This window comes from Salvia splendens, chromosome 9 (genome assembly GCF_004379255.2).
Source record: "Salvia splendens isolate huo1 chromosome 9, SspV2, whole genome shotgun sequence".
Classification (NCBI taxonomy): Eukaryota; Viridiplantae; Streptophyta; class Magnoliopsida; order Lamiales; family Lamiaceae; genus Salvia; species Salvia splendens.
Genome location: NC_056040.1, coordinates 2,889,968 through 2,944,107, shown reverse-complemented (window position 1 = coordinate 2,944,107; position 54,140 = coordinate 2,889,968). Strand labels below are relative to the sequence as shown.

Here is a 54,140-nt window from a genome sequence, read left to right as displayed (position 1 = left end):
ATACCATCAACCCGGCAAAGTTGGTGACATTATACGCCAAATTTATAGTTCGTGGAAAAAAACCGGAATTTGGTTAAAGTTAATAACTTTTAAGACAGTTATCTCAATATTAAAAGTACCTTAGGATTTAAAACTAGAACTACACTACATATATAATTTATAAGTTTTTATTGAATGCCTATATAATCAAATCATTAGTTGTTTTAGGCGTTGTTCAGACCCAATTTTCTCTGAAAGTGTATCATGTCAAATTGTCACGAAGACATACTTCTTCATAAGGTAAACCAAAATTAGAAAGAAATAAAAAGAGAGTACTGCGTTAAAGTGCTAAAACTAATTAGTTGCGTTACTGAAATATAAATTTGTATACAAATCTTGATTCATCTTACTATAACTCTATAAGATAGTAGCAGTTATTTTAGTAAGTTTGTAATTTGTTGGTACAAAGAATTGTGCACATATCAAAATGATAACCCAACTTCGATGTAAGTCAATGGTCATGATACACCTAAAATTGAGTTCTTAGATTGAATTAAAAATTGTAGAATCATAAATTCATTTCAGGCTTACCAACATATACATTTTTAGCCTAGCTAAATATTGAACATACTATTTCCTAATTAATCTACACATTTTGCCCAAATTAGGAAAAAAATGTTTTTTAAGGGTTTAGCGTGCACCATCTAAATCTAAAATACAATCCAATCAACTTGCAATTCTAGGTTTGGTTGTTTATATTTTTACATAATTTAGGATTATTTCACCTTCAATTTTGGCACAATTTGCTTAAAACCTTTGAAATTTGTAATGAAACACATTTATTTCCAATTTATTAAAAAATTTCCCCTAAATTGAAGCTGGTGCGGCCATCGGATTTGCCGACTACATGGGCAAAATCGTCCGATTTACTCAAACGACATTATGTTAATAGATACAATAACGGAATTTTTTTTAAGAAAACAACCTCATTTTAAACTTAACAAAATAGAACTCATTGTGAAAAGTGTAAGTCGATATAGTTAAACCTCAAAACAACGTTGTTTCGTACTAAAAACATCTTTGTCATGTAAATTGATAGGATGATTCAACCAGGACTTCAATTTCCATATTTTTTTCTGGGTTGTAAAACCAAAGTTTATTCTCCAAGAATCAAATGTGGAGTACTAAATTCTAGAAGAAAGCTAGAAGAAAATTAGCTTAAAACGGTTTTATTCTGTGCAAAACGCATAATATTACAAGCTTGTTTCAGAGAATCAGCCTCCTCGCCGCAAAAAGGTAAATATGTGACATGTAATATTCTGTGTCTTAGATGAATACATACCCAGCAAATTACGATGGTTTATGTCTTTTTTTGGAGGCAATTTTATCAAGAATAGTAATTTTTGTAATCTTCTATTTAATGTACTTGCATGCTTCCGTCTGAAAACTACCTATTTAAATGCTTTCTCACCTCACACTTGTTTCGCTTACACAGTTAAATAAAACCTTAAAAGGACATTTGTGCGTGTTTGTGTGTGTTTCGCTCATTTATAATCTTCATTCACACATTGTATGAAACTTGTCTCGACTCTTTCCTTGCTACCCTTGAATCCCACTGCTAATTGAGCACTTGTCTTCCCGAATCTCACTCTCTCTCTCCTTGAGAAAGCATGGGCTCTCGCTAATTTCATCAGATCACCTCTCTTCCCTCAATCTTGTTCATGCAAATTGTGCTTTAACTTCTCTCAAGGGGGAAAAATTCTCACTTTCCCACAAAAAAATTGATTCTTGCTCTTTTCCACCAATGGGGTCTCGCTAAATTGCTTGATTCTTGCTCCTTTCCCCTTTCTGGTTGCAAAGTTTGAATCTTTTCGAATATTGGGATTCTGGGATTTCATACCATGTAAATTGATCTCAGCTTCTTGTTTTTGGGTCTGTGCATCTTGGTTTGAAGTAGTTGATGGTTAAAAAAGTATCTAGTTTGATGTAAGTTGAGTGTTGATATGATGGATCTGAGCATTATTTCAGTCAACCGTTAGTCCAGTTTCTCTGTTCTTGATCAGCAATGCATCCATTTCGTTAGAATTGTTTCTCTTTCTGCTACAAACATGGAATACAAGTAAGCCTAGGATTATTCTTGACCAGTTTCTGTGATTCTTTTGTTCATTTTTTGTTGAACACTTACAAACTATTCTTTCCAAATTTTTAGCAGGATGTAACCTTTTTTTTTCTAATTCTTGAAAGTATGGGCCTCTTGAAAGGTCTCAAATTATACATGGATTCAATATATGCCAACTTTTTACAATAATCAAGTAGTTTATGCTCTTCTGCCCATAGCCTTTCTTATGCAAATATAGTTTTAGTGATATTGGCCTCTCGAGTACCTTTTTTTGGTGTTGAATTATACTTTGTGTGGGAAATTTGGGTGTTTTTTCATGGAGGAAACCTTTGTTCCGTTTCGTGGGATTAAAAATGACCTCAAAGGGAGGCTTCTGTGCTACAAACAAGATTGGAGTGGCGGGATAGGTGCCGGTATCAGGTGCGTGTCTTTGATCATGCTTCGAATGTAATGCACTGTGAAAAGAGAAGAAATGTTGATTTGTGTTTGTGAGTGTTGTTTCAAAGAGTTTTTTATGTTAAGTCAACACTCTTTTTTGTAGGATCTTGGCTCCAACAACATATATCTTTTTTGCATCGGCAATTCCTGTTATATCTTTCGGTGTCCAGTTGGAGAGAAACACCAGTAAGGGCAATTTTTTCATCTGAATTTTTGTTATGTTGCAAAAATGTAATAAAAGAACTCGGTGTTGCTGCAGATGGAACTTTGACAGCAGTGCAAACACTTGCATCGACTGCACTTTGTGGTGTGATCCACTCTGTCATAGGTGGACAGCCACTGCTTATACTTGGGGTAGCTGAGCCCACGGTGTTAATGTACACTTTCATGTTCGATTTTGCCAAAGATCGAAAAGATTTGGGGGAGAAGCTGTTCCTAGCCTGGACGGCATGGTATGAGTTTCGATTTGTTTACACATCAAGACCACAAAGACTAAGAATTTTGTATTGAATGATGAACTGTCTTGTGTAGGATATGTGTGTGGACATCCATTTTGCTTTTCTTGCTGGCTATCTTAGGTGCTTGCTCTATTATCAATCGGTTTACGCGTGTTGCTGGTGAATTGTTTGGTCTTTTAATCGCAATGCTCTTTATGCAGCAAGCAATTCGTGTGAGCATCGCTGTACCCTTCCTCGATTTTTTTTCTAGATGAGCTAGCATATATGCTTAGCAACACTCATTGCCTTCTAATACGAAGCATTCCCCGAAATTTTGTGCTCATGAATCGTAGCACCAATTTAGTCAATCATCTAGTCTGATAATGTTGGTTTATGTTCAAGTATCTTTTGCTTATCATTGCGATTTTCACTTACTACTCTGAGGATTTTTATTTATCTGTTGTTCTCATCAAGATTGTTAAATCTGACTTATATTAGGGAGTCGTGGAGGAGTTTGGCATTCCTAAGCGGGGAAATGGAAGTGCAACTGCACTTATACCTTCCTGGCGCTTTGGAAACGGAATGTTTGCTTTGGTGCTTTCATTTGGCCTTCTTCTCACTGCATTGAGTAGTCGTAAGGCTAGATCCTGGCGCTATGGTACAGGTGCGCTAACTATCACGAATGCAATTAATAAAGAGAATACATTAAACTTCACGCTGTTCTTGTATAGCCCGAGTGTGCTAACTTGTAGCTCAATTTATAGGATGGCTTAGAGGATTTATCGCGGACTATGGTGTCCCACTGATGGTGCTCGTGTGGACTGGCTTGTCTTACATACCAGCTAACGATGTTCCAAAAGGGATACCGAGAAGACTTATTAGCCCAAATCCATGGTCAGATGGTACATACGCGAACTGGACAGTTATCAAGGTGCTTCTCCCTTTATCCTTTCGAAGTAGCTACAAAAGTGAACGAAGCCCCGTATCCAAGCCACTGATCTCTCTCTGTTTCCTTTCCGTTTCTTTTTTATGTCTCAGGACATGGGGGATGTGCCACTACTTTATATTATTGGAGCATTTATTCCTGCCACAATGATAGCTGTGCTTTATTACTTTGATCATAGCGTTGCATCTCAACTCGCGCAGCAGAAAGAGTTCAATCTGAAGAAGCCATCTTCGTATCACTATGATCTCCTTCTCTTGGGACTTTTGGTAAGTTGCAGATCAAGATTTTCAAGTGTTCTTATCCCTTCATGAAAGTAACATACTATTTTGCGGGACTAGGTGATAATATGCGGTCTAATCGGGATTCCTCCCGCCAATGGAGTTATTCCGCAGTCCCCAATGCACACGAAAAGTTTGGCCACTCTGAAACATCAGGTAAATTTCACAGAATTCGAAGAATAGTATGACCAGATATGTTTCATCTCACGCTATGGCTTTTCCCCGTTTCTCGTAAAACAGCTTTTGAGGAACAAGCTCGTGTCAACTGCTCGAGATAGCATCAGTAAAAATGCCAATCTATCTCAGCTGTATAGAAGCATGCAAGAAGCATACACAGAGATGCAGACTCCCCTCGTGTACCAAACTCCCACTATTCTGGTATGACGCCTTCGATTCCTTTGAAACGACATGCATCATTTTGAGATGTTTAAACGCCAAATGCATATTCTTATCCACTGTTCCGAATAGGGATTGAAGGAGCTGAAAGATTCTACCATTCAGCGCGCATCCACTAATGGCTACATGGATGCACCAGTCGATAATGCCATATTTGACGTGGACAAGGATGTCGATGATCTTCTCCCCGTGGAAGTTAAGGAGCAACGCCTCAGCAATCTGCTTCAGGCTTTAATGGTCGGAGCTTGTCTCGCTGCCATGCCTCTCTTGAAAAAGATCCCCACTTCAGTCCTCTGGGGCTATTTCGCGTTCATGGCAATCGAGAGCTTGCCAGGAAACCAGTTCTGGGAAAGAATCTTGCTGCTTTTCACAGCTCCAAGTCGGAGATACATGTGAGGATCTTCACACTCAAGAATGCCCGTATTTTGTTTTCGTTTCTCCTTCTCTGACTCTTTGCAACTGATGTAGGGTGCTAGAGGAGTATCACGCGACCTTTGTGGAGACGGTGCCTTTCAGAACAATCGCGTTCTTCACTTTGTTTCAGACGGTTTACTTGCTTCTATGCTTTGGAATAACGTGGATCCCCATAGCCGGCGTCCTCTTCCCCTTGCTGATCATGCTTCTCGTTCCCGTTCGCCAGTATCTGCTTCCTAAGTTCTTCAAAGGTGCTCATCTGCAAGACTTGGATGCTGCAGAGTATGAAGAAGCCCCCGCAATTAGCTACAACTTATCCTACGACGTAAGTCTTTGCTTCATAATCCTATCTCAGCTTTAAAGGGATGTTTTTGAGTTAAGTGAAGAGAGAAAAAAAGTAGATAAGTGAGAGGAAATAAAGTACGAGAGGGAATAAAAGGGTTGATTTTCTGTCAATAAAGAAAATGACTCATTTAACTTAGGATGTAACTAAAAAGAAATACGAATCGATTAACTTGGGATGTATATGAGAAGGTAACACAAATCAATAACATGGCTACCTTTTTTTACTGGCTTTATGCATTCAGGAGCAGGGCAATGCCATCACTCTTGACAGTGGCGAGTTGTTGGACGAGATGATTACTAGAAGTCGCGGTGAGATACGCTCTGGTCGCAGCCCAAAGGTCACAAGTTCGACACAATCACCTCTGGAGGAAATGAAGGCTGCATACAGTCCGCGGCTGCCTGAGAGGGCGCAGAGTCCACGTCTTAGTGAAATAAGATCGGAGCTGAGCCCGGGGTCGAATGGTAGACAAGAAGTAAATCGAACCCCGAGCCCTCTTGGACAAACCAGTCGTGGATCAACGTCTTTGTAATCGAGCTATCTCCGTTAGTTATCGTTTTGGTGCTTGAGAGGTCCTTATATGCTAAAGAGACTTAAGTAATTATTTGGTTATTGTGTTTAATATGTCTTCTACATTGTACACAACTTTCACTCTCTCATGGGCAGAAGAGAGTTGATGATAAAAGTGGGAGATATTTATTTGATACTTTGTTCAAATATATTGGTAGTATAAACTAAATAAATTTGTCAAGATTATGTTTGTTAAAAGTAGTTGATATGTACATGCACATGTTGATTGTCTTTTATCTTGTAATCACCAAAGATTGGGTAATCCCTTTCTTTCACATATTGCACAACATGTAATCCTCAACTTTTTGCTTGTCTCTCTACTTTGATTGTTAAATCAAAGTTGGTTTCCACACAAATGTATAAGATCGATATATAGCAACAATAATAGGCATGGCATAAATAATTGCAACAAGAATATTTATCAATTCCAATCATTTCATATAACTACAATACAATGATACATTTCATATACCAAACTTTCGAGCCATGGTTATGACTAGTAACAGAAATCGTTCGGAATAGAAAAAATGACAAAAAAATAATAAAATCAACATATAGAATAAAACAACACTATACCACTCCATAAAAAAAAGCAATAGGCAAACACAAGAAAATACTACAAGTAAAGGGGCAACACACATCCTGACGTTATCTGTCAATCTCTTCCTTCAAAAAGTAGTGGTCTTGCCATATCTCCAAGCCGAAGGAGAAGATTAAAAAAAAACTATAAAGCATACAAGGTAAACAACAACTAAACCATAGTCACAATGAATGTGAAATTGACATTTTTGAGAATTTAAAAAGTGTCATATTTTGCTATAGTCGACAATTGCTAGAGAATTTAAAAGTGAACATAATATAGTCCATTTACTAGCTAGAGCGATGACTCGGTGCATCATCATACGATTCATACCTTAACAATATTTATGATATTATGAAATAAAATATTAATCCAAGGTATACACGAGGGAAAAAAAGGGAGAGAATTATAGTGGGTGAATGATAGAGTAGGGAACACAATTTGGTGGAATATGAATGCAAGAGCAATAGTTGTCCAAAAACAAGGAGTGATGTCCTAACACCTAACATTATTGTCTCTTTTAGAACTCACTAAACACCTTCTCACCATGTTTTCATCAATAAAAAAACTCACACATTCGTAATAATATTCCCATGGTTTAATAAAAAAATATACACTTTATTCATTTATTAAAAATTATTCTATTAATCCCATATATCTAATTTTTTTTTATCTATGATGTTTGATACAATCAGATGACAACAAGATGAAATAAAAAAATATAATAATATTATTTACTTAGTTGAAAAAAAATGTTTCTTTGGGTAAGTGACATCATAGAGTTAGGTAACTAATCGATTAAGAAAATAATTCATAGTTGATTTATAAAGTGATAAGGTAAACATGATTCCATATTTTATAGTTATGTCACGCTCAAAGGATATCTTAGATTTTTGTCGTTTTATGTATATCTCGTAGTATTATATTGAAATATTGAATCATGCAAGTAACAACATTTTTTATCCTCCAATTATAAAATATTTGAAATATGAGAAATTTGGTAAGGCGGAGTTGCTACATTATTTTTTAAGAAAAATATAATTACTAATATTATTTTTGGATAAACATGAAATACCTACATTTTTATATTTTTTAAGTTTAAGAAATACTGAGATTATTAGAATATGTTATGATATTTCGACAAAATTATACTATTTTCTAATATATGAAGAGGAGAAAAGGGTCAAAATGCAAAACTCATAATTCGATTAAAAAAAAGTATACTTAAATTTCTCCAAATGAATAACTGAGATAATACACCAAATCGCATACTAACAAATTAAAATGAATCAGTCATTAGACATCAAAATTTCCATCTTCAAACTTTTGACTAATTTCTGTGCCACTAGATTTGATAGTTATATAATTGCAAAAAAATCCATCTGCAAACAAAAATAAAAATTAGGGGTAATAAGTACTATAATCATGAGTTAGGCGAACTACTCTAAATAATTTAATCAGGTCCCACACTTAGAAACAAGAATCGACAAATGGGGATAATGTAAGATATCATTTAATATTTGGTATATAATTTAATCTCTCTTGTATAGTACTCGTACAATAGTTGGGTTTACAATATTAAACTTGGAAAGAAAAATGGCATTTGAATTCCAAGTCAGATCTTCTATTTCATCAATATGCAAGTATTTCTTATCCTGTTGTTAATTGCTAGAAAGATTGAAATATACATTACTTTATGGAGATCAAATATCAAGAAATATAGATCCTGCAACATAGACTACCAAGGTTGTTTTTTTCAAAAAGTATAGTATCTACTTGAATCATCAAACGAGTAAAATACTATTTCGTGAAGAATATGAATTATTTTTATTTTTATTTATTCCTTAAAATTATAAACATTTTATGTAAGATATTTTTTTCTTTTAAATGAGGTGAGACTATTCTCTACTACCAATACTTTAATCACATTTTCTTTCTATCTCACTCTTACTTTACCAATTTATATTATTACTTGTGCCATTTCAAAAGTTTATATATTTAGGGGATAAAGGTAGTAGTATTTCCACTATTGTACTAATATTTCCTATGTCCGCAATTAAGAGTCCTCGTTGAGTTCGGTATGGGCAGGTGGAATAAATACTAGTAGTAGAATGTGAATCTCATATTTATATAATCTTTAGCTTCCATCCACCAATATAGTCTTATAGTAGACGGCGCAGATTTTAATGTGAAATTGGTAAAGAAATAAAGAGATAACTTGAGTAAAGTAGGAGAGCAAACGAGAAAATGTGGATATAGTAATAAGAAGAAAAAAGATAAAAATAAATTGGGACTAACTTTTCAATTTTAGTTTGAGATTAATTTTGGTGGAAGGATGAAAATGTAAAGATATCACTATTTTGTGAACATGATGAATTATTAGTTTATACTCCCTCCGTCCCAGAAGAATATGCACTCTTTACTTTTTAGTCCGTCCCACAAGAATATGCAATTTCCAATTTTAGAAACATTTTTCTCTCTAATGAGGTGAGACTAATTCTTTACTAACAATACTTTATTTACTTTTTTCTCTACCTCTCTCTTATTTTACCAATTTTGCATTAAAACCCGTGCTAAATCTAAAGTGCATATTCTTTGTGGACAAATGGAGTAATAAATTGTGAGTGGAATGAGTTAGAAAATTTGAATCTATCTACAATCTGTAGTAAAAGTGAATCCAAAATTCAAAATATAGATCAATTGAAGTGACAGAACGAGACTCCTAATTAGGAACGAGCTGGATATTACTTTTATTAATTGGGCTGATAGTTAAAATATAGTGTGAGTAGATGATTTCGGCCCAGCTACAGAATTTGGTAAATCTAAATGGGCCTAGTACCTACCTCAATACTAGTAGCTATTTCGCATTTTATGTCCCTTTTTGAAAAAATTTAATCAGTTAGAATATGATGTTACAAAATTTCTATTTTCTTCAAATTTAATTAAATTTATTTTGCACATAAATTTATATTTTAAATCCGTAACTGTATTTTAGTAACGTGGGGTGGAAAAATGAATCCTATTCACTTCATGCAATTTAAAATACTAACATAAAAATTCCCAATATATATACTAAGTCGACTCCAATATTTATAATACCATCACCACCATTTCTTCAAACCCATAGCTATATTTTAGTAACGTGGGGTAGAAAAGTATGCTGTGTATAAGGCTATAAGCTTTAGATAGATAAACTCTAGGGCCATTAATAAAGTGGTAAATTGTGAAAAGAATGTGCTCTATTGCATAATTAGAGATTCATGTCACATGTTAGGGAAAGTAAATTACACAAATTTTCAAATTTACACAAATTAGTTAAATTCACACACTAAGATTACTCAAATCCACGATCACGAAGCGCAACATCTTCAATAGGTTGGGAGTTCAAGACATATGGAGTGAAGTTTGTGTGAGTTGTAAGAAAAAAATATTACATGAAACTCTTAAAGACATAATTGGTGGAAGAAAAATGTATTAACAAGTGAATTGTGCTTAGTTGGCGTGGTTGATATTATTTTAGACCATCAGCAGTGGGGCGCCCTAAGGCGCGCCACGTCAGCATTTTTATCCTCCTCCTTCTCCACCTGCAGTGGGGCGCCCTAAGGCGCGCCCTATGACGTGACACATCATCATTTTGTTGTTTTGTTTAATTAATTTAACTGTTTTCAAATAACACGTAACGAGTAAAAAAATGACTAAAAAACGACTAAATAACACGTAACGAGTAAAAAAAACGAATAAAAACGACTAAATAACACGTAACACCGGTCGCTGCGGGGGCGGGATCGGCCGATGCGGCAACAACTCTATATCAGACAACCCATACGATTCCGTACTGAAATCGGGATCGTAATGGGTGTTGTCGCCGAACGAACGATAATCGCCGGGTTCTGTACCCGGCCAATGCGCCTCTCCGCTAAACGTAGGGCTATTGAGGCTTGAATCCATTTCGTAGTAATTATGTAAATGTAAGTTTCGAAGGTGAAATCGTGTGAAATGAAATATTACAAATGAACGCTATTTATAAAAAAACGAAACCGTGTGCCATCGTCCGCGACCTTCACAATGTGGCGGACGATGTCGCGGACGATGGCCATCGTCCGCGACCATCGTCCGCGGTTTAAGTCGCGCCCGAAGCATAGGCCGCGACTATCGTCCGCGACCTATGCCACACACCCACAGTGGGGGCGGACGATGAATGGCGCGGACGATGCGCGCCATCGGGCGTGCCATCGTCCGCCCATTGCGGATGGCCTTAGAGTTGGGTTATAGTGAAAACATCCACTTGGTATCTTAATTTTCTTTATTTTTTAAATGTACCGCGCCAAACCCTAAAAATTATTTAGGCCATCCACAACGCTGTTCCTATACCGTTCCTATACCGTTCCTTAAACCACTATTTGAGGGCTCCACTGTACTTTTTTACTCCATTCCTTAACTAAGGAACGGAACCTGCAACCCTCCGTTCCTTAACCGTTCCTTAACCGTTCCTTAAATTACTATTCATTCTATTTCAATTTTTATTTTTATTTCCAACTAAATTAAATTAAATAAACACACTTTATTAAAAAACAAACATACTTTATTAAAAAACAAACATACTTCATTAAAAAACACACAATATTAAAAAAAATTACAACTTAAACGTGGGAAAATAAAAAAACTACTCCGCCGGCGAATCATCCTCCGGAGGCGGTCGAGGTTTAGGGGGAGGGGGAAGACCAAGTAGTCCTGCCATATGCACAATTCCGTTCCACCAGGCCGTGTATTGGGCGTACGAGAAGCGGGAAGTGTCCGCCATTGTGGCGGTTATGTACGCCACCATAAGTGTGTTCGAGCCTCCTTGTGAGCCCGATCCCGAGGCCGACTGGCTTGATTCTCCTCGGCCCTTCCTCGCTCTAGCCGCTTTCGCCGCCTTCGTCCCTTGCGGACGACGGTGCCCACGGCTAGATCCCTCGTACTCGGCGGCCGTAACCCCAACCTCCTGCGTGCCACGATCACTGGGCGCATCGGTGTCACCAGACGAGTACTGGTCGCTCGTCGTGTGCTTCGTCCGCTTTGAGGTTGATCCCGAGCTGGAGCGGACACCACCGGCCCACCTTTCCTCGTCCTTGACGAGCTGCCAAATATCAACATATTTGAACTGTACACCGGTGTCCTGGTGGAAGGCGCGCATAGCCGCCCTCAGTATGTCGGCGCCCGAAGCTCCGCTTTGGTAGTGCGCCGCTTCGGTGGAGTAGATCCCGCAGAATTTTTTGACCTGTAAATCGACTCGGCCAAAGTGAGCACGAAGCATTGTATATTTGCGCTTCCGGGCCCCTTTCGGCTTAGTCTCGTGGTAGACATCACGGACCTTTTCCCAGAAGCACTTGGCGGCTTGTTGGTTGCCGACGATGGGATCATATGAGACGGTGAGCCAGGCGGTGTACACCGCCTTTGTTTCTTCGTTGGTGTAGGGATGCCGGCCCAGATCCTCCGGCTCCTCCTCCTCATCCTCCTCGGGTGCCTCAGACGCAGCCCTGTAGCTTCCACCGCCTCGGCCTTCTCCCTGAGTGGGTTCAACGGGGATATCCTCCCGAATCTGGGACAAACCCTGGGAAAGCCGCGAGCCGGAGCCTCGAGCGTAGGCATCCACATCGAAAGTGGGTGGTTGGTACCCACCCGGCGTCGCCGACCCCTGCGTGCCCGGCGTCGATGACCCAGAACCACCAAGTGTGTTGTACATGGTCTCCCAATCGCCGAACGCGTTGAGATCCCACCCTCCGGCGCCGCCACCACCGTAATTGCCGTCGCCGGACATTTTTGAAGAGATAGAATATGAAAATTGGAGAGAAATTGATGTTGATGTAGGAAGAATAGATGTGTAGTTGTGTATAAAATGAATGAATTAGGTGTATTTATAGAATAAGAAAATAAAAATAAAAATTAAAAAAATTAAGAAAAAGTTAAAAAAACGGTAATGTTACCGTTTAAAAAAAAAAAATTTTAAAAAAATTCGATTTTTATAAAAAAAAAATAATTATTGCGTCATTGTTGACGTGTCCCACTCGCGGGCCGGCGAGTGGGAAGCACGCACGCACGGGGATCGGCCACGTCGCCCAGGCGCGTGGCGGCTTGTTCCGTGCCGCGTTACGTGCCGTCGGCACCCGGCACGGAATGGGAACGAGACGGGAGCGGAATGCAGCGCCGCAACGCGTTCCGCGGCGAAACCGTTCCGGCGGAACGGCACGCGGAACGGTTTCGGCACGCGTTGCGGGTGCTCTTACATCCCTCAATTTGCAGAAAAACCCTTCTCCATCGACTGGGAAGAGCACTGCCACGCCGCTAAGAAGAGAAAAATCGGGTTTATGGGGGAGTTTACACTAAATATTACGTAAATGTACCCATTTTGTTATCTATTCCACAAATGGGAAAAACGCCAACCACATTGGCGTTTTTATTAGTAAATACGCCAACGTCATTGGCGTGTTTTAAGGTAAATACGCCAACGATGATGGCGTTTTATACTTGTGCCGTATTTTGGGTGTATGCTCTCGGATTGTAATTACGATTAAACACGCCAACTTGGTTGGCGTGTATAAATAAAAAAACGCATTTGTAAATGGCGTGTTTTCTTTGTTGAAACGCCGAACATATTGACGTTTTGTAAAAGACGCCAACCGGAGTGGCGTATTTACTTAATCATGAAAAACGCCATTCTGAGTGGCGTGTTTAATCAGACTGATATACCAGGCGTTCCTCCCCCAAATCGCGAAAACCTCACAACACACAGCCTTCGCGATTTCTCCAGTTGCGCGCCTTCTCTCCGTGATTTCGGCCTACATTCATCAATCGGTGCTATTCTCCCCCAAATTCATCTATTTTATTCGGTTAGTATGCTTACCTTTTACATAATTATAGTAATTGGTGGATAGCTAGGGTTTGTAATGGGTTGTGAATTGAGTAGAAATATTATGCATTTTGGATTGGTTGAATGATATTATTGTTGATTATTATGTTGGATTGTGTTGGGTTTAAGTTAATTTGTGTATAAATTTGATTATAAGCCTAAACCCTAGGGTTTTTATAGCTAAAAAATTGGGCAAATTGTTTTGATTTATGTGGGTTTTGGTTGATTAGTTTAGATTGTTAAATTTGTTTAGGTTAGGCAAAATTGAAATTGGTAGGTTGGGCGAATTGTTAATTGAAATTGTTAATTTTGTGTAGGTGAATTGGTTTATGATTTTGAATGTGCAATGTTGGGTAACTTGCTTATTTGATGTTGGTGTTCAATTTTGTGATATTGGATTAAATTGTATCTAATTATTGAAATGGTTTATGGTTGGTTATTGTTGAATTTGGTTTATGAAATTGGATTAAATGTTATGGTTGGTTATTGTTGAATTTGAATTATGTAGGTAAATTATGGCATCATCTTCAACCTCTCGTCGTCGGCTTGCATGTGGTCCTGCGGATCCATCTGTATTATATTTTCAGAGACAACACGTCTCTAACAACATATGGGCAGGAGTTCCATCCGAAGATGTACGCTGCCGACGATTTGAAGGAAAAATTTGGGATGTTCCCATCCAGCAACATGTCTTGACAATAGTGGACCAGATGGGGTTTGGGGGTATGTTAAGGTGTGGTAAACCAAAAGAAATTGACCACCATCTTATCACAGCTCTGATTGAACGTTGGAGGCCAGAGACTCACACGTTTCACTTTCCAGTCGGTGAAGCGACTGTGACACTGGAAGACGTGGAGGTCTTATGGGGCCTGAAAGTTGATGGAGAGGCTCTGACAACTTACATCCCCCCGACGGACGCGGGATATTGGACGGACAGGTGTATGGATTTTCTAGGATTCATACCGGAAGCATCCGAGTTGAAGGAAATGGCTTTTAAGCAGACGAGCTTATCGCGCCAATTGAGGATTGAGCTGTCTAATGACCACGAACACTACATATATGCTCAGCGGGCTCGTATCTATTGTCTGCTATTACTTGGTGGTCTGATGATCCCCAACGCCACCGGAAATAAAATTCCGTTCTTCTACCTACACTTTTTCATGGATATAGAACGGTGTTCTACATATAGCTGGGGTGGGGCGACGCTTGCTTGCTTGTACCACAATTTGTGTGAAGCGGCCGTTGGTCAGAGGACGGATGTAGGGGGAGCCTTAACTCTATTACAACTTTGGGCTTGGGAGAGAATCCCAAATATTAGACCGAGGATGCTAGATCCCGTGCATACAGACTATCTACCATGTGCAAGCGCGTAAGTTGTTCATTAATTGCGTTTTTAAACTTAATGTTCATCAATTTTCGTGTTCTTCGCTCATAATTTAAATTTTTTAGATGGAATGGCCCGGCGTCATATGTAAAAGCACCCGGACATTGTGTTGAAAATTTCCGAGATCAGTTCTCCATGATGCATCCTAATCAGGTACTTCATATATTTATAAAATGTTTTTGGTTTTTTGTTTTTTGTTTTTATGGAAATTATTTTGAAAAATTTGTATCACATGTAGTTTATTTGGAGGCCTTATCTCCACCGGGAGTTGCCGGAAAGTTGTGATGCCGGTCGTCCTATATGGATGTCGATCACAACGCTTATTTGTTGGAATCTGGCTGAGCCACACCTGCCACACCGAGTGTTGCGCCAATTCGGGATTGTCCAACCGTATATCCCGGATCTCCCCCGGTTCCACGGTTCTGATTTTTTGAAACAGGATCGCCGTGGAAAAGCTGGTCGGAATTGGGTTCAATGGCACGCCAATTATATACAGGAGTGGGACAACAGACACTTTACGATATGGACTGATCTGGAGGACAGTACTGAGCCTGTTGCAACGGAAGAATATATGAATTGGTTTCGCCAGATCACTGTGGTGTATTTAACCAAACCCGGCGTGCATGCTGAAGAGGGATTCCACGAAACCGCATCTTCTCATAACTTTACGGTACATTATTTATACTTAACTAAACCCTGATTACTTATTCAAATTCATATTATGATATGTACTTAACTTTGAAAAATTGTAGGTGGAGACGCTTCACAAAATACGTCACTATCTAAGTGGCCGAGCTGCGACAGGACATTTCTGTCCGGATATGGAAACCATTTCGAGGATGGTTGAAGAAGGACTGCAGATATCCGGGGAGCCTCAGCTGATGGACTACCCTCCTTCGCAGCGCTCTGCAATGGACGTGGACGTACCCATAAGGCAAAAGGCAAAACGACGAACCAAGCAGAAAACCGTCCGCGGAGAGTCGTCATCTCAGTTCGTACACGACTCCGATGACGATTTTGAGGACCCACCTCCACCGAGCTCTGCACTTCGAGGCCGTCATTCTATTAGCCATACCGGTGGTACCGGAGAAGATATTGGCCTCAGTGATGTCCCCGCTTCTCCACCGCGGTCGTCTGTGCAGGAGGATCTTGAGAACGCTGTTGTTCAAGATACTCCTCCCTCAAGGATCCCTAGATCTACATCTACTATTGGGAAGGGGATACGGCGTCTGTTTATGCGGAAACGTCGTGACGATTGAACTAATTTGAACTCTTGATATTACTGTAATTTGATATTGATGTTTTTTCATTTGATTTGAACTCATTGATTTTAAGTCTTTATGATTAAGTATTTGGATGTCTGAATTATTATTTCCTAGTAGAAATGAAAATGAAAACAGGCAAATAAAGAGATATTGGCGTTTTTGTGAATGTAAGTCTTTGTGAAAAACGCCAATGCTATTGGCGTTTTTAAGTTAGTTTATATTTTGCCCGTTTTTTCTACAACGAATGCGGACATTCTGAACAAACACGCCATTCCCGTTGGCGTTTTTAATAAGACGCCATTCCCGTTGGCGTGTTATTTAAAAACGCCAACGCTATTGGCGTTTTTAAGTTAGTTTATATTTTGCCCGTTTTGTCTACGACGAATGCGGACATTCTGAACAAACACGCCATTCCCGTTGGCGTTTTTAATAAGACGCCATTCCCGTTGGCGTGTTATTTAAAAACGCCAACGCCATTGGCGTTTTTAAGTTAGTTTTTTCGTTGCTCGTTTTTTCTACGCCGAAAGCGGACATTCTGAACAAACACGCCAGTCCCGTTGGCGTGTTTCAGTAATAACACGCCATTCACGTTGGCGTTTTAAAGTGAAAAGACGCCAATTAAGTAGGCGTCTCTTTAAACACGCCACTCACATCGGCGTGTCCTATAAAAAAACGCTCCCACAGTTAAGAGTTTTTAATCATTTCATCATTATTCAATATATAAGTACATACAAATATTACCCTATACATTAGTCCAAATCTTGCTAAATACAGAAATCCAATATTACACAATGCATACGTTCAATTGTCTCGCCTTTTCCGCGTAAAAAAGCTACGGATCCCCTTCCCGATTCTGGCGGTTGAGAGTCTAGACGGAGGAGTCTCTCGCACAACGACATTCTCTAAATCAACCCCAAAATATTCGTCTCGCACAGAAGACCGAGGTGGAGAATGTGGGACATCACTGAGACCGATGTGTTCGCCTGTACCACCAGTGTGGCTGACAGAGTGACGACCTCGAACTGCAGATCTTGGTGGAGGTGGAGGCATAAAATCGTGATCGACATCATCAGTGTGACTGACAGAATGACGACCTCGAACTGCATATCTTGGTGGAGGTGGAGGCAAAGAATCGTCAGCGGCATCATCTATCAACTGAGTATCCATCCTTGGTGGAGGTGGATGCAAAAAATCGTCAGCGGCATCATCTACCAACTGAGTATCCATCCTTGAATGAGCATTCGGGCAGTTGCGCCTGTCGTGACCTGGTTGACGGCAATGTTTACATCGGCGTCGGGCTCGTGGCTGGTCAGCTTCACGGACATCCATCTGATTAGGAATCCTAGTAGTACGGTATCGACCGCGACTTTTAGGCATTAACTGAGCTCGTGAACATTGCAAAGTCCATTCAGGCACGACCCAATAATCTTGGTGTCTGGGTGGATTGAACACCGTAGAATATTGGTGTACCCAAACACTTGTGCGGTATACGGGATCAACAAGCGACAGCATGTTGTCGTTTCTAAAACGCGCAACTGCCGCTGCATGTGAACATGGAAGTCTCCACATCTGCCACTTTTGACATTTGCAGTGCGAGTCCAAGTACTTTACCTTCCACTTATTAGCGCCCTTTCCACCAATTCGACGCTTTGTTCGAACCACATAATGCCCTGCAATTGTGTTGGGTGCTCTCACATTATGCAATTGACCTTTTGCATCATTTTTGCACACCTTTTCATGCGCCCACGGGGTAAGTGGTGTGGCACACTGTGTTGATGCAATTGACCGGTCATTGAACCATTCTATTGTCCTCCAGAATATCATATCAATGCAAGCTTTAATTGGGAGTTGTCTTGCGCCTCTCAACACATTGTTGTAAGATTCCACCATATTAGTGGAAACCTCACCCCATCTTTTGTGTTTGTCATACGCCAGATTCCATTTTTCTAACTCCACGGCATCAAGGTACTGCAAAGCCTCGTTGTTGACGTTTCGAAGTAAACGACGTCTGATCTTAAACTTGCGCTTCTTGGTAGCAATACCAATTTTCCAAACAAGTCTTTTGACCATGATACCTTTGTGATTCTGCAAAACATTCTTTCTAACATGTACCAAGCAAAATCTGTGATGACCCACATTGGGTTCTTCTTTCCATATGGGAGAATTCATTGCATCTATGATTCCCACATGCCTATCAGATATGACACATATTTCATGCTTTGCTACATGAAGTCTAATGCGTTCCATAAACCAATTCCAACTTTCTTTGGTTTCCTCATCAACAATGGCATATGCAACAGGCAAACATTTCTTATTAGCATCAAATCCAACGGCAATAAGAATTTTACCTCGACATCGTCCACGTAGATGAGTTCCATCAACCGTTAAAACTGGTTTGCATAGTTGAAAAGCCTCCACAGCTGGTCCAAAAGCCCAGAATACGTACTTGAATACCTTGTTCATACCATTGCTTAATATGTCATCGTGCATCCATTCCACAATTGTGCCAGGATTTTGTCTTTGCACTTCATTCAAATAAGCTGGTAAAACTTTGAACGACCACTCCCATCCACCGTATACAAGCTCAATCGCTGTCCTCCGAGCATACCATGCTTTCTTGTAACTAACTTTGACATGAAATCTATTTTCAATATCCGCCACAATTGCTTTTACCTTGTAGCAAGGATCGTTTTCTATCTGATGGCGAACACTCAACGCTATCATACCCGACGAAAGATTAGCGTGGCCATTATAGTTACGATCCCCCATGCAAGTATGAGCAGTGCTGAACACTCTAATTTGCCAGTGTTCATCATGCTTCCTCAGTGTTGCTCGGCACTCCCACAAACATGGCGGTAAGGACTTATCTTTCGGATTTCCCTGTGGCCACTTACAAACTGCATGCCATCTCTTTCCTTTACTTTCAACAACTGTATATTGTCGGATTTTTTTCAAATGCCAATGAGTCACAGCTGCCTTCAATTCCAACTTCGTTCTAAATTTAGTATGCAAACCGACATTGGTAGGATCCTTTTCACTCCAATAATGCACACTGGGATCATCACGCTCAAAGTTTTTGGGATCAAAACTATCATATGGACCTGGTAAGGTGCGAAAGTAGTTGATTCCAGGCTGTGGGAACTGTGGAACTACTCTTCCTCCAACTGCCCTTCCACCAACTGATGTTTCTCCAACTGCTGTTTCTCCAAGTGGAATGGATGGTCTTGAAGCAACAAATTGTTCATCATCCGACGGATCACCATCTGAGTCTGTACTAACCGTGTCGGAATCTTCAGAATTATAAGGTGATTGTGGATCAAGAAAGTCGGCTTTATCAGGACCTATTATGTCCTCCACCACATCACAATTGTCACGATCCCCTAAATGCACGCCTCCAGCTTCAAAATCTTGTGTTGCAGCTAAATATGGTTCTTCGGCTCTCGTAGACGTACCAACATCAAAATCTTGTGTTGCAGCAAAATATGGTTCTTGGGCTCTCGTTGACGTACCAGCATCATAACTTATGACATGATGACTATGATGTTGAGTAATTGCCGAATACTCAACATATAATTCAATTACACCTCCAATAACCATACTCTCACTAAACATTAGTTGCATGCATACTTCTTCTAGTTGAACACCTATAAACGTGACTCCGGATCCAAAGCATATAGTACGTTTCCATATTATTTGAATATTGTTTTCATATATGCTTATCCCCATCCTTTCACAAATTTTTTCCACAAGGTCATCGTACGAAATTGTTTCATCCAACATAATGAATCCTTTAGCAAAAGGAGGATCATACGAAATAACTGCTCCGGGAATTATCTTTCCACCCCAATATAAATTGACACACCACGTCATACTATCTGCAATAATGTAAAACACAAATAAATATGTATTATTTTTACATTCATCATTATGTAGAGTCAGCCAAAAAATTGACAAAATAATTCTATTAAATACACTACAATATGTATTATCATAACAATCCATAAAATATACTATAACATATAATAGCATAACAATTGGTCAAAATATTTCCATTAAAATATATACTATCATAATAATCCATCAAAATATTAGTGTACCCATAATAATTGGTCAAACTATTATATTAATTACACTACAATATATATTATCACAACAATCAATCAAATATTGGAAGACTAATGTTTAGAAGAATGAGTCTAAAATTTGATATACTAACCGATTAGAAGGACTAATGGTTGAAAGAATTAGCCAAATTCAAAATATCCACGCTTAAATCCACCACCGGGTCGACCCGAGCGAAAGGTTTTTATGCGTTTGGGAAGGGTTTTCGCGTTTTGGGGAGGGAAAGTGTTTAGGGTCGCGATGTTGGGGGAGATCTGATAAGGATATGGTTCAACAGAAACACGCCGCTCAAATTGGCGTTTTTAAGCATAACACGCCAACCTCAGTGGCGTTTTTATTAATTAAACACGCCAACTACATTGGCGTTTTACCTTAAAACACGCCAACTTCATTGGCGTTTTTTCCCGCCGCTGTATTTGGCGAAAATACACCTCCAATACGACGCGAAGATAAACGCCAATGAGGTTGGCGTTTTTACTAATAGAAACGCCAATGTGGTTGGCGTTTTTCCCATTTTTGGAATAGATAACAAAATGGGTACATTTACGTAATCTTTAGTGTAAAGTGCCCCATAAACCCGATTTTCCCGCTAAGAAGCTTCTAGACACACGCGAATTGTATGCTTGGAAGCCTTGACGCCGGCCCTAGCTCGTTTTCCCTCATTGCATTCAAGCCGCGCCAAATTCTTCTCCAGCAGCAGCAGCAGCAGCAGCTGAACCGTTCGGCTTCGACACCAATGGCCCAGTTGAAGCCCGAAGACGAGTCTGTTTTGATCTTCTCCGTCGCGCTCTGGCTCCAGAACAAGGGCTTTTCCAAAGTCTTCAAACGATTCTGCGCCGAAGCTGAGATTGAGGTATTGCGTGTGTTGTGTTTCGATTAATGATAGATAGATTAATTTGCTTGGAATCGAATGTTTGATGTACACATTTGTTTCTGCATATATTTCTGTTGCTGACCTTGTCATATTTTGGTGGAAGGGCGAGGATTGGAAGGGGAAGGCGCTTAATTTGAATGATGTTTTCTCCAAATATCTGGAGATTAGGTAAGCGAATTCAATAGTCTTTACATTCAGGGTCTTTTATGTACTTAATGAAAACCGAAACTTCATCTTGATTGGTTATTTACAGCTCTCCTATGCTTGTTATGTTAATTCCTTTGTACTCCATGTCTTTACAATTTGTTTCATGCTGCTATCATTGTCTTTCTCTGCAGCAATAATGCCTGCAAAGTCTTTAAGTTTGAGGCGAAGCAAGGTATTGTTTATTGGATGACTTCATGTTCGAGTTCCACTTATTTTCATCCTGATTATTGGATGATTGGATTTTGAATGACATGGCTAATAAAAGCTGTTCTCTCCTTCTGTCCAGAAGAGCAGGTAGTTGATGCGGAAGAAAAGACTGCAAATGGTACAGCTGCTGAGGAAATTAAAGGCAAGAAGAAGAAGAAAAAGAGCAAGGATGGCACTTCAGTCAATGGAAGTGGAAAAACACTTGAAGATAAAGTCATGACAGAAAAGATAAATGAATCACATGAGAATGGCAATGAGGAAGAAAGTGGCAAGACATCAAAGGCATCGAATGGTGACAAAGTGCCTGAATTAGAGGAGGATCAGTTGACTAAGAAACCGAAAGAAAAGAAGAAGAAGAAAAGCAAGTTGGCATCAAAGCCGGATGCTGAGGTACCAGAACAGAAGCAAGAAGTTTTATCATCTGAAAAGGCTGAGGCTGCAGAAGATGTGATTGATGAATCTAAGAAGGCATCCAAGAAAAGAAAAAGAATGGGTCTAGGCGAAACTGAAAATAAATCTGATGAGGAAGTAACAATTGAAGAGTCAAAGTCTAAAAAGTCCAAAGGTCTTGAAGAAGGCAAAGATGAACAAGCAAAAAGTGAAGCTACTGAAGAGGATTTGCCAAAATTCTCTGCTAACAACAATGAAATGGACAAATCAAGTCAGAAAAAATCTGCAAGCAAACAACCCAAAAGTTCTGAGGTATGTGCATGTCTCTGTTTTTAAGTACTTGTGTAGTAAATTGTTATATGGATGCCCCATAATCATTTTAGCTAGTATGCATGTAAGCAAAGATTATATTTTGAATCCTGAAGGTGCATCTCTTGTACTGATAGTAGTATCACTATAAAGATCTAGTATCTCCTGTATAATGTTATAGATGCACACTTTAATACCATTCATAATCATAATTCAAATGAAAGTAATTAGGCGGATGGGGCTGTTTCTTGTTCTAGAATTTCATGCATGCAAAGTATGGTGGCTTGTGCATATTCGGAATGTGAGTAAAAAACTATCTTGTTGCTCTCATTTGTATGTTCTTGGAATCTTGTAGTGTATTGAGCATCTCAAAATGTGTTTATTCTTACATATTTCAAGTTTTGCCTTTTGTCCAAAAGTTTGATTTTTGTTGCAGCCAACATCAGTGAAAGCATTCCAAAGAGTGAAGATTGATGAGGTGGAATTTGTTGATGACAGACTTCAAGATAATTCTTATTGGGCAAAGGTTTGTGGTTCCTTGTCTTGTTGGCTGATTATATAGGAGTACTATATTTGTCAGTGAATGTGCATGTGCATGTGCATGTCTATGTGTGTTTGTATCTGCTAAAGTGATTAAAATCTTCTTGTATAATAATATCATGCAATCCGATTAACTTTAATTCTCATGTTATCCCATAAAAATCTCTTAAAAGTTATAATTGATTGAAGTCATAGGATTGCTGAATAGCATCAGAAGGGAAGTGTTCCTACTTATGATGTTGGGTTAAGGAATCCTCAGTGACTGCCTCATTTCCAATAACTATCACCTCCATCAATCAGATTGAACTCATTTTCTGTTCTCCTCAATATCAGCACATCATTACCATTGAGGAATCTGAACCGAGCACCTTCTTTAATTCTCCATTAGTTAGTTCTTTAGACTTAACTATTAGGCCTTTAGTATTCTGCAAGTGAAATATTGAATGTGGAATCATTCCAGCTGAAATTGCACTAATAGCTACCTTATGGGGGCATAAAAATTTTATATATGGATGGATATCAACAAAATACATTTGTCTATGGAGTCAATGGCGCACTTATTAAAATCTCATGGTTTGTCCGGATAGTAATTTTCTTGCTCGATCCATTTGTCTATGGAGTTAATGGCGCACTTATTGACTTCTGTTACCTTTTTCAATACTAACAAGCCTTGAGTCTCTAGCTGCATTCACCTATTGATTATAAAGTTCAAATAGGTTGGGTGATTGTGGAATAAAGTGGCATAAAATTGCTTTTTGTTGACTCTTGTGGAAAGAATGTGATATCTTTTGTCTTGTGATATTAATTTCTTATGTTATTCATTGCAGGATGGTGCCGAAACTGGTTATGGTGCTAAAGCACAAGAAGTCTTGGGACAAGTCAAAGGAAGGTGTGTTTCTATTTTACATTTACCACCTAGAGTTTCCCTCGATTAAAAAAATTATGCTTGTATCTTCTTGGGATTTTATTTTTCTTTTTCTTCTTTTTTTATGGGGGCGGGTGGCTGGGTAGAGTAAAATGGAGCATTTATTGAATTTGAGAAAAACAACTAAATTTCAAAGCAAACCGAAAACATTCTGTGAATGAACTCCATATGAGTTCTCTAAATCTAATTTAGTACAAGTATTTTTTGAAACCGTGATCCTCACCCATTAATTTCCATTTTTTTGGTTATCTGAAATTATCCTTACGACACCATGGTATTGCTATATCATTCTCCTTTTCAGTACACTTTTCTTTGCTTTTGTTGAGCTCTTAAAATCTTGTTTTTGATTTGTTTCTGTCACACTGTAATGTGCACAAGGTTCATGTATTGTGTACTTTATCCTAGCCCTCTTGCTCTGTCGTATGTAGGGGCTTCCGTCACGAGAAAACCAAGAAGAAGCGCGGGAGCTACAGGGGAGGACAAATCGACCTGCAGTCGCACTCGGTGAAGTTCAATTATTCTGATGAAGAATGAAACATGCATGTGAGGTTATGAACTCAGTAGTCCATTTTTGATCCCACAATTGGGAAGTCAGTTTTGGTGGTGTCCTATATTATCAATGTATAATGACACTGATATTTTGTTATGATTTATTCTCCACTTGCTCTCTTCATGTTTTCTTACTGTTTTTCAATTCATTTTAGGGTGTTCAAGGACAGGAAAGTGATGTTGATTTTCACCAACCACATCTTTTTTGGGCCAAAAAAACTCTGGCAAATAAGGGAGAGTAATTTGCAAAGCCTTGATTAGTTCTTTTTATTCAATTATATTAAGGAGAAATGAGCTGTTTGGCCTTTGTGTAATTTGTAAAATCAACAATGCACGTAACAATTTCTAAAGTATTAACCTTATAAAATTGTACCACTATTATTTTTTTATTAAAAATAATAATGCTAATATAGACCAAACATGTGCCAAGAAATATGCGATGTGGAATGAGTTCAGTATATATCGCCTGTCAATCCGGAAAATTTTGTTTGATAGCCAAGATATATTAGACTTCGTATAAAAATGTTCCAAATTATATAATGTAATACTTAATTTTAATATGGATTACTTAAACCTAAATCTTTCTTTGACTAAACTCCTAATTTTGAAAGTGTGGATATTTTGTTAGTTTTGTACTTTTGTTTAAGTTCAAGTTTTGATTTAGTTATGACAATATCATTGGATATTTTTGTTGAAAAGTCGGTAGTTCAAATAATTCGGATATTTGTTTTTACAATTTTCGAATTGAAAAGCTAAAAATAACATATTCCCGGTTTCATAATTCCAAATACTTAAATACCAATACTTATTGACTTATATCTTAAAACTAATGCAGCCGAATTGTTTTACGAAAATAACAACCATTTACTTTTATTAGCAATAATAACTTTTACTATAATAACAATATTTTTTGTCTGATTATTCATAACAATAGTCACATATAAACACTTTCTTGTATTTATTATAAATAATATTTTTATTCATGATAACTGTTATTTTATAATGATCTTGGTCATGTAATAAGTTTGGGTTTGAGTTATATTTGACTCGAGTTTGGATTAGCGAGCGACTGTCCGGCCTCGGGTTGAGTCCGAGGTGACCGGCGACCCGATCCGTCCCTAACTCCGCATGTGTTTTTTTAGAATGATTAATTCTAGTTTCCCATCTACTTATATGGTGACTCGAATTCCTGACCTATTAGTCGAGGAGGAGCATCTTAGACTAAGATAAAATGGGTAAATCATTAAATAAAATAAAAGATCGATTATGAAAAGTCGGCCAAAATGAGAAGGTCGTAACCATTTCAGAATGACACGTGTCACAATAGAAAACAAAAATTTGTGAAGTGCTCTAATTGGTGAAGTGTCTACAATTATCAAATGAAAATTTGTGAAGTGCTCTAGTTTGATTCCTATCATTATTTTCCACAAATCAATAGGATTAATCACACTTCCCCCAAATCATGAAATGCACCATATACTATTTTGTTATCCCTTTCACATAATGTCTTCCACTTTATTTTCTTTCTCCACGTCATATCAAATTCATTATTCACTAGTTAGGTTCAAAACACATTGCACATGCGACAAATTAAACTTCCTTAACCAAAAATAAAAAATACTTATGATATTAACATACCGACATAATTAGGAAAAAGGACAGAGAAAGAAAATGAATGAAACATGCAGTTGGGTGTCAATCAATTAATGTTCATGCAAGCCACTATGCAGTTTTAATATTAATAATGATAATATTAATTTCTAATTTATTTATCTGATTCGGCGATTACGCGTATTACAATAAACAGGCCTATGTTTTCTTAATTTATGATGCTTTTATTACGATTTACTTTGCAGGCCAAACTCATAAAGTCATAATAAAGTATGCCAAGTAAGATATTTGTATATGTTCACCTAAAAAAAATTAGTATTTAATTTGTCAATGTTGAAATATTTCAATTTGTATTTCCTTTTTCATTCGGCGGAGTAACCCATATTTTTTATGAATGAATAAATACTTAGTAGAAATTAAAGGTGGTGTCTTATTACACTTAAATTTCAACTATTTGTCTTCGAGCATTAAACACTTTACTACTAAGTCAATATATACATCTAACTAACCTATATATCTTACACGTGCTGGTATATTGTTGTCGGTAAACAAGAGTAATATTGTCCAAAAATTATACTATATCGGGTGTTCGGTTGACAAGATTAAATCTCATGATTAAATATGTATCATGTTTGGTTCATAAGATTGAACCCTTCAACTTAATTCTAGATGGATAGTCTCATGATAATTAGTCATAGCTTCCCCTCTAACTAAAATAATCTCACAACTTAATCCTAGATGGATAGTCTCATGATATTAGTCATGGCAACCGAACGCCACCTATAAATTAAAATAGAGTAAGTTTTCTTTGCGTGCATGCGCACAATGAGCTAAAGCAGCCAGGAGATGAGGTAGCAACAATATAGTATTTGGTTTGGTTATAATTTTTTGTAAGTTCATAATTAATACTGAAATAATTTTCAACCAATAATATTGTATTATTATGTTCTAGGTAAGTGATAAAATGCAAATTCTAAATATTGTACAAACTCGAAATTATAATTTGTATCGTTAAAAAATGTCAACAAATAATGTCAATATAGTGTAAACATTGTGTTGACATTTTCTAACGGTCCATATCATAGTTTTAAGTTTATACAATATTTAGAATTTACATTTGATTACATCCCCTTTATGTGCTATATATTTTGCATTATAGAAATATTTGTGGCCAAACAAAAAAGTGAAACTTCCTGCTACCTTCCTCCTTCATGATTCACGTTTAGTGTGAATCTCAAAAATCAAGACTTTATATGTAAAGCATAATTGTAGGTCTTTTTCAACCGAAAAATTGGCCAACAAAAAAATATTAATATACCAAAATAGTTCAATATACAGTAATAAAAAAATCAGTGTATTCGTACAATTTTTTTTTTATTAAAATCACTACAAAACAAGAAAATACATGTAGATGAACAACCACTACAACAACAAAAAATGCTAAGAACATTTTTTAATTCTATTAAAAATGTTAATTTTATACTATACTATTTCGTACTATTTAGTTATGCCACTAATGTTTCAAAAAGTATCTTTACTATTCCAACAAAAATTAGGGGCATAAATAGAAGCTTTCAAAAAAAAAAAATTAAATTAATTTGTCAACTTAGGGACGCTTTCTTTTGTGTTCTAAATTATAATTATTTTTAGAAAATTTCAAATACTAGTAATTGCGTCTTAATTTTTATGTCCGTATAATATAAGTTTTATTTGCTGTGAACCAACAGTCATTTATTTTTTATTTTCGTTTATTAGAGGAGTCAAATAAAAGGTGATAGAACTCGTTGGGAATAATGTTATCGGAACATTGCTTTTTCTTATAAAAGTAAATAAATATTAAGTGAATATATGTATTTTATGGAATCTGTCACCTGTCGCCTCGCTGTTTGTTCAATGTTCCTTACTTGCAATACAAATATTTGACAACATGGAAAAAATGTGAAAAAAGCAAAAAGAAAAAAACTCAAAAAGGTAAAATCCATTGACCAATTAATAAATATTTTTCAAATGGTAGCTTTGTAGAAAGCATTAGCCATAAGCATGAGAATATTAACCGTTTTGCATTTTGATGAGACAAAATCTATGTAATGCCACGTGGCATTCTACAAGTCATGTATCGACCGCTAAAGTTGTGGGTCGTGCTAATGCACAGTAGGGTTGATGATATCTCAAAAAACTAATATGATCCTCATGTAGTCATGTATCGACAACTAAAATTGATCGACTGACTGTCCGAATCCATCATTAAATTTAATAATATTTGTTATGTAATATTATGCTTGATAAATTTTTTTCTACCTCCAATTCACAAGAATAACCAAAGTAGAATTTCAAACTCAAATATAAAACGGACAAGAATTTCAACTAATTACTAAATTCCTTTATGTTGAAAATTGAATCCACACACGATAAAGCAACTTTGGGAGTGATATAGCATGCGCATTTTTTTCAGACATACTTTGCCCTTTTCATTTTTGTTTAAATATATACTCCATAATTACTAAATTTTGTATATATTTACTAATATTGTTATGAATATGATGCACACTTTAGTGGTTGAAACCAATTAAAATAAAAATATGGAGAAGAAGAATAAATGGTGCAGTGCATTATCATACCAGCTACATTAATGTTACATTTCGATAATTCAATATATGAAACAAGTAACAATTAAATGAAACACAAAGTTGAAATTAAAGCTCCTTTTTCAAATATATACCTATTAAACATCAAACGTAAAGGGTATAGATCACAAATTGTGGACTTGTGAATTGATATAACGTAGGAAAGAATTAAAGAATAAAGAAAATTGCACTAATTTATATCATAAACTAGGGGAAATAATATGATACATATATTATATGATCACCAATCTCGTTTCATGCTCGTTTAATATTTTTTTTTGTTTTATATATTTAGTTTAATTCTAAAACATTTAAACATGTTATTAACATTTTTAATTTCACAAAATTTATAGAAAATGAATAAATGGAGCTTTGATTTTTATGAATTTTGTAGAATTAAATATTAATAATAATTTTTAATGTATTAAAAATTAAATTAAAAATATAAACAAAACTAACAACGTTAAACGAGCATGTCATTTCCCCATAAACTAGTTTGAAAGTCTGATAAATTATGTTGACTATAATATCATCCTTGTTTAAAAGTTAGGGTTACTGATACGATCCCTATATTTTAGTATTTAGTTATCTTTTTGATTCATAGTATCTTTTCCATATCTTTGTTTTCTAATTCAATAAGTTAGGGTAGTAGTATTCTAGTATTATAAATAGGAGAGGATGTTATCATTTTAATCATTCAATGAAATACAATATTATTTTGGCCAAGTCCACGTGTGATTCTTTGAATCCCTAATTCCTTACGCTACCTGCTGCCCGATGGAATCTCTCCGCGCACAGCCGGAAACGTATATCTGATCTGTAGCCGTTGCTCGACGGGTTGGAACCCGCGCACAGCCGCCCAGATTCGTCCTCCGCCGACCCTCACGGGCGCCGGATTTATCTCTTCGTAGTTGTTCCCCGTTCTACCGAACGTTAGGGATTTAGATCCTTAACAATTACTCGAATTTCAAACTTGATGTTTTTCCTGAAGAAATGGGTTCAAGTCAGTTTGTTGATATTATAGCAGATAATGAAAGGAATATATATTAGACAGATCTTTTACCAATTCACAAAATCAAACTATATACATTCAATTCAAATTCCTAATAATAAAAAAGAAGCAAACAACATTAAGTGTTTATGGATTTTTTTTCAAATTACAACTGGACGCCTACTCATTTCCATATTAAATGTACATTTGTAATTCAAAATTATATTCAAATTGAACAAAATTATTAGCAGCATTCATTTATTTGGAAATAATTTGAAAGGAGATTTGGTAAGGTGGAGTAGGTGAAAATAAGATGAACTTAGACATATAAGAGACTAAGACCATAAAACATTAAACAAACATTTAGAACTATAATATCATAAAATTGATTTTCACTAGATTATATTTACACACGAGTTTTTATTTAGAGTGAACTTCAAATTTATTCTATAGAAAATGAGGTTGGCGTCTTTTATATCTTGACAAATGAAAAATATCATCATATGTATCTGAAAAATGAAACATATCACGTTCTTATTTATTTTGCCCCTGAACACAACATTGATGTATTTTTTTAGTTCTAAATTATTTGAAATTGAGATTATAATAAGATCTGGTCTTCAATTATAATGAAATAGTATTATTCTATGATTAATTATTTAATTATAAGTATGAATTATTTTAATACCACACGAATTTTGAATAATATTTTATTTTTGAAATAATTTTATAAAATTAATACGATATGAGTTATATTTCATTAATTTAAAATTTATACATATATATAGAAAATTCTGAAAGAATATCTTTCGAATTTACTTAGATTTAATTCGAAAGAATGTGTTTCATATTTAAATGACCTAATACTCAAATAATTTCATGAATATAAATAATTTATCATCGAAAGAATGAATTATTTTTGTTCAAAATCCAAATTTTATTACAATTTTCAATCTTATTGGCTTATCATTCAAGAAACTTGTAGGCCATGTTTGGTTAGCGGGAAAATAAAGTTGACAAGGAAAATGATTCATGAGAAAATGAATCCCGGGAATATGATTTCTAATAACTTTACTTTCCCGTGTTTGGAAAATATCAAGATTTGAAAGTATATATTTGATTTAAACACTAAACTAAAAATATACTTATCATTTTTTATTTATAAAAAATAATAATACATATTATTTAATAAATTATTAATTACAAATGATAATAATTATATTATTTATTTATTATTACGATGGATAGTTTAAATATGGATTATACATCATAATATATAATAATATAATAATAAATAAGATTATTATTATTATTATCAGTATATTTACTTAATTTTTAATGGAATAAATTTTATAATTTAAAATTTCACTACAATTTTATTGTTAATTACAAATTTATAAATTTATAAATTAATAATTATTATATTATTATATAATTATAATTATATTTAATTATTTAATAAATTATTATTATTATGATAATAAAAATAAATATTAATAATATAGTTATAATTATGATAAGTTGAATTATAGTTATTTATTATCCTAAAATTAAATATGGTTTATATTTTTAAATTATTTTTAAAACATTGCAAAATATATTCCATGATTTAATGTCGACGCTCATAGGATCAAAACAGCATTTACACCAGATCAATTGTAATTATCAATAAAAAGAATATTTCCTTTTCCACCGAGAAAGCAAATTAAAGTTATTCCAGATTTAATAGGAATAAATCCTTATCACATGAGCTTTAAATTTTTAATATTTTCCTAATCGAATATTTGATTTGCAAAGAAAATCTACCTATCCCCGGAATTTCCGTACTATCACAAGATCTAAGATACGAAAAGCTCCCGCAGCGCATCGACACAAGACACAAGAAACACCCGTCACCAAGTCTTGGAACGATAGCGTAACGGGCTATCACACCAGCATTTATTACTCTTTGAATTTTCATTATTTTATTTATATAAATGATTTACAATAACTAGGTAAATAAAGAATAGAATAGAATAAAATAAAAGATGAAATATAATTAATCGAGTTCTTTTTATTATAATAAATGTAATCATGAATATTTTATTTTTATAATAACTTTAATCAATCTTAAATAAGAAAAAAATTAAAAATATATTACTAGTATAAAAGAAATTCGACAGAGCGACGTGGGAGCGTGGGAAGTTGGCAATTTTTGAGAAATTTCGAGGCAATTTCTTAATTCTCCTTTCCACACGCTATCCGTGTGGCTTCACCACTCTCATTTTCCGGCGACGGTCGCTTTCGAATTTTCCGGCATCCACCGCGGTAGTTCCTCCGTTTCCTGCTCTATTCGCACACGAATCGTTACTCTCCGCGCGACTAAACACTTACTTTTTGTGATCAGTTGCAGGAATTTGTCTTTTGCAGTTTGTTTTTGGCGACATTGGCTGAATCTCAGTTCTCCGGAAGAGTCGTCATATCTCCTGCGCCTAAGGAACGGAATCGAGAGAATTGAGCATGACTGAAGAAATCAGGTACAAGGACGGGTTCGACCTCGAAGCGGGGAGTAGCCGGCGCGATTATCCCGAGGATGAAGACGACGGCGATGGACCGTTCGACATTTTTCGGACGAAGAGTGCTCCGGTGCACCGGCTGCGGAGATGGAGGGTGAGTCGGCTGCATTGGTTCATTTCTGATCTGATTTTATGTTGGCGATCGCTCTGTTATTAAGTCTTTTTGCCATTTCCTTGCTTGTAATCATTGCTTCAGTTGATTTGTTTTGTATTCCGAAGTCCATGAGTCATAACGGAGGAGGCGGTTTTATATTTTCATTAGTCATCCTAGTTTGATTGAGTGATTTGGTACGACGCGGGTGGTATATTTCATGGCTATCTATGAAGGTTTTTGAAATGTGTGTTGAGAACTGAATAGCAATCTAGTTAGTTCTTGTTTGCTCTCATGATATAAGAATTCCTTAATAAGTGAACACAGCATTCTTTATTCTTCTTATAGTACCTTTTATCGCTCTTGTTCACCTGCTAAAATTGAGATTGTGGTTACTGCGTAATGCTTTGGTTTGCAATGAGCATTGTGCATATCTATAATACCATTGGAAACACCATTGTTCCTGAATCTGTGGAAGAATGGAGCAATATGTGATTTATTCAATAAGACAGATTCTCAAATGTAGTCTTCTTTTCCTCCGATTTAAGTAATGCCATTTGTACTGCATCAGTATTGTATATAGGTTGACATTAAGCTTACGCAGTTATTACTCATGTGGTAGTTAATTGTTTTCAATATTTCCGCTGTCTTAAGCGAGCAATGATAGTAATCTCACATGCATTTCCTTCTCTTATGGCCACTGTGGTCGAGTATGGATGATCAGGGTGTGTAACAATCCATATTTTTGTACCTCTCTCTCTCCCTCTCTCTCTCTTCTGTTCTTATTTACCTGTGTTTGGGTTTTGAAAATTTTTCTTGCCTAATTATGGCTTGTGGCCTAGTTGAAGTGATTTATTGCAATTTTACAAGTCCATATTTGAGTAGATACAATATATGTATGTAAACTATTTAATCAAAATTCCAGTATATAAAACACCAAAGAAGAGTAGGCACATTATCACTTGGCATGTAACCACCATTGTAGATAGTAGATACTGTTATTCACGTATGTCCCTCGTATGAAAAGAAGAAGAAGACGTTATATTCGAAGAGAATGATCAGTAGACAACTGCATTATAACTTCTTTAGTTGCTCTCTATATTTTTCTTACTTAAATGAATTTAGGTGGACCTTGATTTCTTTTTTTACCATTGGTTTGTCCAACACTAAAGTGTGTTCTTACCAGTCAATTTTAATATTTTTCTTAATCTGTGGTTGCTTCAGCAAGCCGCACTTGTCCTAAATGCTTCAAGGCGATTTCGTTATACATTGGACTTGAAGAAAGAAGAAGAGAGAAGGCAGTTAACTGCTAAGATTAGAACACATGCTCAAGTCATTAGGGTAAATTATTTTTCTTTTATGAAGTAGGTACCTAATGATCATTCATTTGATTGCTAAACTGTGATCACTTGACCAGGCTGCTGTATTGTTCCAAGAGGCGGGCAAAGTACTACCTGGTAATTATATTTCTGCTCTGTTGTACAGAATAAATCTTTTATTGATTAAACTTCTGTGGGAGCTGTAATATATCATTTTAGAGCTGGTACAAGTTCTTATTGTATTATCTTGTTGAAATTGCAATGTCATCTTTTACTTATTAACTTTGTTCTAGTTGTCGTGTTAATCTAGGAAACTATAAGTCTTAATGATCATACTACTGTCATCAATTTGTTGACATTGGCTTATCGGGGACATTTAAACTGTTTAAAGTTGATGATCTGTTTTAATTTATTTATCTTGCTGACCATTATCACGGTGGATATCTTTTATTTGGCCATGCGTCGTTTTATGCTCATTTGTTGTTTTGGCTGACATTTTAGGTGCAGTAACTTCAACTTTACCATTGAGTCCTACTCAAAATTCTGATTTTGGCATCAGCTCAGAAGAGCTAGTTGCAATATCCAAGGAGCATGATCTTTCTCTTTTGCAGCAAAATGGGGGGGCAAGTTCATTGCAATCTTTCTACTCATATTTTTTAGTCAACATATTGTTTTTATTTGTATTCCCATGTCATCCTTATTCGTTACTTTGTGTGGCCAGGTTAAAGGATTAGCTGAAAAGGTAAAATCCAATCAGGAGAATGGTATATCAGGGGATGAGACTGACATCATAAACAGGAAGAAAGCTTTTGGGTCGAATACATATCCTCGAAAGAAGGGAAGGAGTTTTTGGGTGAGTGACTACACTGACTAGTTCTGTTTTTGACAATCATCATACCTTTTCTGTTGAAGAAGTGTTAGAAAATTGTTTTATTTGTGATAATTATTTTTTCCTGTAGAGCTTTGTGTGGGATGCTTGTCGAGATACTACTCTTATAATTTTGATGGTTGCTGCAACTGCTTCCTTGGTATTGGGTATAAAGACCGAGGTAAGATTCAGTGCACTCTTATATGTCAGTTCCTGGGAATGATCATGAGATAACTAAAGATAGTGCACCCTGTCTTGGCTGCCCATTTCTTGATTGTGACTTTCTGTCCTTGTGTTGAGCCGGTTTGCTGTCTTTCTCAACTTGTTAGAGCTATGTATATTATTTTTTCTTTCATGTTGATCGAGGTGTTCCTCGACATCATGTATATGTTGCTATTGGATTTTCTTGCAAGTAAATTAAGGAATAACATCTATTTTCACCAGATCTTATTAGTGATTGCTTTGTCAAAATTTGTTGTATTTCTTTATTGGGAAATTTGTAAATTCATAAATTTTCTCAAGTAAGATATATCTCAGTCATTTCTTTGGTTTGCTCTTTGAATCGATTAAGTTGTTTAAGCAACTGGGTTTGGAACTCAAAAAAATGTTTATAGCAACGTGTTCTCATGCCTACGGTTCTTCATTGAAGATTTTGTCACTCTGGTGAGGAATATAGAATAATGTATCAGTGCTTGGTTTATTTTTTTAGGGTATCAAAGAAGGCTGGTATGATGGAGGAAGCATTGCCTTGGCAGTTATTATAGTCATTGTTTTTACAGGTAATATTAATATGTGATTTATTTGGTTTAACTGCTGGTTTTAGTTGCAGTTGCGACCTCTTTGCAGCTTGCTTGATCTCTATAATTGATGGATCACATAGTTTATACTTAGTTATGAGATGATCTTGGTTGGGTTCTGTAAAAATGTCTTAACCAGTGATAAATCTTCAAAAATGGAATACCAATGATATGATTTCGAACAGAAACCAGCCTTCAGTGAGAAACAAAAGATAATTTTTCATCCATGGGTTTTTCTGTGGGTCGTTGGAAAGTTTAGGCTAGTTGGAAGGGTGCTGAAATAAAAATTTTCATGCAAGTATGGATAATCAAGTAGCCCAAAATTCATACATAAGTTCAGAAAGAGTAGAAGTTAATGTTTAGGTATTTTCAGAAAAAACCAACCAGGTGTGGCAATCAGTTTATGCTTTGGGTTGAGACTGGGCAATATAATTTAAATGTTCTTATATGGACCTGAGCACAGCCTGTTTATTACTCAGGTCAAGTACTGGATCCAAACACACATATTTTTTGCACAAATAACCTGACACAACATGTAAACGTTCATATGATTCTCGAGTGGCAGTAGCAGCAGCAGCAGCATATGTCTTCCATAAAAATTTTCTTGTGTTCATGTCAACTGGTAATAAGAAATGCATTTTTTTAAAAAAAATTGCAGCTGTAAGTGATTACAAACAATCCCTTCAATTCCAGAACTTGAATGAAGAGAAGGAAAATATACAAATGGAGGTAGGATAATGTGAATAAAATATTCTGCACGTACTGCCCCCCGTATTTTATTTCTTTTTCTTATGTTTACTTTGAAATATTCTACAGGTGATAAGGGGTGGGCGGAGGACTAAGATTTCAATATTTGAAATAGTTGTTGGTGATGTCTTGCCTCTTAAAATTGGTGATCAGGTAATCTAGAGTACCTTACTCTCTACTGTGGAAATTGATGTTTAGTATATTCTTCATGTGTTGCAAGTGTTTGAGGAAGACTTACTCTCTTAATATATTTTGGGTGGTGGTATGGGAGTTGATGTTTGCATTTAATTCAATCATCCCCTCCATATGCATATAGGTGCCAGCAGATGGGCTTGTAATATCCGGCCACTCCCTCTCAGTTGATGAATCCAGTATGACAGGAGAAAGTAAAATTGTATGCCTAAAGAAACCTGTTGCTCTATGTTGTGTTAGTCAGTGTGATATGCTCGTTTAATCTTCAATATGGTCTGTCTTAGGTCCACAAAGATCCTGTACGATCACCCTTTCTTATGTCTGGATGCAAGATTGCTGATGGGTATGGGACAATGCTGGTAATTTTTCACTATCCTCTTAGCTCTTAAGCAATTTTTATAATTTCCATGGCTATGATTGCTCAAGAACGTATAATTAATCTAGTTAGTGAATGTGCTATGTGGGTTTGCTAGGAATTTTGTATAAGGCACAGGAGGATAATATTTTTCATGTATATGAATAAACTGAAATGCTTTGTTGCTTAACTTGTAGTAGGTAACAGTGATGGTGTAGTTAGGGCTGTAAATGAGCCAAGCGGAGTTGAATGTTAGTTGGCTTGAGCACGGCTCGTTAAAGCATTCAGGTGTTCAAGCTCGGGTCGGCACCTAACTACCGAACTCAGCTTGATCTTAGCTCGTTAGATATTCGTATAAATGGTGTTTGAGTTCAAGATCGTGAAAGGCTTGAAAAATATTCCAACTGTGCTCTTGATCAGCATGTTACTTGAGCTTGATTGAAGGTTTGACTAAAGGTTCGTAAGCTGGCTCGATTAATTAGCTTGCAAACACGTTCTTGAACAAACGGATTCAAACATGTTTACAAGCCCAATGAACTGAGCATAATCAGCCTTGAGCTCGGCTCGATAAAGTTATCCCAAACGAGCTTTGATTGGCCCAAGCCCTCAAATAGCTCACAAGTAGCTCTGTTCATTTACAACCCTAGGTGTAGTTGGTGATTTACATCAGGTTTAGACTGTACTTTAGTGTATGACTAGTTGACATGCAAGTGTTTATTACATGAAACATGTTTGCTTGTAATGAAAGTGGCACTTGTTCTTCTATCATATCCATCCTGAGGATATACTATGCACTGCCAATTGAATTTTGATTGGGCTGTCACAGGTAACTAGTGTGGGAATAAATACTGAATGGGGATTACTTATGGCAAGCATATCAGAAGATAATGGCGAGGAAACACCTTTACAGGTTACTTTTTAATGGAGCCTCGGTAACATTTTTCTGATTCTTAAGTGCCTGATTCTGACATTTTAACGTAATGTCGAGTTTAGGTACGATTAAATGGGGTTGCTACTTTTATTGGCATGGTTGGTCTGGGAGTAGCACTTGTTGTTCTTATTGTCCTTGTGGCCAGGTAATTTGCTTATTAATACAGTATCTGATTTTTTTTTTCAGTTTGGGAAGTTAAATCATAATTATATATTACTTTGTTATTGAGTAGATTTTTTACTGGGCATACGAAAGATCCTGATGGCACAGTCCAATTTACAGCTGGGAAGACAAAACTTGGTGATGCAATAGATGGATTTGTAAAGATATTCACTGTTGCAGTATGTATTCATTTCAATAATGTTTGATAAAAATTTATTGTCTGCTCATTTGTATTGCTGATTAATCGAGTTAAACTCCAGGTGACTATTGTAGTTGTTGCAGTACCAGAAGGTCTTCCATTAGCTGTCACTCTCACGTAAGCTTATTTGTTACGCTTCATTAGCACCTGTCCTTGTCATTATGAAAATTATTGCATTGATCTCTGCCCATTATGTGCTTGTTTGTTTGAACGTAAAGTTTGCTGAATGTGACATATCCTTTATCTCTTCTATTTCTGGACGTAAACTTCTTATGAATTTATTGATACTATTTACACTGCAATTGGTGTAAGACCACACATTTGTTTTCTTAGAATCTTTAATATGAAAATGCATTTCAGGCTTGCGTATTCAATGAGGAAAATGATGGCTGATAAAGCATTGGTATGCATTTGTGCTAGAAGCGTTCACTTCTCTAAGATATATTGCAATATCTTCTGTTAGTTTATTATAAATTAAACTGCAGGTGAGGAGGCTTTCAGCCTGTGAAACAATGGGCTCTGCAACTACTATTTGCAGTGATAAAACTGGAACCCTCACTCTGAATGAGGTGCTTATCATTTTTCTTTTTTTTTTTTGTGCTTCTAGTTTTCTTTTGGTTCTGCATTTGTTGGTTGCTTTGGCATTCAGATAATGTAGAAATCTTGGGTATTAGATTTCAATTTCCATCCAATAATCTTTTATCATCCTTGTACAGATGACTGTGGTGGAGGTATCTGCATGTGGAAAGAAAATTGATCCACCTGACAATAAATCACTTCTCCCTTCTAAAGTTCTCTCTCTACTGATTGAGGGCATTGCACAAAACACAACTGGAAGCGTATTTGTGCCTGAAGTATGTTTTAGGGGGTGTTCTTCTGATTGCTTCTATTTATTTACGTTGAATTTCTGAATAGGAATAAAGATGTTGCTTAGGTGGAAAACTCATCATAGAATTGCATGATTGATTCTGACGACATAAAAGAAATCTGTTTTTTTCACTTTCTGACCATTTATTTCGTAGGTTTTCTACTTATCAAGTTTTGGTTCAGAACTCGTGAATTCCAGTGTTATGTAAAGTGTAAACTGTTGTTATCAAAATATGTGTTTGTCATGCATATAAAGCCTCAACATGTGAAATTACTGTGTTTCATGGTATATTTCATTTTTATTACTTTCTAATTGAATTTCGGGTGGACAATCTAAGATCAGTCTTCTGATTGATGAACTATTCTAGAAAACTTGAAGCTGGAGTACAAAGTAAATAAGCATTTGATAAAGTTGCTTACATCTTTATAGGCTCTTATAAGTATATGTTGTGATAGTTCTACTTTTTTATCCTTTTTTCTCATTGATATATTAGGGGAATCTGATTTAGCTGGTTTTTGTTAGGGTGGTGGAGCTCCGGAACTTTCGGGATCACCAACTGAAAAGGCAATTCTGCAGTGGGGAGTAAATGTAGTGCAACAAAAACTTTTTTTGGCTTATAGCAGTGTCTTGCTCTATATGCCAATTTAATTTCTCTTGTTTTACTGCAGCTTGGAATGGATTTTCTTTCTGTTCGTTCAGATTCAGTTGTTATTCATGCCTCTCCATTTAACTCAGAGAAGAAGCGAGGTGGTGTCGCACTAAAAGTGGTAATTCAAAATTTTTCTTTGGTGATGTATTTTAGGTTGTGTACCCTCTTGCCTTCTTGCAAAGAATTCTGGATGGACTTTCTTTAGTTTTCTTTTTTGTGAATGAATACTGGTGCCTTGGCAGTCTGATTCTGAAGTTCACGTGCACTGGAAAGGGGCTGCAGAAATAGTACTTGCGTGCTGCACAAGTTACATAGATACGGATGACCATGTGGTGCCGCTTGACGAAGATAAGGTGTGTATGGGAAATAATTTTTCTAGCTTCTCTTTCTGGTACTGCTAAATTATTAATGTTATGCTGTTTATGAAGAATTTGTTAATTTTTTAAGAGTATAATTCAATACTAGGCATATTTTTAAATATTAGGATAGTTGTAAGTTTGGTTTTGGCTATGAAATGACATTTTTGTTTTAACTGTAGTTATCATCTTATAAGAAAGCGATTGAAGATATGGCTGTAGAGAGCTTGCGTTGTGTGGCCATTGCCTACAGGCCATTTGATGTAAAGAGTGTTCCATCCGCTGCCGCAGAACTAAAAAATTGGCAATTACCTGAGTCGGACCTTATTTTGCTGGCCATTGTCGGTATCAAGGTGCTTGTTTCTACTTCTGCCTTAAATATTGCATGTTAATTTTTCACAAGTTTCTCTGTAAGTTATATTTGTATCTTTTTTATGAAATTAATTTGTCTTCCACTTTTTTTTTGTATTTTTTGGAAATTATATGCCCATTTGCATCACGAATGAAAAGCTTTCTATCAGTCATAAACATTGTCTCAATTTTTTGCAATTAGCAGTCTAGAAAAAATGTGCTATCTTTCTATATTTAAATTATATGGTTCTTTACAACAATTTATTCTGGTTGACATCAATGTTGAGTGTCCTGACAATTATTAGGATCGCATATGCCAGATTTCTCAGTTTCATGTATTGTGGATCCCAAATGAGTGATGATTGGTAATGAGCGTAAAAATACTTTTGATGTAGGATCCTTGCCGACCAGGTGTAAAAGATGCTGTCCAGTTGTGCACTAATGCAGGTGTTAAGGTATGTGCATTTATTACCTCACTTCCTCTGGCCCACTAGGAGATATAGGTTTTCTGGTCTATGCTATGTTAATCTAAATTGATAATGTTATGTGAAGATACTAAATGATATTCCTATATCCACAAATAAAATTCCTTCAATTCCAAACCTAAGTAATTATTTCACATGTATTAATTTAAGATAATGTGATTTTACAATTATGTGAAAGAATCAAATATATCATTCGTATAAAATTCTTACCCACCCAATCATCCTCCCAAGTCTGAAAATGTTCTTGGCTGATTAATGAAAACCATTATAAAATTTGAGTATGTATTTGTACTTTGAAAAGTAGGTTCCAAGGCAATGGGTGTATATACTTTTTTTTTCTTTATTTGGCATCAGGCACTTTTGTTTTTCTTAATCATGCAGTAATTTTGTTTCTTGGTCTATCGATTTTCTAGGTGCGCATGGTCACTGGTGACAATCTTCAAACAGCTAAAGCAATTGCCTTAGAGTGTGGTATATTAAGCTCTGGTACAGATGCAACTGAGCCTAACATTATTGAAGGAAAGACATTCCGCACCCTTACGGAATCACAGAGATTAGATATTGCTGATAAGATTTCGGTATGGAATGATGCTTGACAGACTCTTGATCTCTTAGTTAGTGTGTAACTCAGCTAGTTGGTGGGTGATAATGATTTTGCGTTACCGTTTTGCACATAGGTGATGGGAAGGTCGTCACCAAATGACAAACTCCTGCTTGTTCAAGCATTAAGAAAGAGGGGACATGTAGTTGCTGTTACTGGAGATGGTACGAACGATGCTCCTGCACTACATGAGGTCTGGTACTTCACTTGTTTTGAAATGGCTTTATCATGTATAGTTGATGCAGAGGGCAATGACTTATGCCTGCATGTTTTAATCCATATTCTCCCAGATACCAAAATCTCTTATGATTCAATAAGTAGGTTTTTCTATCTCTTGAATTGTATCAATTGTGAATTAGTTGGCGCAATATGTTATTGTGGAATAGAGTAGTGTTATCTGAACTGAACTTGCTTTTTTCCACTTTCCTAGAAAAACATTGGGGATGTGGTGTTACAGTCATTGAGCTTCTACAGCTAATATGATTAAATTTGCAATTTGATGATGGTGTAGGCTGATATTGGTCTTGCAATGGGTATCCAAGGCACAGAAGTTGCAAAGGAGAGTTCAGATATCATTATATTGGATGACAATTTTTCTTCTGTTGTGAAGGTTAGTTATCTAATTTTTGTTATTTAATAGTTTCCCCTTGCTGGTCTCATGCACTGGTAACTCTATGGAGACGTGTTTGAATTTTTGTACTTCTATTGGAGAGCTCACCTTCTAATTAATGTGGTTATGGTCTTTGCCCATGTGATTTTCAGTTTTCCATGAAATTTTGGCTGTAATTCTGAATCTCAGATGTTTTTTAGTGGTGCCACTTGCCAGTGTCTTATGTTTTGAAGTTTTGATGGTCTTCAAATTTAATTGAAATTGTTTATGATTCATTTCAAATCAGCATTATCTAGAATTTTTTCTTAACATAATATGAATATAAATCATGCAAAATGGAATGAGCCTGTAGTAAGTTTCCTCTGACAGTCTAAATAGCCACGGGTCATGAAATTTTGTACTTATACTGGAGAGCTTACTCTTTTGTCACTGTAGGTTGTCCGATGGGGAAGATCTGTTTACGCCAACATTCAGAAATTCATACAGTTTCAACTTACGGTTAATGTTGCTGCTTTGATGATCAATGTTGTTGCTGCAGTTTCTGCTGGCAATGTTCCACTGAATGCTGTTCAGGTGTGTATTCTCTCTTTCCTGTGTGGGATATGCTCCAGTTGCTATAATTCTTGTATAAAGATTGGTTCCTTTTTTCGGGTATTCAGCTTCTCTGGGTGAACCTTATCATGGACACATTAGGAGCACTTGCGCTAGCCACTGAGCCTCCTACTGATCATCTCATGCGTAGAGCACCTGTTGGTAGAAGGTCAGATTTCTGCAAGTCATTCACAGATTTGATGCTCTTTCCATAATTGCTACCACTATTGTTCTCCTTATGTTAAATGATTTGGCTCATTATCTTCTTCGATATCAATTTCTGCTCCTATTACTGTTGATTATATTTTGACAATGAAATTGTTGGTATTCTAGGGAACCCCTTATAACAAATTACATGTGGAGGAATTTGTTAATACAGGTATGTCTTGTATTAAGATAACCTTGTGAAATTGCTTTTAACAGCGGAGACTGAATAGTCTCATTTTATTTCCCACTAATTGTAGGCTTTATATCAAGTCACTGTGCTCTTAATCCTCAATTTCCGGGGAAGGGATATCTTGAATCTGCAGAACGATGACAAAGATCACGCTTTCCGAGTGAATAATACACTAATATTCAACGCATTTGTCTTCTGTCAGGTAAGAGCTACATTAATGATTACTATAAATCTCTTGATCATGCTGCATGAGTGATGTGAGGATGCATAGCTTTTTTGGTGTTTGCCTGTGATCTCTTTACATCTTTCTCAATAGGTATTCAATGAATTTAACGCTCGAAAGCCAGATGAGGTGAATGTGTTTAAAGGTGTCACTAAAAACCGTCTGTTCATGGGAATAATCGGCCTTGAAGTAGTGCTTCAGGTACTCATATATTATCTACACCATGGCTAATGTGTATTGTCTAGTTTATTCATTTGCAACTCCTTGCATTTCCTCATTTCGTTTCTAGGTTATCATAATCTTTTTCCTGGGGAAGTTTGCCACCACTGTTCGGCTGAGCTGGAAACTGTGGCTTGTGTCAATTGCTCTCGGTATTATCAGGTTTGTAGTTATCAGATTCTCTCTTTTCTATCAGTCGATAGTGTAGAATCGGTCATATTTATATGGTTTGTTTGTGGAAAATCACCAGCTGGCCTCTTGCTGCTATCGGAAAACTAATTCCCATCCCCGAGAAGCCCATTGCTGAATTCTTTACGAAGAAAATCCGTAGACAGGGAAACGCTGATGATGGTAATTTTACTTACAGAACTTGCTTTCCTCCCAGGTATTGATGATGGTTGTTGGTTAATCTTCGCCGTTTGTTGTTTTTGCAGGTTAAGATTTGTGTCACGCCCGCATTTTCTAAGGATAGAAAACACGGTTGATCGCGACTAGGGGAGGATTAAAGAAGCGGGGAAGAAAGGGGAAAACAACACAACTCGACCATAGCTCGAAACAAATGGGAATAGCTCGGATAAAATCAGAGTATCATTTCAACAATCAACAACTCCAAATGAAAATATCTCAATAGTACACGAACTCAAAAGAAACAATATTTAGCGGAAGCATTCGAGAGAAAAATAATATTATGTATGAAGACACAATATATTCGGAACACTTAAAAGCAAACACAAATCTTCACCAGCTCTGCTCAACACTTACCGCGCTCATTATCGCTCAACCTGCACATAGGGAAAACACATGCATGGCTGTGTACTTGATGCACTCAGTGGACTCATGCCGAAAATATTTTATAAAAATTATTTATCATGCCATTAACGAGTGACCTCAGGGTTTTAACTTTGAAAGGGCCCGAGTCACTAAAACATCTCACCAACATCAACCTCTACATCACCATACCATATCTGAACATACATGACAATGAATGTGGCCACATTCCAAGCCACTAGACCGGCCAACTCAGAGAGATAGCGCACGATCTACGGGGTGTACACTAGCCTGAATAGGGACTCACTCCCTAGTCAGACCCGAATTCGATTAACCATACATGGCAAAAGCCACTTCAGATAGGTCCCATAGCAACACAAAAATATGACATGACAAATATATTTCGCAAAAATAAATATACTTAGGACATAGTCCTTATTTAAAAAGAAAGCACACCTCAATTGTTTAACTCCTCAACTTGTCTTTCCATTCCGTTCTCAAATAGCATGCCAAAAATGATCCCCTTTTGAAAGAACATAATATGCTACAAATTAGACCCTAGGAGAAATAAATTGAATTCAAACAAAGCATGCATCCTACGTGATGCTAAATCTTACCCTTCGATCTTTCTTAAAAAATTCGGAAATTCTCGCGTGTTACTCATAAATTTAGCCCGCATCACATATCCAGCTTGCCCAATTAACTTAAAACACGTGCCGATTCAAAATCCTTGATATAAAATTCTCCAGCCCAAGATTTCCTCTCCTTCACAACTGGCTCAACTAAATAAAAAAAACTCAACCCAACACTTCCATTTATGCTATTACTTGAACCAATAGTATAAAAAGTAGCAGCCCCAAGATATACTCCCATTTCCATCGGCCACACTAGTCCCCGGTGGAATAAAATTCTAAATCTGCAATTAGTTGGTCCAAAACCAAATAAATCAGCCCAAGACCTTTATTTCTTTTCCTTACTCTCCCAGTCCAACTATTAGTCTTCAATTTAATTTGTGAGCCCAATTAGTAGCCCAATCAATTTTTGAAAAAAAACCACATACTCCATTCTCCACCATCGTTCTATCTTCTTTTTCCTTCCCAATTTTCCCCAAATGCAGAAACCCAAAATTGAGCGACATCAAATCCATCGCCTCCCTCCGAGTTGCTTTCTGTAACAACAACCATGGTTGTATCTCACTCCGCCATCTCCGACCTCAATTCGCCGCCGGGTGTCCGTCCTCTGTCACGACGCAGCTGATGTACCTAGCAGCCATCACCGTCGCTGTTGTCGCTGTTCCGAGCAGCCATCGCCGCTACCCTCACTGGTTCGGCTCGCTGTTAAGCCGCTGCTGTCCGTTGGCCGCCGCCACTGAGCAGTCACCGCCACCGTGTCTGCTGTGCGACGAATTTCGCTGCAGCGCTGCCCTCGGTCAGACATCTCCCCCGGTTCGCGCTGCTTCCGCCGCTATCGCTCTGTTCGGAACCACGCCGCCGTCCTCACTGCTGGAGCTTGCGCAGCCTGCTTCTCAACACTGCACCACCGCCGCCCCCTCTCTCTTTTCTAACTCTCTCTCGTTTTCTCTGTTTCTTTACAATTATGGAAGTGGTGAAAAGGATTGTGATAATTGCGAAATTGGTTAAAATAAAAAGATGTTGATTGACTGATTGGGAGTGATGAACGTGAGATCATGGGAGATATAGGTGTAGAAACCGATTTCATGGAATATGGGAAGTAGAAACCGGATTTTGTGGAACAGAAATTGAGTGAGACTAATCTCACGTTAAATTCTTGCATATTCAAAGTGGGATGAAAATTAATAACTCATATTAAATGGATTTCAAATTGGGCTAAAAGGAATAATTGCTCTAGGCCCAAAAGGAAGTTGAAAAGGACTTCCAAAAGTTGGTGACGAAGAATTGGGCTTCGTGCAAATCAAGAAAAAGATCATAGCCCAAATTTAATAATAAAAACACTGGCTATTCCAAAAGAATTGAAGGAATTTTTTCGGCTACACAAACGACGTCCCTTCAAGAATAACTAAAAAGATAGAAAAAGTCGGGGTATTACAATTTGGTTTCGGGTTTATGGCAGTATAGGCTAACATTTGCATAGAAAAGAGAAACACTAACAAAAACATACAGGAAGTTGGTTTCATGGTATGGTAGTTTCTGTTTCCACATCCTAACTGGAATTATTCTTTTAATGCCTCGACACTTTACAAAGTCTTATTTCCGGATATTATTGTAAATTAGCCATTTGATTCCTACACCACATTGTGTTTTTGGCAAACGTTTGTATATTGGGTTTTATTATCTAGAAACACATATGTTTATTATCACTAGTTGATTTGGAAAATGAAATTGTTGAACATTATTTGAAGGAGAGAAGGTGTTGTGTTTTCTAAAAGTCCAAATTTGGTTCCAAATATTTGTGCAAATAACTTTTGATTGTAAATGTTAAAGTGTGTTGGCTTCACATCATAGATGATGTGTTTTAGTTCATATTTATTGGTTCTGTCAAAAAAATTGATGATCAAAAATGTTTTCATTTGACTAAGGAGTTAAACGCGGGTCAAAATATATTGTCTAAGACTGGAAGCTAACACAATTAATATGCAGGACCAAATAAATTTTTTTGTACAAATGTATAAGATTAAAAAAAAATTTCATGTAAATGTACGAGATCAATTTGAGACTATTCTTTAATTAACTAATTCGAAAAGAGAAATACTTGGAATAGCAAAATATTAGACAATATGGTATGCCTAAAAATAAGACCAAATCTATTTACGCTTTGTCAATAATTATTAAATGCAGTAACCATGATAACTCAGAGATACTACTTTCTATTGACAAGTGAGTAGGTAAACAGATAAATGAAAATTAATAAACATTACTAGAGGTGTAATATGTTAAGTGGATAAAATAAAGTAGAAGATAAGAATAAAGTAAGAGACAGGAAGATATTAAAGTACACTAGAAAAATTGTAATTTTTGTCAAGAATAGAAATGTTTCTATTATGTTAATATTACAAAAAAGAATGCAACTCTATCAACACAGAACATAAAAAGTGCATCACACAACAATGTCGCAAGAATAGACGCATCCGTATGAAGTTGACTTATATCTAAATTAATATGAATAAACCAACAAGTCCGAAAATAATCAGACCTCAGCTATTTCATTTCTTGGTTTCTTGAAAAAACTTTTTCGCTTGCTTCTAAACTTAATAGCAAAAGTGCTTTGAAATACTATACTAGTATTAATTTCCCAGAAAACAGAAAACAGAACAAATTTCATGAGATTTAATGTCAAACTATCTTCTTTTACATGCGAATGAGAGAGTTAAAAAGACTTAACAGTAGGAGGTGATAGAATTCTTACACTAATTACAAATCTTAATCCTCATCTGTATTAAACCGTTGTGCCTAATAATGCTTTCAGTTATATTTTTCAATTCATAGTAAGAAGAGCATTCAAAAAATATGTACGAGAAGGCTGTATACATGCCGGTACTAACTTGTTGAGCCAGAATGAGAGTATTTCAGTCATCTCGTCCACCTCCAGAACATGACAACGATGATGATAGTTACAGTCATGCCAGCATACTTAATCCATTTGTCAAATCGGCTCCGCCTCTCAATGAGCCTCAGAAGGGAGTTTGATAGCCCCAAAGTGTTGAGAACATCCAGTGCTTTCCTTTGAGCTCTCTGCATCGATGGAAAAGCCATAAAATGTTAGCTTGGATTCAATAGAAGAAGATAAATAAATAACTGTTCTAATGACTTCGCCTTGTGAGACATGGCTTGCGAGGTTGTGAGGCAACTGTTATAATCTCGAGAGCCATATCTAAACGATTATACTACTCCTTACTAAATAATGCGAAAGAAAGATCAAATTCATCCTATTTTATGCAATCAAAGTTATAATGTTTTCAGCCATATTCAAATATAATATATATGAATTTAAGTTTTTTTGGTTGGATTAAGCTTGTTCAGGATCCCAAGCCATTCTTCAGCTTTTTTGCTCAAGCTCAGGCTAATAGTAAACAAGCAATCTTTAGTTTTTAGTGCTCAACTCGACTCAATTCAGTTACACCCTTACATATGATACTCAATTACAGGTCATTATACAAGAATGCAATATTCCAGTAAGGTTAAAGTCCGATCTGTCACTAATGAACTGCTATAAGTGCAACAGCTTGACCACATAAAGTCAAAATTTTCAGCAACTAACTACTATTGAGATAGATCACAATAGGATTATGTAACTTCCACACTAATCCTTTAACTTTTTTCATTCTATTTCCAGTAGGTTGCATAAGGATTAAAATTCATGTAAGAATATGTACAGGTAGTCGGCATCATCACATACTGTATCATTAAATTGTACTTACTTTAGATTTTCTAAAATTGGGTAACTTTATGCAAGTTCTTTAGCCATACAGAGTGTTTTATCTACAAAATTATAGCACCACAAAACTTACAAGACAGATTCATACTTTTGCATCAAGTGTGTGGGGGGGGGGGGGGGAGGTTACCTTTAAGTGGTCCCTTTGTTCGCTATACTTGGAAAGTATAGCAACACCTGTTGCAAAGCTGTCCTCTAGTAATCTAGAAGATCTACGGACTGACTCCGCTGCTTGCGACTCCTCATCAAAGATTCTGAGAACATGTGCATCTCCACTCTGAAACAAATGGAGCATTCAAACATATAACTTTCCATATCTCAAACAAACATAAAAAAAAAAATTAAACTGAGACAGAGGCAATACAGGTCTTCTAAATAATTCAGCTCTCTCTTGGGCTTCTTGTACTCGTTTCTGATGCCTCGATGTGTACTTATCCAGACTAGCTCTGAATGACTCAGCCTCCTCGTTGACTTGTTCTACCTTTCTGCATTACAAATCAAGGTAAACTAATTTCTTCATACCAAGAACAAGGTCTCACAAAAAATACTCCATAAATCATACATCTGGTAGCCATAATAAAAACCAAGTTCACAGAATACTCCCACTCCCTCTGTCCAAAAGGAGTGTGGTCTAATTGCCATTTTCGCCCGTCCACCAAGACAGTGGCGTTTACAGTATAGGACATAACCCTTTATATCTTTTCCATCATTCACATGCAATATTTACAAAAAACTCACCACTAACTTTCACTTTTAGAGTTTAGTCTTTAGAGGAACCCAAAACCTCTAAACCAATACTTGTCCAACACTTACCACCCCTAGTAGGACCTATCTCCACATAAATTACATCTCCCAATATCTTTCTTAAAACATGAGTCGTCTCCTCGACACCACTCTCTTAGCGTAATTCCTGATTCCAGAAAACCCAAAAACAAAGACGATGGTCATTGAATCAGACAGATTTGAGTGTTACTATCAGCTTCTTGCCTTCTTCTCTATATTCTTGCTCCCATTTGAGAGGTACATACCATCATTAGCAAGAAAAGTTTCAATACGACATTATTACAGATTGGTTCTATAACCGATTCATAACTAGAAAAGTTTCTCTAGCACTTCACAATTCACAATGTGTTGGGTTAGATCCTTTCCTAGTTTCATTTTGCCAGTACAAAGTGATTGGATGATCTTATTAGGCAGAACCAGCATCATTTGGCCAATATTATATTCATCCATGAATATTGTCACTAAGGTAGGGTTTATAATTGTTAAAACTGTCTTCTATTCTTTCCTTTTTCTATGTTTCTGACCAACATGTGCAGTAATTAAATGACACACAACTCAAATTATCACCTAAACAAATTGTGTTACATGTTCTTTCTATCAATTCATTTAGCTACCATCTTCATTACATGTTACATTTAACTAATATTCTGGCCTAAAACTGCCTTCCCACTTATGTTTAATAAACTTTTTGTCATAAAATAAGAACTAAATGGTCAGAAATGAGAAAACACAGGCAGATGCCTCAGCACAGAGAATGGGATAGAAATTCCCATTTCTTTTGCATTGCATTTGCCAAAGATCAACATCTTCTAAGTGGCTACTTTGTTAAAGTAATTCAATAAGATTTACAGCATAACCACACATAAATTTATCCGCATAAATAACATTCCTACAATGAACACTCAGATTTGTTACCACAAATAATTTACACAAACTCGGATCAGATAAACAGTAATTATCAATCTCTAAATTTCACAAAATTATAAGGAGGATGAAAAAACCAATTCAACCAGCACTATTGCAGATCAACGACTTCTAATCTCCTTAAGCACTCTGATCATCAGCGGGATTACAAAACCATTTCAAACAACACAATTAAGATAATTAATCAAATTCAGGGCTGAATTCACGTACGCGAGTGCACATTTCAATGACAAAACCATTCAAACAACATATTACGAGCATTAAGCAAATCCAGGCCTGAATTGTCGTATACGAATGCATATTTCAAATACAAAACCATCCAAACAACGTAATTAAGATAATTAAGCAAATTCAGGCCTGAATTGGCGTACACGAATACATATTTCGAATCCTATGCAGATTCAATAATATGAATTAGATTTGCAGAGATAGGGAAAGACCTTTTCCAGAGATCTCGCTGAGGCTTGGAGGGTATGGAGCGCCAGAGGCGATCCATTTCAGCGCAGAGCGACTGGATCTGGTGAATATCTCTTCGAATCAAAGTAGATTGATCATCGGAAGACCCCGCGACGACGGCGCTCGACGATGAAAGCGAAGAGGAGGATGTTGAGGTAAACTCGAGACGCTCGAGCCTCTCCAAAGCATCTCTGATCGTCAATGAGAGCCGCTTGGAGCTAGAGTAGAGCTCCGATAGATTTCCGCCGCCGCCTTCCATTGCCGTCGCCGCCTTCTCGGATACGTTTCTGCCTTCTTCGAATCGGAATTCAATTCCTTCAAGTAAGCGTGTATTTTGCCTCTAAAAATAGTTGGAAATAATTTTAGATATTGATTTTTATATATTTTGTTTTTTTACTAAGATCATCCAAATGGCGGATGTCGCGGCGGACGTCGCACCGGCGTGTCGGACGTCCGAGCGGGACGTCCGTCATTAGGCAGGATGCATACGGATACGGACGTCCGTTGCGGACATCGGAGTTCCGCGTCTTTCCGGGACGTCCACTATTGCGTTGACACGAATGTCATCCCTATTTTTTTATTGTTTTTTGTGGATGTCCGTCATTGTGTAGTGAGATGTCCTTATGATGTAACAGTGCAGTGGGATGTACTTATGACATGGCATGAGGTGTTTTTGTAAAGTCCGCCGGGACATCCGTCCCATTCTGGATGCCCTAATGCTAATTGCCGCAATATTTATAAAGTGGAATTAATTGAAATTAGACTGAATATTCAATATATTTTGCTGACGTCATAAATGTGACACTAGTCTTTCTTTACGAACCATTTAATTTTACATGAAAATTTATGCTTGTAAATTGTAATTTTACTGAATTTTTTTGGGCAAATTGTCAAAAGCTCTCAGTTCCGACATCCACGACGTGCTCAATTTTCTCTCCAAATTCAACTATATGAGACAATTCTAAAAATCGTTAAAAATATGATTTAATTGACTATTTTTTAAAGTTACTTGATAGACCAGAATTTGACCAAACTTTATTATGGTCGTTATTTTACTATTTGCCCTAAAATTTAATACCATGATAAGTTTGATTTAGGATAGATGGTTGTTGTGTTTGAGAATCGGAAGGATTGTAAGTTGTAATTAATGCAAAAAGTTTTAAAAAAAGTGTGATTCTTCATGCAAAACTAGTACTACTAAGAAATTGTGGGGTGGTTAAATTATCATATCAATGATAGAAAGATCACTCAAATGGGGATGATCATGATGTAAATCTATTTATCTATCGCAGGCTTAAGGCCATCCACAACGCTGTTCTTATACCGTTCCTTAAACCACTATTTAAGGGCCCCACTGTACTTTTTTACTCCATTCCTTAACTAAGGAACGGAACCTGCAACCCTCCCTTCCTTAACCGTTCCTTAACCGTTCCTTAAATTACTATTCATTCAATTTCATATTTTATTTTTATTTCCAACCCAATTCAATTAAAACAAACACACTTCATTAAAATTAAAATAACATTACAACTTAAAATTCAAAAAAATAGAAAAAGACATAATTAAAATCCTAAAAAAATAAAAAATGACATAATTTAAAATACAATTTTATAGAGACAACCAATAATGAGTTTGTCCCACATCGAAAGTGGAACATAAAACATTCAAGGATGTCTCTATAAAATAGAGACAACCAAGAATGAGTTTGTCCCACATCGAAAGTGGAACATAAAACATTCAAGGATGTCTCTATAAAATAGAGATAACCAAGAATGAGTTTGTCCCACATCGAAAGTGGAACATAAAACATTCAAGGATGTCTCTATAAAATAGAGATAACCAAGAATGAGTTTGTCCCACATCGAAAGTGGAACTTAAAACATTCAAGGATGTCTCTATAAAATAGAGATAACCAAGAATGAGTTTGTCCTACATCGAAAGTGGAACATAAAACATTCAAGGATGTCACTATAAAATAGAGATAACCAAGAATGAGTTTGTCCCACATCGAAAGTGGAACATAAAACATTCAAGGATGTCTCTATAAAATAGAGATAACCAAGAATGAGTTTCATAAATTTGCAAGCCCATCAAATATATATGGGCTAATACGAATTTCTAGTATTAATTTATTTGTAAAAATTGTTTTTAAATATAAAAAATAATTTTTATAAATAAAAATATTTTTTAAAAAATTCATTTTTTTTTAAAAAAAATGAATTTATTGCGTCAGCGTGACGACGCCCACTCGCGGGCCGGCGAGTGGGCGTCACGCAAGACGCAGGGCGAGCCACGTCGCCGAAGCGCGTGGCGGCACGGACCGTGCCGCGTCTCGTGCCAACGGCACCCGGGACGGCATGGGAACGGAACCGCGACGAAACGTAGCGCCGCAACGCGTTCCGCTACGGTTTCATTCCGAAGGAACGAAACGCGGAATGCCCACGGCCCGCGTTGCGGGTGCTCTAATCATGTAAATCAAATATTTGATTAAGTTTGATTATTTATTAATCGTTCGTGTTTTTCTTTGTCTTGTGTTGTCTTTGCTGCTTTCGTGCTCATAATCTCTCCGTTTTTTGCCTCTAATTGTTAATGTCTTTACGTCATTTTTTTTATTGTCGTATGCTGTTTTGCTATGAACATTTGATATATGTATTTGATTTGAGCATTTAAAATTAAAAAATACTCAAATAATTATACCTTAAATTTTAAGAGATGTGTGAATTTTATGGGCCTGGCTTCTGTATTTCTTGTTTTCTCTTGTGTGGTAGTAGTACTTTTCTAAATGAGTGAACTACATAAATTGTACATAATCTTTCACTTTCGCACATAAATGGTACATGATATTTATTTTATATCGTTTTTTGTACCTATAAATCACATTTTTTGTACTTGATGAGATTTTCACCCCAAAATGCCCTCTACACAAATACATTTTGCCATTTGTGTCATAGAGGATATTTTGGGCATACATAAAACTAGTACCAAAAGTGATATTATAATATCGTATCTCATTATCATCACCCTTTATACTATTATTATTAATTAATATTATTATTTTGAAGTTATAAATTAATAATTAATTTATTTTTCACTATTACTCAATATACTTAATTATAATTATAGTTATAATTACATTTAATTATTATAATAATATTATTATTATAATACAAAAAACTAGTAGTAATAAATAATTATAATATAATTATTTAAATTATGAATCATATAATATTATAATTATAATTATAATAATTATTATTTTATATTAAATTAATAACTAATCAATATAGTCTTACTAAAAATTTATAATTTTGAATTGTATTCATGATGATAAAAAAAAGTTGAATATTTTTAGTTAGGTGTTTGAACCCCTAAAATGAGTATAAAATAATTTAATAAAAAAATATTCAATTGATTTAATTACTTTAAATAATTAATTTAATTAGGTGTTTTATTCTTGGTTTATATTATAAATGCAATTAAATGTATGTATAAAATACTAAAAAATAAGAAAAAGAATAAAAAAGAAAGAAGAAAGGAAGATAAAATACTAAAAAGAAAGAAAAAAATGAAGAAAAAACAAAGAAGAAGAAGAAGAAATCACATGTTTGGTACTATTTGATTGAAATTTCCAAAAATATCCTCCATAATAAAAAAAATCACATGTTTGGTAACTAGGGTCATTTTAGTCACGAGGTACCAATAATGATATAAAATAAAGATCAGGTACCATTTATGTGCGAAAGTGAAAGATCAAGTACTATTTATGTAGTTCACTCTTTCAAAACCAAACTATTTGAACATTCCCCAGATGCATACCTAATTATACAAGAATCTAATTTCATAGAT

At 36.2% G+C, this 54,140-nt stretch overlaps 4 protein-coding genes across 9 annotated transcripts; 3 read left to right on the top strand and 1 right to left on the bottom strand.

The window, feature by feature from the left end:
• The first annotated feature begins 1,441 nt into the window (after positions 1 to 1,441).
• LOC121747906 (probable boron transporter 2) lies at positions 1,442 to 6,118 on the top strand. Of its 2 annotated transcripts, XM_042142058.1 has the most exons (13): positions 1,443 to 2,098; positions 2,421 to 2,518; positions 2,640 to 2,722; positions 2,796 to 2,988; positions 3,068 to 3,206; positions 3,472 to 3,637; positions 3,738 to 3,904; positions 4,012 to 4,185; positions 4,258 to 4,353; positions 4,438 to 4,575; positions 4,666 to 4,985; positions 5,062 to 5,332; positions 5,595 to 6,118. In XM_042142058.1, the coding sequence occupies exons 4-13, from the start codon at positions 2,912 to 2,914 to the stop codon at positions 5,880 to 5,882; spliced, it is 1,836 nt and encodes a 611-aa protein (XP_041997992.1). In that variant the 5' UTR covers positions 1,443 to 2,098; positions 2,421 to 2,518; positions 2,640 to 2,722; positions 2,796 to 2,911; the 3' UTR covers positions 5,883 to 6,118. The 2 variants fall into 2 exon arrangements, with proteins under 2 accessions (XP_041997991.1, XP_041997992.1); XM_042142057.1 differs by having other exon boundaries at positions 1,442 to 2,518.
• A 14,624-nt stretch (positions 6,119 to 20,742) lies between these two features.
• Positions 20,743 to 24,528, top strand: LOC121746871 (nucleolar and coiled-body phosphoprotein 1-like). Of its 4 annotated transcripts, none has more exons than XR_006039082.1 (8): positions 20,743 to 21,013; positions 21,138 to 21,202; positions 21,373 to 21,413; positions 21,528 to 22,150; positions 22,584 to 22,673; positions 23,515 to 23,576; positions 24,041 to 24,233; positions 24,317 to 24,528. XR_006039082.1 is itself a non-coding variant. In XM_042140822.1 (8 exons), exons 1-7 carry the CDS (start codon positions 20,780 to 20,782, stop codon positions 24,144 to 24,146), a joined length of 1,221 nt encoding a protein of 406 aa, XP_041996756.1. In that variant the 5' UTR covers positions 20,743 to 20,779; the 3' UTR covers positions 24,147 to 24,155; positions 24,317 to 24,528. The 4 variants fall into 4 exon arrangements, 3 of the variants coding, with proteins under 3 accessions (XP_041996756.1, XP_041996757.1, XP_041996755.1); XM_042140822.1 differs by having other exon boundaries at positions 24,041 to 24,155; XM_042140823.1 differs by lacking the exon at positions 24,317 to 24,528 and having other exon boundaries at positions 21,531 to 22,150; positions 24,041 to 24,283.
• Positions 24,529 to 31,539: 7,011 nt separating this feature from the next.
• Positions 31,540 to 43,449, top strand: LOC121747969 (calcium-transporting ATPase 10, plasma membrane-type-like). 2 transcript variants are annotated; one of them, XM_042142158.1, is made up of 35 exons: positions 31,540 to 31,694; positions 31,774 to 32,036; positions 33,258 to 33,374; positions 33,451 to 33,490; positions 33,854 to 33,975; positions 34,074 to 34,205; positions 34,312 to 34,401; positions 34,930 to 34,999; positions 35,676 to 35,746; positions 35,834 to 35,917; positions 36,081 to 36,158; positions 36,241 to 36,315; positions 37,138 to 37,221; positions 37,305 to 37,387; positions 37,475 to 37,583; positions 37,665 to 37,720; positions 37,964 to 38,006; positions 38,089 to 38,172; positions 38,320 to 38,457; positions 38,994 to 39,059; positions 39,140 to 39,238; positions 39,363 to 39,473; positions 39,659 to 39,829; positions 40,223 to 40,282; positions 40,726 to 40,890; positions 40,990 to 41,106; positions 41,425 to 41,523; positions 41,959 to 42,096; positions 42,183 to 42,283; positions 42,448 to 42,493; positions 42,579 to 42,713; positions 42,828 to 42,935; positions 43,024 to 43,115; positions 43,204 to 43,304; positions 43,388 to 43,449. In XM_042142158.1, the coding sequence occupies exons 2-35, from the start codon at positions 31,887 to 31,889 to the stop codon at positions 43,390 to 43,392; spliced, it is 3,240 nt and encodes a 1,079-aa protein (XP_041998092.1). In that variant the 5' UTR covers positions 31,540 to 31,694; positions 31,774 to 31,886; the 3' UTR covers positions 43,393 to 43,449. The 2 variants fall into 2 exon arrangements, with proteins under 2 accessions (XP_041998092.1, XP_041998093.1); XM_042142159.1 differs by having other exon boundaries at positions 31,557 to 31,694; positions 31,780 to 32,036.
• Positions 43,450 to 47,001: 3,552 nt separating this feature from the next.
• LOC121749705 (membrin-11-like) lies at positions 47,002 to 50,626 on the bottom strand. Its single transcript, XM_042144299.1, has 4 exons — positions 50,279 to 50,626; positions 48,496 to 48,616; positions 48,262 to 48,408; positions 47,002 to 47,431 (listed from the first exon to the last, which is right to left on the bottom strand). The coding sequence occupies exons 1-4, from the start codon at positions 50,551 to 50,553 to the stop codon at positions 47,270 to 47,272; spliced, it is 705 nt and encodes a 234-aa protein (XP_042000233.1). The 5' UTR covers positions 50,554 to 50,626; the 3' UTR covers positions 47,002 to 47,269.
• Between the last annotated feature and the right edge of the window lie 3,514 nt (positions 50,627 to 54,140).

Bases quoted from the DNA above. Each gene is read 5' to 3' on its own strand.
- LOC121747906 (XM_042142057.1), top strand. From the start codon at position 2,415: ATGGAGGAAACCTTTGTTCCGTTTCGTGGGATTAAAAATGACCTCAAA. The intron at 3,207-3,471 runs GTGAGCATCGCT...GACTTATATTAG, and splicing joins TTATGCAGCAAGCAATTCGT to GGAGTCGTGGAGGAGTTTGG. The intron at 5,333-5,594 runs GTAAGTCTTTGC...TTATGCATTCAG, and splicing joins GCTACAACTTATCCTACGAC to GAGCAGGGCAATGCCATCAC.
- LOC121746871 (XM_042140822.1), top strand. From the start codon at position 20,780: ATGCTTGGAAGCCTTGACGCCGGCCCTAGCTCGTTTTCCCTCATTGCA. The intron at 21,014-21,137 runs GTATTGCGTGTG...TTTTGGTGGAAG, and splicing joins GCGCCGAAGCTGAGATTGAG to GGCGAGGATTGGAAGGGGAA. The intron at 22,151-22,583 runs GTATGTGCATGT...TTTTTGTTGCAG, and splicing joins AACAACCCAAAAGTTCTGAG to CCAACATCAGTGAAAGCATT.
- LOC121747969 (XM_042142158.1), top strand. From the start codon at position 31,887: ATGACTGAAGAAATCAGGTACAAGGACGGGTTCGACCTCGAAGCGGGG. The intron at 37,388-37,474 runs GTAATTTGCTTA...GTTATTGAGTAG, and splicing joins CTTATTGTCCTTGTGGCCAG to ATTTTTTACTGGGCATACGA. The intron at 40,283-40,725 runs GTATGTGCATTT...TCGATTTTCTAG, and splicing joins GCACTAATGCAGGTGTTAAG to GTGCGCATGGTCACTGGTGA.
- LOC121749705 (XM_042144299.1), bottom strand. From the start codon at position 50,553: ATGGAAGGCGGCGGCGGAAATCTATCGGAGCTCTACTCTAGCTCCAAG. The intron at 48,409-48,495 runs GTATTGCCTCTG...CATTTGTTTCAG, and splicing joins CTGAATTATTTAGAAGACCT to AGTGGAGATGCACATGTTCT. The intron at 47,432-48,261 runs GTAACCTCCCCC...CCATCGATGCAG, and splicing joins AACAAAGGGACCACTTAAAG to AGAGCTCAAAGGAAAGCACT.